The sequence below is a fragment of the Notothenia rossii genome, assembly GCF_949606895.1.
Source record: "Notothenia rossii genome assembly, chromosome: 7".
Lineage (NCBI taxonomy): Eukaryota > Metazoa > Chordata > Actinopteri > Perciformes > Nototheniidae > Notothenia > Notothenia rossii.
In genome coordinates this window covers 46,364,053-46,436,141 of record NC_136905.1, presented here as the reverse complement: position 1 = coordinate 46,436,141, position 72,089 = coordinate 46,364,053, and the positions used below count along the sequence as shown (strand labels likewise).

The window sequence follows — 72,089 nt, the reverse complement described above, 5'->3', positions numbered from 1 at the left end:
GGATGTGTTGGATGGAGTGATCCAGGTCTCCGTGAGAGCAAGGAAATCCAGAGACTGCAGGGAAGCGTAGCCAGAGATGAAGTCAGCCTTAGGGACAGCTGACTGGCAGTTCCACAGGCCCCCTGAAACGAGATGTTGGATCTCAGTGGAGCATGTGGGATAGACGAGAGCAGGCCGGTGAAATCGATTAGGAGAAACACGGGGCCAGTGATAATTGCGAGAAGACACATGAACAGGAATGCAGAAAATACACATGATTATAGCATGAGGGGCTAGAGAACCCAAGAGAATTGAATAAAACTAAATAACACCAGCGATACTTGGCGCAATCAGAGTAGGATTTGCCTCCTCTTTGCCTCCCACAGGACTCTTAATGTCTTTGTCAGTCTTCGTCTGGCTGACGCTGAAGCTGACGCTGCAGGAAAACGCAACCTAAGATGGATACCTGATTGCTCAGTTCTCACAGCTTTGGGGGCACGCCGCTGTAATTAGTTAACTATTTTCTGCTGATGGGCGACAGCAGAGTCTTCCAACCTCTTGGAATGCACACTTGAGGGGCGTGACTCACTGAGACCTGAGTTACAGCTGCTGGACTAGAGCAGATCTGAGATTTTAAAATCTCTCAGAAATCGCCGTTTTAGCTACAATAACTACAGAACAATTATACAGAGTAGAATAAATGAAACAGAGAAGTCTATTTAAATAAGAATATAACTTACAGTGATTGCTGAGTCAGTATCGATAGTGTCCTCACCGAGTCTGGATGCACACTCAGTTATTCTGATTTGAAATGCGCTATTTAAAATGTTTTTCGGCTGGGAAGCGTTTTGCACTTCACGCAATCAGCAGAGTCTTCCAACCTCTTGGAATGCACACTTGAGGGGCGTGACTCACTGAGACCTGAGTTACAGCTGCTGGACTAGAGCAGATCTGAGATTTTAAAATCTCTCAGAAATCGCCGTTTTAGCTACAATAACTACAAAACAATTATACAGAGTAGAATAAATGAAACAGAGAAGTCTATTTAAACAAGAATATAACTTACAGTGATTGCTGAGTCAGTATCGATAGTGTCCTCACCGAGTCTGGATGCACACTCAGTTATTCTGATTTGAAATGCGCTAGATGGGAATTTATTTGTTGTCGAGAGGGTAATGGCGTAGCTCGTTTTAATCATACTTATGCTTAAGTCCTGCATCCTCCAAAACTGCACAGTGCTGCATATGTTTTCCTATAAACAGACCAATGCTTAAGTTATGGAACGCTGCGGGGAAAAGGAGTTACGCCTTCCTAAACAGCTCTCTCCTTCCGCTGTCATCGGACACAATGGGCTGATGTCTTTATACTTGAGTAATTTGTGCATACAAATATTGTGTTTCTAGGCTTTACATGTTATACAAAATAAACTTTTATATTTCTCTCATATATTTGTCCTTTTTTCAACAGTGCTAACTGCTCTTTGTAAAGCCCAGGATGCTGATGAAAATCGTATGGTCTGATTCTATTACACTGTTGAAAATCATATAACCTTGTATTTTAATGTTTCAGATAGCAATGATTTTTAATAGCAATCATTGATGTAAGATTCAGAAAACTGTCTTGCCTGCCATATTTTGAAGGGACACATAATCCGCCTAGACAAGTACACAAAAACAGATACAGGTCAAGCTGTTCACTTAAACATTTGAACCGGGCAGATATGTAACTGTGCTAAAGGACAGACTATTACTACTTTAACACAGAATAACAGACAACAGGAGTCAAAGAATAGGCAAACATTTACACGGGAGCGTACCTACAGTCAGCCCTATGTTCCCTCAAAACTATCTTTACCCCTAGCCCCAAGCCTAACCCTAATTAACCCCATAAGGGACACTGATCTGTGTCTCTTGTTTTAACACATTGGAGACCAGTCTAAGTGAGTGATTGAAATATGTGTGTATGTGTTTTAGTCCTACAACATGGGTTCTGAAATCTTCCTTAAAACACTTCCTATTCAGAGCAAACTCTGGTCCTTCTGTATAACTGTATAGCCGATTCTAAAAACGCCTTCTAAATCCTACATAAGTTTTCAGAACAAGAGCATGGAGACACTTGAATCCTACTACTGCTGAATCCCACATCAACTGCTTCATTTATGAGCATCAATGAGTTCCTATAACAATAATTATAGTGTTATAAGCTGATTATAATACATTATAAGTATGATGCATAGCCAGTATTACCGCTTCATTTATTATGCTCTAATTCTTCCTTTGAATAAGATGAAGGTTTAAGGGGAATTTGTGTGATGCAATTATCTTATGTGTGTTGATGTAACTTCCTTTCCATATATGCGTTGATGAAAAACACAGTTTTTCTCTCCTCATAAACAATATGTATTTATTAAAGCCATGTGGTGTACGGTACAGTATTTTCCCTTATTTATAGGCTCAACTTATCCAAAGCCAAGTTATTCATCTTACCCCTAGACTATTTGGTCTTGAAAAAGATCAGTTATCACTGGAGATTATGAGACAGGGTTTAAAATGCTATATATTTTTATCTCACAGAGAAGCACTTCATTATGGTTGGTTGAAGCCTATTATGGATCAATCACCCAACATCAGGGGACTGGAAGCTATTGCCTAAACTATTTATCAATTGATTCGGAAAATACCTTGATTTTAACAGGGATTCCTTCTTTCTATCAATGTGTCATTCAAAGATGGGCTAGCTGGCAGAAAGCAGGGGGTGGAACACTAAAGGAGCCGTACAGGAGATGAGGTTGGAAACCAGACCATTTGGGGATCTAAGTATATAACGGATCTTAGAGGAAATTCATTAATGTATCAACATTGGATTGACTCAGGTATAATTTTCATTAAAGATATGCCATAAGCTTCAGGATAAAAGGAATTGGGTAAGTGAATTATTCATTCTTAGAAAGGCAATCCCTAAAAAATGGCTCCTGCTTCGAAATAATAGAAGCAAACCCAAAGATTACATTGACAATGTACACAGGGCTCTGACAGGATGTAATTGTAAAACAATATACAAGCAGACATCATACTGTACATACAGACATACTGGGAAGCTGTGCTTCATAGTCCTGTTCAGTAAAGCAAGCTCACACTCTACATAAGAGAACGGAGACACTTGAGTCCTACTATTGTTGAATCCCACATCAATAATGAGTTCTTATAACTATAATTATACAGTGTTATAAGCTGATTATAATACATAATAAGAATGTTCATAATGCATCAGACATTGGGTGCATAGCAAGCAGTGGCGGCCGGCCCATAGGGGCGCTAGGGGCGCCGCCCCCCCTCTTCCCACATGTTTGATTGTCATTAAAAATTAAAAATAAATAAAAATATATATTTCCAAAAATATATTTTTTATTTGTATTTCTATTTTTAAAGAACAAGGTGATATATGATATAGTTGGTATCAGTAAAATGTATAATCTACAATAAAATGTCGTTTAAAATTGTTTTACGATGTCTAAAGTTACTGATAAGTCACATGTTTCCTACCTGGCCGCAGCGTGTATCATTACCCTCTCTCGTCCAGGCGGTAGAAAGGAGCCCTCAGCCAGAGCAGCTGCAGCCAACAAGCTGACTGTTTCTATCTGTAAACTATGCCGCCGAAACATCATTTCAGCCAATCAGCGTCGTCAGATCTGATGCTCAAAGGGCGCCCTTTCAGCGCCCTGACCTGTGAGTTGTTTAGACTCGTATCCAAGCTGACGCTACAGTAGGGGATGGCTGCGTCTGCAGGTGTAGACTCCGGTGCTAGTGGATCGCCGGAGCTGTAGATTAACATTTGCATGCTTATTGTAGTTGTAAGGGCAATGCCTGTGGCACCATGGAGCATATGTGTGGGCTGGACCTGTATTTTACAGGAAAGGAGTGATCAGAGGGTCAAGTTGTCGATTCTTGTTCAGTTTTCATCTTCCTCACCCTCTCAGACTTTGAGTTGCGCGCGCTGCTAAAGAGATGCGCTACCATGGAAACCAAACAATGGTGTAGCTGTATTAAAGTCCGAGTGGAAACAGTCGTGAGTAAATCTGATTTTGTCAGAAATCGGGAGAAATGCGGGAGTCTCCCGCGAAAATCGGGAGGGTTGGCAAGTATGACACACACACACACACACACACACACACACACACACACACAATGTTCGTATTTAGTCTCCTGATTTTAAATGCCCTAGTATGGTTTTGTCACCATTTCCATAGCCCCACCAAAAATATTTTCCACCAGCCGCCACTGATAGCAAGTATTAGTGTATTATCGCTTCATTTATTATGCTCTGATTCTTCCTTTGAATAAGATTACATTGACAATGTACACATGGTTCTGACAGGATGTAATTGTAAAACAATAGCCGTGGGAACATATTTCAAATGGGGGGTGCTGTGGGGATGACACCAGGGCTGCTTCTGACCAATGTGCTGCCCTATAGGCAAGATTTTAGCTGGCAATGAAAAACCTCTACAAAAGACCAATACACTATGAAAAGAGAAACATATTGACATGGTGGACAGCTTATATAAAAAGGCTTCAAATGTATTTAGTATTATAATATGTTTTAATTGGGGGCTGGACTTCAAATCCTTTAGGGGGGTCCGGGGTTGCGCCCCCGGGAAGATTTTTTTAACATTTTAAAGTAAAATGCTTCAATCTGGTGCACTTTGAGCGCCCAATTACTAGAGACTGATCTAGGGGGTACAACTCAAAACACCCATATTAAAAAGATCGGTTTGCATTTTATTAATCAAATAAGTATGTGAACATTTTCAATAACCTACCATAGCCAATAACAAATAAATGTAACTTATTTTATTTTTGTTGTTCATTCATATCTTATTTGACCAGTTAACATTTATTTATGCATATTTTTTAATCTCTCCAACTTTAAACAATATTTTTGGTTTACTGTCCTATAGTACACTATACATTGGAATGATTTCAAACCTGTCTTTATTTATCCTAATAATTATAAAGGTGTGCCTTGGAAATATTTGTTTACATAATTGTGATCAATACGTTTGAGACTCACTGAGATAATTTAGACTAAAATGAATTATCTAAACCCTCAGAGTCCTTTACCTCACTGAGCCTCTCAGTCTGACAGGACAGAACTCTTCCTCCACATTATTGTAGAAACAGCTTCTTATATCCGTTAGTGCAGCAGAAGCTAACAACAATCCCCGCCGGTACCGGTGCACCCCCTCTCTCTATCTCTCTCACTTTGGCTGTGAGCTGCGGGCGCCTGAGCCAACACCCCCCACTTTCATCACTACAGCGCCCATCGTACAGGGCAAATGGAAAATGTAACCGGGGTGAAAAGGGTGTTATCTTTACTTAATTATGAATGTTGTTACATCAAGGCTGAAAATTCTTTTTTTTGGTATTATATTAGTATTATATCTTGTAGAAGTGCAGATCCCCTGTCATCCACCAGGGGGTGCTGCAGCACCCTCAGCACCCCTACTTCCCACGGCCCTGAGCAGACACCATACATACAGACGTACTGGGAAGCTGTGGTTGACTAACAGCAAGTCAAATAATGTATGGCAGCTACAGAAAATTTCTCCAGAGGGTCAATTGCCAGAATTCAATTTTCAAATATTACATGACATTCTTCCAAATATGTAAAACCTGTACAAATGGAAGTTTGTCCCTACTCCTCTATGTGCTGTTTGTTTGGTCACAGAGGAGACAGACCATTATGTTTGTTTCATGTCAATGCTTGGGCAACTCAAGTTGCTGCCCTTATCTTGTCTCGGTTCAAAGTGGAATTTACACAGAAATAGCCAAGTATCATTCTGGGTCTTAACACACTCCATAGTGAAATATATAGCCTAGTGTAAACCTTATAATAATAATAGCAAAATTGTCCATCTACAAAACTTGGATGATATTCAAAGATGACCAACAAAAGTTGAATAAGGCAGACAGTGTGTTTTTCTTTCTGAGTTCATATCAAAATTGATCTTTTGGTTGATGAAGTCAGAGATAATGCAATATGGGCACATATTTTGTGGTTGCTGAATTAGAACACCCAATAAAATGTTTATGTTTAATGAAGACTTTCCTCTTTGTATGTACTGTATATATTTTTTCTTTGTACAATGTATTGGTATGTACTATACATTTCATGTTTAGTATTTGATGTGTATTGTAATGTTTCAAAAATAATAAATACGTTAATTAATTAATGTATCTTACCACCAGACACAACATGAACAAATGAATGATACACATCAGGACAGTAACTTCAACTTCAGTATTTTAGGTGTACAGAAACCTCTACTCATGTTGTTAAATGATATACAGCAATATCTTCCATAAAACGTAGTTGATTGATTTGAATAATAATTACTACCACTGCACAAACAGTAAAAAATGATATGCCTACAATTTATGAGTTTAATGTATCCTATGTTATGATAAACTATCAAATTGACTCTGTATTCATTATGATCTGTCAATAGGTCAATTAATTTGTCTTCTCTGTGGGTTGTATACTCTTCATTCTTTATGCAAATTAATTATAATTATTATTTTTCAAAGTTCCTTTGTGATTCATTCAAAGCATTAAAATTAGGGCCGGGACTTTAACGCGTTAATTAAGATTAATTAATTACACAAAAATTAACGCATTTTAATCGCACTTATTTTTGCACCGCGGAACGTTTCTCACTGGATGAGTTTCAGGGGTACCGATTATACTGGAGCACCAACTAACGTTCATGACTTCAGACAACAACAAACCACAGTGAACAATAGTCAAACATGAATGAAGAAGTTGATGAGACCGCTTTGGTTGGCCCCGTGGATGGGACATTTTGTTTTAAAAAACGGACGGATGGAAGCGTCAATAAGAGCACGGTTGTTTGCAAATTATGCAAAAAGGAATTCGCATATCACCGCAGCACATCAAGCCTCAAGTATCACCTCAATGCAAAACATATAGCAGCTAGCGTGGAAGCTAGCGTGGACGTTAGCCTGACTCGGTGTACAAGGACCCACACCCAATTCGCGTTGATCAAACAGTGGCCTATGCAACAGAGAGATTTTATTTTTCATCAGGATATTGGAAGAATAGGAGGGATTGAGGTCAATCACTGGCACTTTTTTATTTTATTTTAAATGGTACACTTTATGTTGAACTATTTATTATGTTGTTGGTGCAACTGGCACTTTATGTTGAACTGTTTATTGTTTTGGCCAAGGTTATTGAGAGAGTTGGACTGAAATTGATTAGATTTTTTAAATCAACTGTTGGTAAATCAACAAAGTCTGTTATGGCCTCTGAAGCAACAGAGAGATGTTTTCTAATAGTCAGGGTTTCCAATGTTCTGAATGTACTTGAAAGTATTGTGTTTTACTTAAAAAACAAAGTGTTATAGTTTACAGAAGGTCTACCTACCTATAGGCTACCTGAATCTCTGAAATGTACTATATTCCTAAATATGCTATTGCTCCACTTTATGGCAAAAATTGCACTTTTCTGTTGGTCTTGGTTAAGTACCACCTTGAAAAAAATAAACAATGTTTTGTCGCTTAAGCTTATGTATTCAGTCATTATTCAATGGTATACTAAAAAAATTGCTTCTCACTGTTCTCAGGTCAAATATTTATATATGATTAAAAATGCGATTAATTTCGATTAATTAATTACAAAGCCTCTAATTAATTAGATTATTTTTTTTAATCGAGTCCCGGCCCTAATTAAAATAAATGAGAAACAGAGCGTCATATACCTTTAAGAAATACGTGGGGGGCGGGGCTCATAATCAATCAATCAATCAATCAATGTTTATTTATATAGCCCAATATCACACATGTTACATTTGTCTCAGTGGACTTCACAGTTTGTACAGAATATCAGTATGACAATACGAAACCCTCTGTCCTTAGACCCTCACATCGTACAAGGAAAAACTTCCAGAGAAAACCCACAGTTTAAAGGGAAAAATGGGAGAAACCTCAGGGAGAGCAACAGAGGAGGGATCCCTCTCCCGGGACGGACAGACGTGCAATAGATGCCGTGTGTAAATTGAAAAGATAATACATTTGCAACATAGGTAGTCCAAATGTTTGGAAATGTATGTGTGTATAATAGGAAGATGAATCCACGAGGATATCCATCCAGGACTTATGATCCAGGACCACAGCCACGACTCGCGATCCAGGACTCGCGATCCATGACACAGGACCGCAGGATCATCCATGACTCCGGATCCCGGCGTATATAGACACCAAAAAGAAAGAAATTTGGGGAAGCTGGGTTAATCGGAACATGAGAGTACACAGGTATAGACAGAGAGAAGGAAGAAGTAAGATGTCCCCCGACAAACTAAGCCTATATCAGCAAAACTAGGGGCTGAATCTAATCAGCCCTAACTATAAGCTTTATCAAAAAGGAAGGTCTTAAGCGCACTCTTAAAAACGGATAGGGTGTCTGCCGCCCGAACACAAACTGGAAGCTGATTCCACAAAAGTGGAGCTTGATAAGAAAAGGCTCTGGCTCCCATTGTACTTTTAGAGACTCGAGGAACAACCAACAACCCTGCATTCTTGGAATGCAATGCCCTAGTAGGACAATAGGGTATAATGAGTTCTTTAAGGTAAGATGGCGCCTGCCCATTAAGGGCTTTGTAGGCGAGAAGAAGAATTTTAAATTATATCCTGTGTTCTATAGGGAGCCAGTGTAAGGCAGCCAGAACAGGAGTAATGTGGTCCCTTTTCCTAACTCTGGTTAGTACACGAGCTGCAGCATTTTGAATCAACTGAAGAGACTTGACTGACTTCTTTGTACACCCTGATAATAAGGAGTTACAATAATCCAGCCTTGAAGTAACAAATGCATGGACTAGTTTCTCTGCATCGTTTTGAGGCAAGATATGCCTGATTTTTGCAATGTTACGTAGATGGAAGTAGGCGGTCCTTGTAATTGATTTTATGTGGGTGTTAAAGGATAAATCCTGATCAAATATAACACCAAGATTCCTTACAGTCTTACTGGAGGCCAAATGAATGCCATCCATAGTTAGTATATCTTTAGATAATTTGTTTCGTAGATTCTTCGGGCCAAGTACAATAACTTCAGTTTTGGTCGTGTTTAAAATCAAAAAATGTAAGGTCATCCACGTTTTTAAGTCCTTGAGGCAGTCTTGAATTTTATTTCGATGATTAATTTCATCAGGCTTGATTGATAAATATAGTTGAGTATCATCCGCATAACAATGAAAGTTTACAGAATGATTCCTTATAATATTGCCTAACGGAAGCATATATAGTGTGAACAAAATAGGTCCAAGCACTGAGCCCTGTGGCACTCCATGGCTAACTTTGGTTTGCATGGAAGATTCATCGTTGACACGTAAAAACTGAGAGCGTTCAGATAGATAGGACCTAAACCAGCCTAAAGCAGTTCCCTTTATGCCAACTAAGTGCTCTAGTCTTTGCAATAGGATATCATGGTCGATAGTATAAAATGCAGCACTAAGATCGAGCAAGACAAGAATAGAGACAAGTCCCTTGTCTGAGGCTATTAGAATGTCATTTGTGACTTTAACCAGAGCTGTCTCTGTGCTATGTTGTGTTCTAAAGCCAGACTGAAAATCTTCAAATAAATCATAGTTTTTTAAGTAATCACACAGCTGTTTTGCGACTGCTTTCTCAAGAATCTTTGAGAGGAACGGAAGATTAGAAATAGGTCTATAGTTGGCTAAAACCTCTGGATCGAGGTTGTGCTTTTTAAAAAGCGGTTTTATCACTGCTACTTTGAATGATTGTGGAACATAGCCTACCCATACCCTGACTTGTTTAACTCGTGGAGAACCAAAGAGTTTTAGTTTTGGGGGGGGGGGGGGGGGGGGGGGGAGGTGTCCGTCAGTCCGTTCGTCCGTCCATCCGACTGACGGACAACTTCTCACTTCAAAAAAGAAGAAGAAATCTAGATCGCAAAATAATTAAACAAGCGAGTGACTGTTTTTCCTGGCCGAGGACAGGTTCCTTGAACACAACACGAGCGTAACGTGTCTTCACGTGGTATATGTCTCGTCTGAAAGGAATGCTGACGGAGAGCACCGGAACGCCGCTCCAGCTCTTCAAATATTACAGTACCCATAAGGAGCCGTACACATGCCGCAGTGTTTGCGTGGCTGTGTTTTTAGTTGTAAGCACAGTGGCGATCTGTTGTTATTAGCATCTGGTTAGCTAGCTATGCTAACGAAAAAACAAACCGCTTTTTCTACAACCAGGTGGAAGAGAGCTCTCTCCTGAGAGGCTCAAATAACCTCAGCTCAGTTAGGTTAAGGCACACCTTGATATGATCATTATTAGGAATGCACCGAATATTCGGCCGCCAAAAATTATCGGCCGAAAATGGTTAAAAAGGCCCTTTCGGCTTTCGGCCGAAAGGGTTCTAGCACCGAAAAAAATATCACCGAATGTCAGAGAACAGGGTTACGTTGGTAAGCTAACGTGTTGTTGTGATGACGTAATCAAAACGCGGCGACAAGAACGGCGCGCGACCATGCTCGTGGCTGGCTCACAGCCAACGTGTCTGCCGCTTGGAGATATTTAAAAATATCAGAGAAAGAGGCGCGGACTGCGATTTGTAAAACGTGTTCAGCTGACATTTCTCGACGGGGTGTAACTGCAAAGACTTTCACCACTTCGGGATTACTCCACCACTTGAAATCAAAACACCCGGACAAATATGCGGAGTAAGATCAAATCACAAACACTGACAGCGAGAGACTGTTCAGCGCTGCCTCTCATGTGCTTGATGAGAAGAGGAACAGACTTATGGCTGATAAAGCAGAGAAGCTACTGTTCATTAAAAAAGAACCTCCCACTTTTCCTTAATAAGTAGACAAGTCTGGCTTATCATAAGCAGTTCTACATGTCTAATCTATACCCACTTTCCTGAAAATTTTTCATTGTGAGTTATAATTCACCATCTCAGGTTATCATTAGGGGGAAATGAAAGCAGCAAGAGTGTTCAATATATTGTACTTTCGGTATCTAAATTATACAATGTTGTTTACATTGCTCATGAGGACAGACCACCTTATTTGCAGATTCTTGAAATTGTAATTTAATTTGTAATTGATTGTGGATTTTGTATCCAGTTTTCACTTTATGTATCTTTATACAATGTTTACTACTTTGCTTATGAGGACAGACAGCCTTATTTACAGATTCTTGAAATTCAATTGTAATTTCATTTGTAAATAGTTACATTCATATGGATTTATCCAGTTTGCACATTTGTATGCATGCACTTATAGGTGCTTTTGTTGTTGAAGGCCTGGCTGTTACAGTCTTTATTTACACTATTTTGTTGTAGGCCTACTGGCCTAGATGTTTATGCAGTTTTAGAGCACCTTGGCTTTGATCTGAATGCACTTTGTTGTAGTTATCCTACAGAGAAAAGAAAATGCACTTGACTTGGAATTAATGTACTATATGCATTCAAAAGTGCTGAATAAATGTTTTATGGACCCATAATAGTGATTATTATTTAAGTTAAGTTTTGCCATAATCATGTATTTTTCCATAATCAGGCAGCTGAACAACATTGGTAAAAAATGTATACATTATATATATATATATATATATATATATATATTTCTATTAATCATTTTCGGCCTTTCGGCATTCGGTTTTCGGCCAACTGTTTCCTATTTTCGGTATCAGTTTCGGCCAAGAATTTCCCATTCGGTGCACCCCTAATCATTATAGTTATTAATGTGACATTAGAGACTAAATGAAAAACAGGTATAAAAAATCTGCTTACAGTTCTGTTTCAAATGGGTGTTGAGATGTATCCATAGATCTCCTCATGTTGCTCTCAAAGTGCACCAGATTGATGCTTTTAACTTCAATATTTAAAAAAAAATCTTCCCGGGGGAGCATGCCCCCCGGACCCCCCCTAGAGGAGGTTAGGTCCCCCCCCCCCCACACTTAAATCATGTTCACATGGATAGGATACTAAATACATTTACACACGTCTTGTGTCCATATCTTTCTGTTTTGGTGGTCATGCCACAACCGTGCTCGTGCATGTATGCGCGAGTCATGTTGAGATATCTGGATTAAGAGGTTGCTTTTTCTTCGCACAACATGAAAGAAAGGCGAAATGAATGGGCTGTGATTTTAGTTTTTTTAAGCAGAGGTTGAGTTCAATAATTTGTACAACCCTCGGAGAATGTTGTAAAAATTTAAAGGAAAAAGGTTCCTGCTGTAAATAATAATGAAAACCCTTGATTTATAACTTAATATCTCCTTCTCCTACTGATCTGAATATATTATAAAGAATAGCCAGTTAATTGAAGCATGATAGCACAGGCCTTTGTCAGACGGTATATTACACTGTTTTATTTCTGCTTCGAATAGTTCTCTCTTTTTTCACCATACCTGTGTTTGCATCACTGAGCTAGGGACCCAACACCTTGCTCGAGGACACTTCAGCAGGGTCAAAGCCTGCAAACTTGGGGTTCGAAGGATTGCATTGCTCTCACCTCTAGGCTGCTTGGATTGCAACACACAACTTTGTGTGCGTGTGTGTGTGTGTGTGTGTGTGTGTGTGTGTGTGTGTGTGTGTGTGTGTGTGTGTGTGTGTGTGTGTGTGTGTGTGTGTGTGTGTGTGTGTGTGTGTGCGTGTGTGCGTGCGTGCGTGCGTGCGTGTGTGTGTGTGTGTGTGTCTGCCCATGGTTCCTGTTTCTTATCATTTGCATATGTAGCTTGTTCCTCTCTCATTAAACTTGTCAGGTCACAGTAAAGTAAATCTCTTTCCCTCAGGCACAGTTCATCACAGACGAAAAGTTCCCCAATGATTAAGCACCCACAGGGAGCTGAGAGCTGCTCTCTGACCAGAAAAACACAAGCCTAGCTACAGAGAGAAAGAGCAGCAAAGATACACCAGTGTGGAAAAGGTACATAACAAGGGCTTATAATGGGAATTAAGCAGTGGCGAGCCGTGAGCTTTATACCTAGGCCCTCTGACCCCCACCCCTTCCCTCGAAATGAAGAAAAAAAAAATACTGTATACTTCAGCGGAATATCAAAACAACGGCCCGGGGTGCAAAACGCATCAATGAAAGCGACCCTCTACCACACAAAAGAACACCTGTATACAACCCAATTTGTGTTCTTTGACATTGAAAATAATATTGCATTGTGTTTGTTACTTTCGTTGCAGTTGTATGTCTTAAGCGTAATTTGGCATGCTTTTATTTTGAAGGCGAGTTCACGCTGTTTTCAGGAAGTTGTTGTTGCTATGGAAACAAGAAAAAAGTTTCACAGCAGGCGGAACTTCTCATAAAGTCCGCGATAATAAAACCCACCCATTTAGAGGGAAGATATGATTGGTCAATTGTACTGTCATTTGACATTACTCTCTCGTTCAGTTACTATAGCGGGCCCTCTGTGAATCGCAGAGAGGGCCAGACGAGCTTCTTTTATGAGGGGCCGTACAGGACATTATTCAGAAATACCGTTCACACACACATATGAAACGCACTCACACACACATGAAATCCAAAGTTATTCACATTTAGATATCAAACACTCTCACATACACTTATGAAATGCTCTCATATACACATATGAAACGTTCTCACACACATGTGAAACGCTCTCACACACATGTGAAATGCTCTCATATACACATGTGAAACGCTCTCATACACACATGTGAAACGCTCTCATATACACATGTGAAACGCTCTCATATACTGTACACATGTGAAACGCTCTCACATGTGAAACGCTCTCATACACACATGTGAAACGCTCTCATATACACATTTGAAACGCTCTCATACACACATGTGAAACGCTCTCATATACACATGTGAAACGCTCTCATACACACATGTGAAACGCTCTCATATAAACATGTGAAACGCTGAGTTCAGTATTGAATTAATTTGCTTTTCAGTTCAAAAAGGAAGGCTTTCCTGTCACATGAAGGAAACAGGAAGACTTCACTTTATGAATAGCAAGACATTGCTAACATTTCAAAGAGCCCTTCTTAAACCAAAATGAATTTTCATCTTTTCCTCGTTGTGTTTCAAGTACAAACTTAATTTTTTGCGATAGAAGGAAATGAAGAGGATGTTTTACGCTTTTCTACTAGTGCTTTGCAATGCATTGAGTCACTGCAAGCAGAAGAATCCAACAACTTTGATCAGGAGAGGCTGTATAGAATGCTTGATGACCACACAAGGACTCTATCTGCATATCTTACTGTTTCGAGGTATGGCGAGGATAATACGGATGTCAGTAACCTTCTAGGATCCTTGTATAGATGTTTTCGCAACTTGCTGTATGCACATGAGACCAGACGGAGAACACTGATGTGACAATCAATCTAATACCCCCAACGACATTGCGAAGCCATGCAGGTCGACCCCAATACAGGATAACCGCTGAACACATTTCCCACTGTGTTTCAATTGGTATAACATGGTCAAGAATTGCATCATGCTTTGGAATTAGTCAGAGAACCCTATACAGACACAGGCAAACTCTGGGAGTTGAGCCATTAAGCTATGCAGTATTGTCAAATCAAGACCTGGGGCCGTATTCACAAAGCATTTTATCTTACTGCTAGGAGTGCTCCTAACTCGCGCTAAAACATTTTACGTAGGAGTTTTTTCTTAAAAGTTATTCACAAAGCCGCTGAGACCTACTCATACTAAGGATAAATCACTAAGAGTGAACTAAGAGTGACGCGCCGTTGCTATGGATTACGTCGATTCTCGTGCATGAGTTTAGAAGCGGTCAGTACGGTGATTGGTTGTTCAGAGCAGGCGGTCTCTGTGAAACTCATTCGCAACATCCCACAAACGAGCCCACTAAATCACCGAAAAACAAGGAAATAGCCTAGGCTAGAAATGTATTCCTATCAAATAGTTATGGACAGTGCAGTTAGCAGAATACACGCATGATGACAAGTTTGTGCAGACCACGATAATGACGTTGTATATGCACGTTAAAGAGAGAGAGCAAACAATAAAAATACGTAAATTGCATTAAATTAAGGAGGCAATTAAAAGCACCCTGCAAACTATTATCCAATGAGCATATTTCCAGCACTTAAACACTTTCAATAACGGCCCATACCGCCGTTCAAGTCCCCCTATCATGATGAATGAAAACAATCTGCGTGTTGATGGAATGTACTTTCTTTCTATTGACGAACACGTCCTCATCTTTTGATGGCGCAATTATTTGTATGTGCGTCCCGTCAATAGCACCGACCACACCGGGCATACCTGCAATTGCCATGAAGTTGGCTTTGATCCTGTGTAGTTGTTGATTGTCCAAAGGAAACCGGATAAACTGTTGGATGATATGTGGTCTAGAGAGCGCGCTGATGGTTTGGTTTATGGCACGTCTGACTGGTGGTTGCGATATTCCTAAATCGTCGGCATTGCAAAGTTGCTAAATATCGTAGTGTTGCCAAACATTTTATTTCCGGACTAATAGGGTTATTCCTGTTAGTCGGGGATGTTATTGCATCCCGCACTAATTCCACAAAAAGTTTGATACCCTTACGATTTAGCCTATATCTCTTGATCAATTCACAGTCTTCCATTGTCTCCAAAACATTTCGTCTCGCAGCCATTTACAGATTCTTTGTGAATAGGTCTTACTGAGTTAGGAGTCCTCTCGAGGACTTTTAAGCCCTCCTAAACTTAGGTGCTACTTTTATGCCTAAAATACTTTGTGAATTGCTCTGAGTGAATAAAATTAGGAGTCCTAAATTTAAGACTGACACGCCCATTATGTTTAGGAGTTTCTCCTAAATTCGCCAGTTAGGAGCTACTTTTAGCCCTAAGATCCTTTGTGAATACGGCCCTTGGGCAGCATTGTGACAAACATACTACAGAACGCTCCAAATGCAGGGGAAGCATATGTACTTGGAAGCCTGAGATCACGTGGCCTAAGAGTTCAGCGCTGGCGGGTCAGACAAAGCCTGCATCAAGTGGATCCCATTGGGCGGTCTTTTAGACGTCGACATGCTATAAGACGAAGGGTCTACAGCAGAGGTGCCCAGTACGTCGACCGCGGTCGGGCAATGCTGGTAGATCGCGAGTCATTCATAAAAAAAGAAATCCAGCTCCTTTAAAATAGACAAAACAGGTTTTGATCCCTCCTCCCTGCCACTTAATTCAAGAGTTTACTTGATTGACATAAAAAGCAACCTATCGCTTTCCAGTCTGTTAACCCAGAATGCAAAGCGATACAAAATCAGTCAAGTGCCGGGAAAACTCAAATTAAGAGACAAACAACAAAATGAGTGCGGGACCGAGCAAAAAGCTAAAAATATACCACTTCCACCCAGAATGGGAGGAAGAATATTTGTTTGTGATGTCACATTCAAAGGTTATTTGCCTTATTTGTAAAGCAAGCGTCGCTCTGCCAAAGAAAGGTAACGTGGAGAGGAATTATCGGAGTGTTCACAAGGCATATGACAGCGACTTCCCTCCGAGTAACGAGTTGAGAAAGAGAAAGGTCATGTATTATTGCTACAAAAACATTATCTCGCAGTCTTAGTGTCGCCAACTCGTTTCTAACATGCAAAAAGACAAACAAATGTATTTTCGATCTTTCCAATCGAGACAAGATCTCTCTCTCCCCCGTCTGTGTGCGAGGGGGCGGGGCAGTTTACACACACGCGGCTGCTACATGCAGCAACACACGGAGGAGATGGCGGAGAGAAGTGCTCCAAGGTGTGGTTAAATGTTACCCGTCTTAAGGTGGGCAATGCTCGTTGCCAATAGTGTTTAGCATGTAAGGGCAGTGGTGTAGTGGTCCCTGGAGAAGTGGGTATACTCTTAGTTTTGCTATTTTTTTTAAGCAGCCCATAGTGCAAAGGATTATCGCCCTGTTTTATAGTGACATACTCTATTTAGTTCACCCCAAAAATATTAACCCAGTATAGTTACTCAGTATTACTTACACACAGTGGTGGACAGTAACAAAGTAAATGTAATTCGTTACTGTACTTAAGTACTTTTTTGAAGTATCTGTACTTTACTTAAGTATTTCCATTTTGGGGGACTTTTTACTTTTACTCCACTACATTTCAAAGTAAAATATCTTACTTTTACTCCACTACATTACGGGACATCTGTCGTTCCTTCTCATGAGTGAATTATTTGTTATATAAATAAGCAGAGCGTTCCACAAGGTTTAGGAGTGTGTTTCTTGGAATTTTGACCATTCTTCCAGAAGCGCATTTGTGAGGTAGTTTAACCAAGAGATTTTGGACAATTCCATACTCCCAACTTTGAAAACAGTTTGGGAATGGCCCCTTCATGTTCCAACATGACCGTGCACCAGTGCACAAAGCAAGGTCCATAAAGACATGGATGACAGAGTTTGGTGTGGATGAACTTGACTGGCCTGCACAGAGTCCTGACCTCAAACCAATAGAACACCCTTGGGATGAATTAGGAGCACAGCCTGAGAGCCAGTCTCTTCATCCAACTTCAGTTGCCGCTTCTGGAAGAATGGTCAAATATTTCCATAAACACACTCCTAAACCTGGTGGAAAGCCTTCCCATAAGAGTTGAAGCTGTTATAGATGCAAAGGGTGGACCGACGTCATATGAAACCCTATGGATTAAGAATGGGATGTCACTTAAGTTCATATGCACATCAAGGCAGGTGACCCAATACTTTTGGCAATATAGTGTATATATATATATATATAAATAAATATCACCACAAATATTGAATATCATCATTCAAATAATTCAACAATAAATTCAAAACGATATGTTACAAAACAACAATATATAGTTAACAATGAACAAAAATATATACATTTTACAACATATCCATGAAAACCAAAGTGACTCTCTCAACCCAGTGCTGGGTTTATAAGTAAGTGCTCATATTACAGTATTTTCCAGACAGACTTGCTTTCTGCAGGAGTTTTCACACCGCATTGCCTTGAACGCATAGAAGTGGCAGCACGGTGTCTCTTCAACCAGGTCCTCATATACTTTTGAGGATCAAACATAGAAGTAGGGGGGCCGTTGATATTAATCATCATCAAGTTTGATATGTTTGAGATCAGTAGTACAGCCCTTTTGTCTGAGCTTATATTGTTCATAAGGCTAAAGTTCCTCTCACACTCTGCTGTACTGACAGGGAATGTCTTCATACAGTTCATGAGTGGTTTTAGGTCCTTGGGCTCACTATTGGGCTCTTCCAGTAGGTCTCGCATCCCATTCAGTGCTTGGTCTGTGCACAAGTGAAATCGCTTGCACAGTCGCTTAACCTGGTCTTCACCATGGCGAATGCTGGGGTTTGATGGCCATTTACTCTGATCAAGGATGCTGAAGTCCTTGATGACCGCATCTTCGAAAGACAAGCGTTGCTCAACATTGTTCACAAGGCTTTGTAAGAACTGGCCTGGATTGATTGACTTCAGCTTTGCATTTCCTACTAGAGCTATAGAGCGATACTCCCCAGCCTCTTTTGCCTCTAAAGCCTCACAGTATTTTTCACCTGGACTCTCTTTGAAAGACTGTATCACTCTGATTGAGCGTTTCAGCAGATGCTCTGCTCTGAGGAGAGTTATAGAATGAGTTTGAAGCTCCAGTGACAGGACACTTAGTTCATGGAGAGTGTCATACATGAGCCCAAGGTCACAGATAAATTCAGGACTTTGAAGACGGTATAATAAACCTCTGTACATTTGTTTCTCTTTGGTGGACCTCATCTCATCGGAAGACGCATTCTTAAAGTGCTGCACAAGACCTCCAAGGGATGTCCACACAGCACGAACAGTACGAAAGCTACTGTCCACCCAGCGTACATCTAAAACTCTGCCAATGCGAAGAAGTTGTGAGCCTACTTCAGCTGCTGCATCTTTGAGTTCACGCTCATTTTTGTTCGACATACTATAAAGTGAATATAGCTTCTGCATAAATATTTTAAAGTGGTTGACACCCGTCACCTCATCAACAGCATTTGACACAGCTAGTTCCAGCCTATGGTTCATACAGTGCAACACAAAGAGCCTTGGGAATCTCGAGGTCAACCTGGTTGCTACTCCTGACTTCTTTCCTAGCATGACACTGGCTCCATCAGACACAAATGTTACCCAGTTTACAAGAAGCCACTCTTCTGTAAAGCCAGCCTTCATTAAACAGGTGAGTAAAGCCTGTTCTATGCCATCTGCTCTCTGATTGTCTAATTCAACTAGATCAAGGAATATGAACTCAGGGCTTGCTCCTTCAATTGACGCTTTTACAGAAACTGTCATGACAGGTTTGTGACTTAAAGAAGAGGCCTCGTCAATAAGGACAGCTAACTTCGTGGATGATGCTATTATGTTACTCACAATTTTGCTCTGCATCTCACTGGCAACATGTTGTATGATTTGTGTTGCACTGTAACGTGAATGAAGTATTGAGCCCATCTTAACACCATTCAGTTCCTGCAGCTCAATGAGGCTCTCATGGTCAGAAAAGGGTCTGTTCTTTTTGGCCAAATGGTAGGCTGTTCGGAACACAGCATCAGTTTCCTTCTTGTAGGACTCAGTCATAACCTCCACTGCATTCTCAATGGCCGATTCTTTTTGTTGTTCTGCCACCTTCACAGCCTGAGAGTGTGCCTTGGACAAAGCATGTTTCCTGATCTTATTTCTCAAGACTGACAGACTTGTTTCTCTACTTCCCTGAGAAGACACTTGAATTTCAAAGTTCATCCATTCTCTTGAGAGTGATACACCTTGCTCCTTGTTGATCCCAATGGAGTTCACACTGCTACAAACCAGACATCCTGTGAAGCATAAACATACAATGTAACTACTGTATCCACAGCTGTATGTGTGCATGGTCTATTTTTCCCATATACATAAAAGGACACACGCACACAATATTAATGTGTGTCCACTGTTTCAGAAGCTACCTAAACTAACAAGATACCTAAACTTACCAAGTTTTTTGTTTTTGGATCCCAACCAGGGGTTCTTGGATTTAAAATCCTCTTTTTGATTGACAGTCCACAGGTCAGGCCAGTCATTATTGATGTCTAAGGGAAGAACAACAAAAGTGATTGAATTATAGGCTATAAAAGGGGAACAATGACCATAACCTATTCAAAAGTGTAAAGTTGTCACCTTCATAATCTGCATTAGTAGATTTTTTCATTTTAGCCCCCAAATAGTCAAATAGTCAATTACACAGGGCCTAGCTGTAGCTTTATCCATGGCTGTGTCAATACAAAGTGTGAAAACTCTTCTAAGAAAAGGCGTTATGACGTGACTCAATGTTGCACACAAATTAGACCTAAACACAGACAAACCTTGTGCCCTTTTCAACCAGGTCCTTGGTAAACAACAGCACGTTTCCTTTCGTGAGGAAGACGTACTTTTAAACTTTTACCGTCATATACGTCTTTTACTTCCTACCGCATCCTGCCTTCAAAATAAAAGTACCCGTTTTCATAATGTATCCAAATTCGTGGATTCCACGTAGCGTCGCTATGCCCGAATCTGGCTGTGCGTCGCACAAGGTCAAAATGCCCTTGCTATTTTTAAGCTGTTGGCTGAAACAACAGTCACCAAAGTAACACAGATATAAGACTTTATTCAATCTTAAAAGAGGTAGATCGGCGGGATAAATGGCTGTCTTTTAATTAGAAGAGACCACTGGCAGCCAACATCTACCCTCAGATTGTGCAGTCTCCTATAAATTAGCACTAGCTACATTTGACCTCAAATTATGTAGCTGCTAGTGCTAGCTAGCTAATTTTTTATCTCCATTTGACAGGAAAACGCTGACAATCCAAAACACTAATCTTCAGTTGCCACAGCTAATGTTACAATTAAGCAGATAGCTGTGTCACGTCACCAAACACACGATGATCTTAGCATTATGTTAGCTAACGTTAGCTAAGCGCTAACGTTCTTCAGATTGCGTGGTACCTAGCTATGCTCTTGAAAAGCCTTCAGGCTATCTCTGGTGTATGGCGATGGATTTTGTGTACAAGATAAATGTAAATGTCGGGAAAATAAAGTTGGGGCAGACACTTAGCATAAGGGACACAATAAAGTTCAGAGTAATAAATATGGATTGCAGCAAATAATGGATGTATTTTCCAAATGTCTTTCTGTCTCACTAAGGTGTGCTGTGCTCATTGCCATGAAGCTATAATAGCTAACTAGCGCCACTAGAATCAGAAATACTAAATTTAAAAGTTGAAACCAACTATTAACGAAAATAATGCTATTACTACTTTTATGTTAGTATATATGACTACCTAGCTACGATTTGTTACAAAAATCTTAAAATATAGAAGTGAGACCCACCGTTATTGTCGTCTTCATCTCCTTCCCTGTCAGCATCCTCTTCAACGGATGAGGGGGACGGAGGGAGCGCAGGTGTTGGGCTGATGTCAGGGCTGATGATAACAGGGCTATCAGCTAACAGCTCCGGTGTTCTAGCCTCACTATCTGTAGCTGAGCTGCTGGCCGATGCAGTTCCACAAGGACGTTTATTGTAAAAGGAAATTTTAGTCTGAATGGCTCGCTTCATTTTAACAGTTCATACAATTTTTGTAATGGCAAATAGTTGAAAGTAAATTAACATTTGTCTATATGCAGTTTTTTTCCCTTATTAAGACCCGCCCTACTCTGCCTCTGATTGGTTTTTCATCAGTTCTCGCGCTGAAAACCTGACCAATCTAACCAGCGAAGGCATAGAGTTAGCCAATATGAGGCAGAGTAGGTTTGTGTCATGAGTCTTCACAGTACTATGAAATGACATTGAGCCACTACTAAATAATGCGCACCAGCGGTGATTGAGAAGTGGGTATACGCCATGCTGTCTGAAAAATAAGTGGGTATACGCCGTATACCTGCGTATACCCTGGACTACACCACTGTGTAAGGGCGGTAACACGAGCGGTAACAAAGTTACTCTTTATTGTTTACAGTTCTGTCATCAGATTATTTAATATGATTTGTCAAAACATTGTTGTTTCTTTTGATGTGAAATATTATTTATTTAATTAATAAAAAGCAATGTTAATTTTGTTCACAATTTGTTTAGTTAATTTAATAATATATGTATTTTTGAATCAAGTATACATCTTTATTCTCTTCATTGTTAGTTTCCACATGCCTAAAACAACCTCAAGATAAATCTAAAAGTTGATGGCTAAATAAGAGCGTTTGAGAAATTGTGCAAGGCATAATAGTCCGAATAGTCGATTAATCGTTTGATTAATCAATAGATTAATCGATTATCAAATCAGTCGTTTGTTGCAGCCCTATTGTAGTTATCCCATGTATAAATACAACGTGTTATTCAGCAACCCTTGCAATTTGGGATTTTATCTTTGGTTGGTAGACCTCGTGAGCTGGTTATTTCATAAGTAGCTCACCAGCAAAAAAAGTGTGGGCACCCCTGGTCTACAGTGTTCAGGTCCCCAATCAATTGTGGTAAGTTGAATTGTAAACTGCTCAAATGTGCAGGTTTTAAGTACATGCTTACTTTCATGTATTGTATTTCTCCCAACAGGCATTTTGACGGCAACCACAAGCTGGTTAGGTGGCTAATGGTCTTTCATGGCTGTGTTGATGGCTTTAGCGGGACTATTGTGTACTTACGGTGCTTGTCTAACAACATGGCTTCAAGTGTCGTGTCATTATTTTTAGAAGCAGTAGAGAACTTTGGTTTGCCTTTAAGGGTCAGATGTGATCATGGTATGGAAAATATACGTATTGCCCGTTTTATGTTGGAAAGAAGAGGATTAAACAGTCGTAGTGTTATTACAGGTGTTTCAGTAAACAACCAAAGGATTGAGAGACTATGGGCAGAACTAAATATAGTTGTATCAAGACACTTTGCAAACATTTTTACCTTCATGGAGGAACAAGGTATACTGGATTCATTAAATGAACTTCATCTTTTTTGTCTACATTACGTCTATTTACCAAGACTAGAAAGGGCAGTAACAGAATTTTTCAACCAGTGGAACAACCATGGCCTTTCCACACACGGGGGGCAGACACCTCTTCAGTTGTCATACACAATGTAGGAATTCATCCAGTTATAAATGACATTTTTGATGTCGACAACTTTTACGGTACTGATGAAGAAGGGCCATTACCTGAACTGCAAACGTAACAACGTAATAATTCCAGACATCGATGTTACCTTAAATGAGACAATCATGAACAATATACAAGTTAATCCACTAGAAAATGAAGGTAACCATGGCATTGATGTTTTCTGTTCACTTTTGCAATATTTTCAGTGAAGTCATTTTGTAGATATCTTGTTTTGAAACAAACAAGAAATTAACATATATAAACATTTGTTCAAAACTATGAAAAGGAGTTCATATCATTTTCTTTTTTTTTTTAAGTCATTTCGCAAGAAAAGCAAGTACTGAATTATTAATGTTTGGAAGGTTTTTATTTTAAACACATCCACACATACACCAACTTTCTCCTGTGTGTTTCTTTTTATAGAAGGAAAACTTTATAACTTTCATCACTTTTAGGACAATTAACTCTCCTCATTGGTTTCATCCCACCCATTCCCAGCTAGCGGGGAACGTTCTCACAACTTTGGCTATCGTTACCTATTGGTTCTAACAAGGTTTTAAAGAAACGTTTTAATCTGATGTTCAAAGAACCTTTTTAGGATATTTATTTGTTCAAATAATGTTCCTATAAGGTTTAAGGTTAACTAAGACATAACGTTTTAACTGCAACATTCAGAGGATGTTTTCAGGATGTTATTGAGGCCTGAGATGACAGAAAGTTTTTTTATAAAACGTTCCTTTAATGTGATATGTTAACAAAGGTGGAACGTTTTGCCTGCAACATTCTAAGGATGTGTTTTGGACGTTGTTGGGTAACACATTAAAGATGTTCTTTATAAAACGTTCCCTCAATGTTACATGATAACAATTGAAGAACATTCTCCAAGAAACATTCTGAAAATGTTTTCAGGATGTTATTGAGGCCTGAGATGAGAGAAAGGGTTGTATAAAAGGTTCCCTCAATGTTACATGATAACAAATGAAGAACATTCTCCAAGAAACATTCTGAAAATGTTTTCAGGATGTTATTGAGGCCTGAGATAACAGAAAGTGTTTTATAAAATGTTTCTTTAATGTGATATTTTAACAAAGGTGGAACGTTTTGCCTGCAACATTCTAAGGATGTGTTTTGGACGTTGTTGGGTAACACATTAAAGATGTTCTTTATAAAAACGTTCCCTCAATGTTACATGACAACAAATTAAGAACATTCTCCAAGAAAAATTCTGAAAATGTTTTCAGGATGTTATTCTTTTTTTATAAAGCGTTGCTGTTATGGCAAATATTAACACGGTCATGGTCAACGTCAGATTTATTTCTAAAGCGTTTTAAGAAACAAACTTGTTGCATTAGTTTGAAAAGGATGTTTTAAAAAAAATCTGATGTCACCACATTTTCCTTTTGAAAAAAACAAACAAGCACGTAATTCATGATAAGCTGTAAGCAGATATTCCATGTTTGCGGTGGCATGTGTGAGTTCCCAGCTAGAAATGTTTGTTACCATTCGTTGTTCTAGGAATGTTTTCAGCGGGACGTTTTATTTTGGTTCCCAGAATGTTCTTCTGAAAGGTAAGATAACGTTCTTTAAAAACATTCTTGAAATGTTTGTTGATAACCTTCTTAAGATGTTTTTGATAACATTATTAGAACATTATGCCCTACTGTTCTTAAAACGTTTTCAGCGGGGCGTTTTATTTTGGTTCCCAGAATGTTCTTCTGAAAGGTAGGATAACGTTCTCTAAGAACATTCTTAACATTTTTGGTGATAATTTTCTTAAGATGTATGAGCGCATACATCTTAATAATAAGTGCAGTTCGAATTCTCTACGTGATAGGAAAGGAGGTTTCAAACTTCCTTTATAACCTCCTTTAGCTTAGGAACCACTGAACCTCCCTTACCGAAAGGAGAGGAGAAAATGCCGGCCCACAATGCCTTGCAGCCGCAGCATTTGCCATCACACAATAGTCGGCCGTTCACGGAAACAAACGATTAGGACGGAGAAATTATATCATGAAACTTACGGTGCTTATTAAGCATTTTAAAACGTATGTGGTAAGTTGTCAAAGTGCTTTGTTTTGAACGTTCATCAGTATTATAATCAAAAAGAGAAATATGAACGTTAGTTTTTACTGAAATTATTAAATAAAGTCAACATTTCACAGAGCTCTGTGGGGTTTGTTCAACTTTTAAAATATGTTTGAATAGTGATATACACAGTGATAGATGTTAAGGACTAACGTTTATAATAAATACATCCCAGCTAGCGTGGAACGTTCTCACAACTTTGGCTAACGTTACCTATAGGTTCTAATAAGGTTTTAAAGAAACGTTTTAATCTGATGTTCAAATAACCTTTTTAGGATGTTTATTATTTCGAATAATGTTCCTATAAGGCTTAAGGTTAACTAAGACATAACGTTTTAACTGCAACATTCAGAGGATGGTTTGAGGATGTTATTGAGGCCTGAGATGACAGAACGTTTTTTTATAAAATGTTCCTTTCATGTGATATGTTAACAAAGGTGGAACATTTTGCCTGCAACATTCTAAGGATGTGTTTTGGACGCTCTTGGGGTAACACATTAAAAATGTTCTTTATAAAATGATAATAAATAAAGAACATTCTCCAAGCAACATTCTGAAAATGTTTTCAGGATGTTATTGAGGCCTGATATGACAAAGTGTTTTATAAAATGTTCCTTTAATGTGTTAAGTCAACAAAGGTGGAACGTTTTGCCTCCAACATTCTAAGGATGTGTTTTGGACGTTGTTTATAGAACATTCCCTCAATGTTACATGATAACCAAAGAAGAACATTTTGAAAGCAACATTTGGATAATGTTTTCAGGAGGTTATTATTTTTTTATGAAATGTTCCTGTAATGCGAAATATTAACAGGGTCATGGTCAAAGTCAGATTTATTTGGAGTGCGCTTTAAAAAACAGAGTTGTTGCATTTGTTTGAAAAGGATGTTTAAAAGAAATCTGATGTCACCACATTTTCCTTTTTAGAAAAAAACAAGCACGTAATTCATGATATTGCATGTTTGCGTAGGCATGTCTGAGTTCCCAGCTAGACATTGTTGGTTCTAAAAACATTCTGAGAATGTTACCATTGATTGTTCTAGGAATGGTTTCATCGAGAAGTTTTATTTTGGTTCCTAGAATGTACTTCTGAAAGGTAGGATAACGTTCTCTAAAAACATTCTTAAAATGTTTGGTGATAGCATTGTTCGCACATTATACCCCAAGTGTTTTTGTTGTTTTTGCACATATCTCTATTGTCATATGATCCATATAATAACACTTAGAAAACCAAAGACAGACATATAGAGGAACGGACCGACTATCACTGCAAGTCCCTGAAACCCCTTTTATTGTTTGTATGTGTTTCTTTCTACTGTGTGTCTCTCTCTCTGCCTGCTGGTCTGCTCTACATGGCTGGGAGCAATCTCCAATCAACCACACCTGCAACCTGCTCGTCAGCCACACTATGAAAGCCTGCAGCCTGCACTCATTCCCTGCCGGATTGTTGCCGTGAACGGTTTGTTGCGTGCCGCTCTAGATTTTTACCGGCATATTCTTTGACAACTTTGCCTGCTTTTGCCTCACACTGATTTTTGTGTCTCTCCCAGGAGGAATCCAAGGCCTTCCACACTCCCAAGACCAGTCAGGCCTCTCTACCCACCCTGGAACAACTGTTTCCCACTGCCGCCATAACCAACCTCCACTCCCAGCTCCCCTTTTCTAATAAACGAATTTTACTTTCACCAACTGATTCCGTGTCATCCTTTTACATGTGTTAATAGTCAAATTCCAATAGTTAAGTAAACTATCATAATCATCCTAATGACCACAGTGGTCAGTCCTCTTACCCAGGAATTTTGAGTTGAACAATTACAGGAATATTATGTCTTTATATTAAAATAATGTAAACATATTTTAGTAAATTGTTATCATAGAACATTTGCATGATTTCTTTAACATAAACCATGTTATCCTTCTCTAAAATAATAACATTCTGGCAACCTAAAAAATCTAACTTGCAGCTGAAAATGTTTTAAGAACAGTAGGGCATACAGTAATGTTCTAACAATGTTATCAAAAACATTTTAAGAATGTTTTTAGAGAACGTTATCCTACCTTTCAGAAGAACATTCTGGGAACCAAAATAAAAGCTTCTGGCGAAAACGTTTTAAGAACAGTAGGGCATAATGTTCTAACAATGTTATCAAAAACATTTTAAGAATGTTTTTAGAGAACGTTATCCTAACTTTCAGAAGAACATTCTGGGAACCAAAATAAAAGCGTCTGGCGAAAACGTTTTAAGAACAGTAGGGCATAATGTTCTAACAATGTTATCAAAAACATTTTTAGAATGTTTTTAGAGAACGTTATCCTACCTTTCAGAAGAACATTCTGGGAACCAAAGTAAAAGCTTCTGCTGAAAACGTTTTAAGAATAGTAGAACATAATGTTATAACAATGTTTTCAAAAACATTTTAAGAAGGTTATCACCAAACATTTTAAGAATGTTTTTAGAGAGCGTTATCCTACCTTTCAGAAGAACATTCTGGGAACCAAACAAAAACTTCCCGCTGAAAACGTTTTAAGAATAGGAGGGCATAATGTTCTAACAATGTTATCACCAAACATTTTAAGAATGTTTTTAGAGAACGTTATCCTACCTTTCAGAAGAACGTTCTGGGAACCAAACAAAAACTTCCCGCTGAAAACCTTCCTAGAACATTGACTGTAACATTCTCAGAATGTTTTTAGAACCAAAAATGTCTAGCTGGGTTTGTTTAGGGACTTTCAATAATGTTACTACAGTAGTAATGTTTTTTCCCCTCAACAACACTAAATCAATTGCAGAGAAAACAAACAATCAAACCAACGCCTTTCCTAACACAATCACCTGAATTCAAAATCAGCAACCTCTGATTTATTCATGACCTGCCAAACCCATATGTGTTCCCTAAAGCAAAACCAAACTTGTCTTTAAAGACTCCGTATGACACATGTAGTGGCAACCTGATGCAGTTGACACATGTGTTGGCAATAGGAAACAACGGGGTTGAGGCAAAGTCATCCTCTCCATTGTGAATTAATTCGACCGAAGGTATTGGGGAAAAGCCGATGGGTGGCACCACAGATGCTCCTGTTGCGAAGGCCAATATTTTCTGTACTTTGGTTGGCCCTTCTTCTTCTATAAAAAACAGAAAACACTATTTAGGGACCAATTAATCTGCATATTAAACCATTTTAAAGTAATAATACTCAAATGTAAATACAGACAATATTTTACTTGTTGTATAAACTGATAGTTACCTTCTGCATCCTGGAGAGACAGTAGTCTCTCCAGTATGTTACAACCCTCTCTTCTGCAGTTCTCTTGTTGCTCCCTTCTGGAGAGAGTTCAATGATGAAGAGATTGTCCATCTGGTCAGCACTGAGAAGGTGTTCCTCGTAGCAGAACAACGGCTTAAAGCTGTCAGGATGTTTTCTGACTGCACCAAGAACATCAAGTGTCTTCATGCCTTCACAGAATCTGTGCACATTGCATGGGAAACATTTTAGTAATTTTGCAGAATTTAAATAAGGTTTCTTATTAACTTATTATTTGACAATGTGTGTCCTTAAAAGTTTTAGCAAATGTAATCCTACACCATGTTGTTCAATTATTCAAACGCTGACCCCTATTCTGAATAACCTGACTAAATAATCAACACTGAATACCTTTGAAATGGACCTTGGACCCTGTGGACAACCTGAAACATCACTATGTCCTTAACCAGCAGCTCACTGTCACTGTCTGAAAGCACTGGCCTTAGACATCCTGCATTTGCCAGGTAGTCAAGTTGTACTTTCAGATACCTAGCATCACAATGAGCTTGTTATGGAGGCTTCTTATTATTATATTCTTATAATTTATTTGTAAAAAAAAACAGACAGAGGTCTGGAAGATTACATGATGCTGTAGGATCCCTAAACAGCTTATAGCTAAGCACAGTTTTTCTTTCACATTGTTTATATATGTGAAAGAAAATATAATTGGCTGATTACACTTGTCTGTTAAATTATGGAATTCCAACAACACATGGAAAGTGAACATTCAGCAAAAGACTAAAGAGGACCCAAACTCTTTAACTTGCAACTGACCTTTCTGACTTTATTAAGGAGTTCTGGATCAGCAATTTCCTCAAGAGCTGGATTGGCTGAACCCTTAACAAGTAGTGAGAATGGTTGGTGATAGGAAGTTTAGTGGAGGACCGCCATGCACCAAACTTACTGCAATTGCTCTTCCAGCTAAGTAGTACCGGTCCTCTCGTAGAGCTGCAAAACAATAATTCAAAAGAAAAATTTATATTGATACATAAGTAAAGAATCCCTGCTACATAAAATCTTGGATTTTATTGTTATTTTAATTAAATTGTCAATCAATTTGAAAGTTGAATGTAAAGTCACCATACAATATAATACTATGCACAAAAATTTTCCTTTATTAATAAAAAAAAAAGTGATTACCAGTACTGTCAAGAGCTAGGCTTTTGCAGTTTTCCTTCCCCTCAAACATTGGAGATCTTGCGATGGTCTCCATCAGTAGCCGTAAGTACTCCCTCCTCGGCCTCTTAAATCAATTCCTTCTTCCTGTCTCCCCATGTCATCAGAAAACTTGACATACATGATCGAAGTGAGGTCATAGGATAGCCTTTGAAATCCCTGTGTGGCTCCCTCCCAGACAGCTGACCGATTAATATTAAATTTGCACTGTCGATTCAAATTAATTTGGCTTGAGAGTTCCAGCAGTATTTCTTTAGTAGGGACCTTTTCTGCACTATGAAGACAAAAAAATGATTAAAAACATGGTTATATATATTTCACAATAACCCACATTCTGCTAATGTAAGCACCTAAAAATAATTTAAATATGAATTGTTAACATCAACATTTTGATTACACCATGCATATAAGTTATCATGATCTCTCACTCAGTTGCAGTGTATATGCTACTTACATTTGACACTCCATGCTGGCAAGAATGGCCTTGTTAAATTCCTCATCATCAGAGGACTCTTGAGACAGAGTAGAGACAAGGTTTAAATATGACGAGTAGTCATAGCCACTTGTACCAGGGTTGCCATCTCTTGAAAGCCAGCCTGTAGTTTGACTGCTGGTGCCAGGGCTGCCATTCACTCCCTGACTCTCTCTACGCTTCTTTCTGCCACTGGTAGCTGGATCGTTGGTATCAGCGTCATCACTTCCAGTGCCAGGAATACCTTCACCATTATTGCTGCTTGGATAAGGGTCAGTAAAAGCTGCCCTAGTGGTGACACAGCTTCTTGTTACAGCAGGGATTACGCAGTGATCTTCATCGCTGTCCTTATCAGTGGACCCAGCAGCGATAGAAAGGTATTTTTCTTCCTCGGTCAGCCTTTGAAAGAGAAAGAAAACCAAAGATACCTAATTGATCAATTGTTTAATGGATTGAAATAAGAATACTTTGTTTAAACTCTTCTCAATTTCAATTGCAGTATTTGTATTTGAATATAAACTTTAGATTTCCATAAGCAGGTCATATGAAAAATATAATTATACTTAAAGGTCCCATGTCATGCTTTTCTGGTTATTACCCGTCCCCTTGTGTGTTATGTAGCTTTTTCTGCATGTAAACGGTCTGCAGAGTCACAAACCCTCAAAGTACACCCTGTAGGGAGTACAACTCTAACACAGAAGAGACCTGTCTATGCTGCCCCAGAACACCTCGTTGGAGATTTCTGTTTTTCTTCCTGGTACTAAGTGACGTAACAACGACCCAAATGGACCTATCCGTAGAGCTCCTCACACACACACACTCTTTTAGCAGCGAAAATGTGCTGTATGAGAAACCAATGTGAGTTTGGAAAATTGCACAATGTAAGTCTATTCTAGTAGACCTCAACAATGGAATTATGATCAGTAGAAATGGCCATGACATGGGACCTTTAATATATAAGCTATTAATATAATTATAATGTTATCTATTGGGTACTAAAACAAACAATAAAAACAAAATGCAAACTTACTAAAAGGGTCCTTGATGGTCTGAGATACAGGGCTTTGGTTTTAAAAATCTTGTTATAAGCATCCCATTCAGCTCCTGACCCTCTTGGATGTTAGGGGTCACCAACTCATTGCCAGAAGACATCACAAGCTGGAGGCTACAAAAAAGATAGGACATATTACAACTACAGAAAATACTTGGCTGCTATACCGGCTTAAAAATACGATGTACTGTATACTGGTGTTTAGTGTGTATGTGTTTCCCCTTGGTTTACTGCTTTGGGGGGGTGCTGCCTGAGTGTTGGGGGGGGGGGGTGCATTGGGATATTTGTATCCTCTAGAGCAGAGAGAGGAGCTGTGGATTATTGTTATTGATTAATGCATCGGTGTTTCTTAGGGTCAAAAACACTAAACTCAAAACACAAAATGAAAGCGTTTAGTTTATTTAATAAAAGAGCACATGTTCAATGTGAAAAGTGACAGTAGATATAGATTATTTGCAATTTGGCGCTATATATATTTATACAAATAAATTATAATTCTTTTTTTTCTTTTAAACACCTTGAATTTCAGGGGAGGCGCGGGGCTCCGTTGGCGGGGCGCAGCGCCCCTCCAAGACAATGATAGGGGAAACACTGTGTCCGCGCCTTGGAACTTGTTGGCGTGTGTGACTGAATCCTGTGTTGCTATTAATTAAGGTTCCCCTTTGCAGATGTTCAAAATGACATAATAGGAAGGGCCCTCAGATTTTGAGATACCCCTACCCGAGGTAGAACAAATGACAACAATGATTTTTCTTATCTTTAGGGTCTCCCATTAATGACATTTATTATTGTCGAATTTTATTTTGAAGGAAAAAAATTTTTGGGGGTTGTTCTTTAGAACTACCCAAGTCCCTGAAAAAGAGCCAAATTAGACAAGGCCGAATATGGGAAAGGTGACAAAAAAGCCCATAACTTGAGAATGACCTCTTTTATCCTCTTTAGATTTGCTGAGGTATGAACCAGGTGGCTGTCCTACATCACCAAATAGTCAGACAATTATTTAACTAGAGAAATACTGAATTATAGTCCTGTAAACTTAGCTTTAGTTTAGACGGAAATTGTACTTTTTGGTGATAGGAACATAGGACTCACTTTTCTCTCATTTATCAGAAAAACAGAAATCCCTAAAAAATATGCCATTACTGAATTGTCTAGGGCAATGGTTCCCAACCTTTTTCCCCAAGAGCCCCCCAAATGACTCCTGTTGGAAGTTGCGCCCCCCCCACACATAAGGGGAGGCGCAGCAGCGGTAATTAAAGTGTAAAAGTCTCAAAAATGCTACAACTACTGTCATAAACTGGATGAATGTGAAGTATTTTGTTAAAGGAGGATGAAAGCGTAATTAAGGAGCACTATTGGAGTGACTTTGATGGTTATTGGACTCAGGAATAATTCATTTGGATTCCCGCTGTATGAATAAATTAAAGGACGGCGCAAGTGAAAACAATTCGCAAAGGGATTAAACTGTTTAAAACAAATGCTCAAAGTAAGCCGTATTTTGCCGATGTGTTTATGTGGATTCAAAAGTCGTAAATAATCTACAAAATGGAGGAGACTGATCTGATCGGAGCAACTGTGACAAATAATCCAACTGAAACCGGCATGGACAATGACTATGTTTTAAAAATGCGCTTATCCAGAAATGCCTGGTTTGGACACTTAACGCGCAGAAGAAACATTTCTATTAAAGAAAGAATTATACATTTCTGTCTTTTTATGCCTATAATAGCTACTAACTTCACAAGTCTAAATATGATATTTGGCCTCAAATCACCTGAGGCCTGGCGCCCCCTCTGCGATCTTTGGCGCCCCCCAGGTTGGGAACCACTGGTCTAGGGTACTATTGAACACTAACCAGTAGTTGTATGGAAATATCTGGTATAGTTCTATTGCAAATGAGATTTCTTTAGACATAGGCCTACCTCTTCTCTGATACAGTCAAATTCCGAATGGGGGATAAGTGGCACAATAGCTTATAAGTTAAGAATGCTTACTCTGATGGTCATTATATTTGGAGAGGGAAATACCAGGTGGCTGAACTACATCACCAAATAGTCAGAATAAGAGTAACCCAATACAATAAAGTGTATTAGTTCTAAATTGCAGGCGTCTAAAACATAGGTGTTCATAGTACAGGTTTTATTGAAACTGGAACCTTAATTCAAAGTACAGTATACAAATCATCAAATAATTCTGTGAGATGTCAAGTATATAGATACTAGAATATAATGTTAAATGTCAGGTTCCTCAGAAACGTTGAATGGCCCCATCTCCGACAATCCACCCCCTGCCAACAGGACTCCATAACAAGGGTTTGGGTTCGGCCTGTGACACCATATCGCTGTCTGAAACATTGCCTTTTACATGTTGTTGAAATGCATCCTCTGTTGGCGGCAAATTTTCAGAGGCTGCATCTGTTGTTGATGCAATTATGAACCTCAGTTCATCCAAGTTTGTGCACATCAGTCCAATTTCCTTTTTTTCATATAGCAGAAGCACAAATTCTCTTGCGACTGGCAAAGACTCTTCCAAGTTGGCAGAGAGTCCAAAATGGGCCAGATCTTTGAGCTTGCTGAGATGGGTCTTGAGTTTGGTGAATGCTGTTGTCTTTCCTATTCTGTACAAACTACTTGTTGTGCCACAGCCAGTGAGTGCATGACATGCTGTTAGACATCATTGTAGTTGTCGCCCAGCTTCAGGACCATCTCCAACTAAACAGCCTCTTTGAGAAATTCCAGTCCGGTTTCCGTTCCGCCCACAGCACTGAAACAGCTCTGGTCAGGGTCACAAACGACCTGCTGATGCTGATTGTCTTTCCTATTCTGTACTACTTGTTGTGCTACAGCCAGTGAGTGCACGACATGCTGGTAGACAGTTAGACATGTCTTTTCCAATTTTCTCACATATGATGTTGATGGGGACATATCTCTCTCTCATTCCATGGCCTGCATGCATGTACACTAGAGATGAACCAAACATTTATTTGCTTGCATAATATATGAGCAGTACTTCCACACCTGTGTCATCAGACCTCACAGTGATGCGGGAATATGACTCTGCAAGATGTATGGCATGGAGCACCATCCTTGTGTTTGCCTCCTCCTGATCTGATGTCAAACTGCTGACTCCTGCTGTGCAGATGCTCTTCACCTCCTCCCCTTCGTCAAATCCTGAGTGTAGTCTCAATGGGGCAGCAATGGCAATGTAGTTGCTCACAAACATGCACAGTGCAGTCTTGTTTCCACTACTCCTCAATTACTTCCTGTAGTTTGAGACATTTGTTTTGCTTTAGGTTATAACACTTGTGTTATTCTTCAGAGATGGGTCCTCATTACAGATCTGCACTTTTGCCAAAACATTTGTTTTTAGGCCTTTCTTAAAGGCTTCAGTGGTCTGTGGAGTCCTCAGGTGGTCTGGGAGGGAATTCCACAGGTGAGGAGCAGCTGCACAGAAAGCCCGATCCCCCATTGTGCGGAGTTTGTTCCTGGGGGGGCGAAGCAGATGGTTTGTTGTGGAGCGGAGGTTGCGTGTGGAGGTTTGTGATGTGAGAAGTTCCTTCAGGTATGAAGGAGCGTTCCCGTGGATGCACTGATGGGCGAGCAGTGAGATCTTGTATTCAATCCTGAATGAGACAGGAAGCCAGTGGAGGGAATGAAGGTGTGATGTGGTTGTACTTTCTCACCCTCATCAGGATCCTAGCGGCACTGTTCTGTACGTATTGGAGCTTCTGAAGGCTACCGCTAGGAGTCCAGATGAGGAGAGCGTTACAATTAGGGCTGCAACTAACGATTATTTTGGTAGTCGACTAATCTGTCGATTATTTTTTCGATTAGTCGACTAATCTAACGATTATTTCTGTCACACCCTCCATCTCTGCTTCCTGTGGGCACGGCTCCTTTTCCGGGCTCCAGTGCATGTTTTACCTCAAGTCTGCACACCTGTGAATGTCACCCTGTTGTCCAGTCCCAGGATCAATTCAATCGCATTTTATTCTTGTCATTTCGCAGACCCTTGTTAATTATTATTTTAAGTTTGGAATTAATTACAGCGTCCATAAAGCTCTAGTGTGCTCTACTACGCTGTAAGCTTGGCGCTGTTTAGCAGCTCGTTGGTGGACACGCAGCCTCAACATAACTGAAATAGCGTTTGCTTAGCAAGCATTAACCATGAGACGTTCTGTTTTCCAACATGTAAGCTAACGTAAACATGACTATGGCTAACTTGCTCAAACTTACCCATGATCCAAAGTAGCAGTCCTCACGGTTCCAGGGTGCTTGCGTTTTAAATGCTCGTGCATCACTGTAGTGCTGCCGTGGAATGCCAATTCCCCTTTACAAATTCTGCATTTCACTGACTTCTTTGGCTTGTCGTCTGTGAAATACTCCCACACTTTCGAAACTCTCGGTCTTGCTTTTTTGAGCTCTTCATCACCCTCATTCTCTCTCCTTTCCGCCATCGTTTGTATTCTTTCTTCTTTGTTGTTAGTACAGAATGCAGTCATGGCAGACAATGGAGAGTATACTGCCCCCAGCACTTCCTGTAGTGCATTGCAGTTACAAATGAACATTTGCGCAGTTTTGAATTAACGTTACCGGCTCTCTGATTGTTTTTATACGACGCGTCGACACTAAAATTCCGCGTCGACGAATTTTTATGATCGACGTCGTCGATTATGTCGACTAATCGTTGCAGCCCTAGTTACAATAGTCAAGCTTTGAGGAAACGAAGGCATGGACCAGTTGTTCAGCATCTGACAGGAGTTTTGCAATGTTCCTGAGGTGGTAGTAGGAAGATTTGCACAGGTGTTTGATGTGGGTGTCAAAGGTCAGATCTCGGTCAAATCTTACACCCAGGTTGGTAACTGATGTGGAGAGGGGTATGTTTTGGCCAGAAAAGGTGATGTGGGTCATGGGGGATGACTGGACCTGGTTTGGTGTGCCAACTAGAATAGCTTCTGTTTTGGAGATATTTAGCTGCAGGAAGTTTTGTTGCATCCAAGCCTTTATCTCCTCAATGCAGGTGTTAAAGGATGTTGATGGAAACGGTGATGATGATGGTGACAGTGAGGAAGCATGTGGGATAGGGTCTGTCTTTATATATAGCTGCATGTCATCAGCCAGCATGGAATGATATTCCATGCTGACTGATGACACGGCCAAGGGGCAGAGTGTACAGGGTGAACAGAGTGGGCCCGAGGACAGACCCTTGAGGGACACCATGGGTGACAGGGTGTGTCTGGGACCTCGCACCTCCCAAGGAGACATACTCTATTCTTCCAGACAGGTAGGACTGGTATCAGCTCAGGGCGGAGTCAGAGAGTCCGATAGTGTATTGGAGCCGCTGAAGGAGGATGTTATGGCCGACAGTGTCGAATGCTGCAGTCAGATCCAGGAGGATGAGGAGAGATGGGGAACCAGGTTCAGACGCCATCAACAGGTCGTTTGTGACCCTGACCAGAGCTGTTTCAGTCATGTGGGCGGAACGGAAACTGGACTGGAATTTCTCAAAGAGGCCTTTTAGTTGGAGATGGTCCTGAAGCTGGGCGGCAACTATAATGATGTCTACCAGCATGTCATCCACTGGCTGTGGCACAACAAGTAGTTTATACAGAATAGGAAAGACAACAGCATTCACCAAACTCAAGACCCATCTCAGCAAGCTCAAAGATCTGGCCCATTTTGGACTCTCTGCCAGCTTGGAAGTTGCCAGTCGCAAGAGAATTTGCGCTTCTGCTATATGGAAAAAAGGAAATTGGACTGATGTGCACAAACTTGGATGAACTGAGGTTCATAATTGCATCAACAACAGATGCAGCCTCGGAAAATCTGCCGCCAACAGAGGATGCATTTCAACAACATGTGAAGAGCAATGTTTCAGACAGTGATATGGTGTCACAGGCCGAACCCAAACCCTTGTTATGGAGTCCTGTTGGCAAGGGGTGGATTGTCAGAGATGGGGCCATTCAACCAGTGCTATTTACAAAAACCCCAGCACCTACAGAAGTGAGAGACATTACTCACTTGTATTGCAAAGATGCAAAGTGTGGAGAGAGTGGAAAGTGCCAGTTGGCCAGCTCTCTTGGCCTTCCCTGTATGGAGGTCTACATCTGCTGTGCAGAATGTCAAAATGTGTCCGCTAACGTTTCTGAGGAACCTGACATTTAACATTATGTTCTAGTATCTATATACTTGACCTCTCACAGAATTATTTGATGATTTATATACTGTACTTTGAATTAAGGTTCCCGTTTCAATAAAACCTGTACTATTTGCACCTATGTTTTAGAGTCTTGCAATTTAGAACTAATACACTTGATTGTATTGGGTTACTCTTATTCTGACTATTTGGTGATGTAGTTCAGCCACCTGGTATTTCCCTCTCCAAATATAATGACCATTAGAGTGAGCATTCTTAATTTATAGGCTATTGTGCCACTTCTCCCCCATTCGAATTTTGACTGTCTCAGAGAAGAGGTAGCCCAGCTAGAAATGTGTTTGGTTCTAAAAACATTCTGAGAATGTTACAGTCATTGTTCTAGGAAGGTTTTCAGCGGGAAGTTTTTGTTTGGTTCCCAGAACGTTATTCTGAAAGTTAGGATAACGTTCTCCAAAAACATTCTTAAAATGTTTGGTGATAACACTGTTAGAACATTATGCCATCCTACTCTTAAAACATTTTCAGCGGGAAGTTTTTGTTTGGTTCCCAGAACGTTCTTCTGAAAGGTAGGATAACGCTCTCTAAAAACATTCTTAAAATGTTTGGTGATAACCTTCTTAAAATGTTTTTGAAAACATTGTTAGAACATTATGCCCTACTGTTCTTAAAACGTTTTCGCCAGAAGCTTTTATTTTGGTTCCCAGAATGTTCTTCTGAAAGGTAGGATAAGGTTCTCTCTTGGTGTTACCCAACAACGTCCAAAACAAGTCCTTAGAATGTTGCAGGCAAAACGTTCCACCTTTGTTAACATATCACATTAAAGGAACATTTTATAAAACACTTTCTGTCATCTCAAGCTTCAATAACATCCTGAAAATCTTTTTCAGATTGTTTCTTGGAGAATGTTCTTCATTTGTTATCATGTAACAATGAGGGAACATTTTATACAACCCTTTCTCTCATCTCAGGCCTCAATAACATCCTGAAAACATTTTCAGAATTTTGCTTTGAAAATGTTCTTCATTTGTTATCATGTAACATTGAGGGAACGTTTTATAAAGAACATCTTTAATGTGTTACCCAACAACGTCCAAAACACGTCCTTAGAATGTTGCAGGCAAAACGTTCCACCTTTGTTAACATATCACATTAAAGGAACATTTTATAAAAAACTTTCTGTCATCTCAGGCCTTAATAACATCCTCAAAACATCCTCTGAATGTTGCAGTTAAAACGTTATGTCTTAGTTAACCTTAAACCTTATAGGAACATTATTTGAACAAATAAACATCCTAAAAAGGTTCTTTGAACATCAGATTAAAACGTTTCTTTAAAACCTTGTTAGAACCAATAGGTAACGTTAGCCAAAGTTGTGAGAACGTTCCCCGCTAGCTGGGAGGCCTATGTCTAAAGAAATCTCATTTGCAATAGAACTGTACCAGATATTTCCATATATCTACTGGTTAGTGTTCAATAGCACACTAGACAATTCAGTAATGGTATATTTTTTAGGGATTTCAGTTTTTCTGATAAATGAGAGAAAAGTGATGGAGTCCTATGTTCCTCTCACCAAAAAGTACAATTTCCGTCTAAACTAAAGCTAAGTTTACAGGACTATAATTCAGTATTGTCATAGTTAAATAATTGTCTGACTATTTGGTGATGTAGGACAGCCACCTGGTTCATACCTCAGCAAATCTGAAGAGGAAAATAGTTGTCATTCTCAAGTTATGGGCTTTTTTTGTCACCTTTCCCATATTCTGCCTGGTCTAATTTGGCTCTTTTTCAGGGATTGGGGTAGTTCTAAAGAACAACCCAAAAAACACTTTTTCCCCCAAAATAAAATTTGCCAACAATCAATTTCATTAATGGGAGACCCTAAAGATAAGAAAAATCATTGTTGTCATTTGTTGCCTCGGGTAGGGGTATCTCAAAAACTAAAGCCTTTTTTGAGGACTTGCTGCTGGACTATAAAATGATAGTAAATGTGAATATTTTATTAATATACAAATCAAGAAGTAAAAAAATAGGTTAACCTGACATCTTCTGGTATGCGCCCACCAAAGCCATGTCTGATGTGCTCCATTACAGTTTTGTGGTCGCAGGCCTTTTGAAACTCGAATGCACTCAGAATGTGCCCATGTTCGTGTAGCGGTAATTTCGGCTTTTGTTTTATGACAACATCCAAGGATGGATTAGGAAGTAGAACAACATCCTTATTAAAATGGCCATGCGGCTGTGCCTTAGTTCTGAAATAAGAGTGAACAACGCATTATCAGCATACAACTATACAGTGGCGGCTGGTGGAAAATATTTTTGGTGGGGCTATGGAAATGGGGACAAAACCATACTAGGACATTTCAAATCAGGAGACTAAATACGAACATTGTGGGTGAGGGTGAGGGTGAGGAAGATGAAAACTGAACAAGAATCGACAACTCGACCCTTTGATCACTCCTTTCCTGTAAAATACAGGTCCAGCCCACACATATGCTCCATGGTGCCACAGGCCTTGCCCTTACAACTACAATAAGCATGCAAATGTTAATCTACAGCTCCGGCGATCCACTAGCACCGTAGTCTACAACTGCATACGCAGCCATCCCCTACTGTAGCGTCACCTTGGATACGAGTCTAAACAGACACACAAGCCAGGGCGCTGAAAGGGCGCCCTTTGAGCATCAGATCCGACGACGCTGATTGGCTGAAATTATGTTTCGGCGGCATAGTTTACAGATAGCAACAGTCAGCTTGTTGGTTGCAGCTGCTCCGGCTGAGGGCTCTTTTCTACCGCCCGGACGAGAGAGGGTAATGATACACGCTGCGGCCAGGCAGGAAACATGTGACTTATCAGTAACTTTAGACATTTTAAAACAATTTTAAACAAGATTTTATTGTAGATTATACATTTTACTGATACCAACTATATAATATTTACCTTGTTCTTTAAAAATAAAAAATAATAAAAATATTTTGGGGAAATATATTTTTTTATGAATTTTTAATTTTTAATGACAATCAAACATGTGGGAAGAGGGTGGGCGGCGCCCCTAGCGCCCCTATGGACCGGCCGCCACTGCAACTATACTACATGAAGGCAACAGATAAATCATACGGTCATAATAATACATACCTAGATAACAGTAGGCCAGAGTACTTAAGTATGATCCCTTTGCTTTATAAAAAAGAAATAAAAATGCCCATGTTATTTAGTATAGTTTGGTTTTAAACCAAAACTAAAGTGCATCTAGATAACCAGCAGAGTAACATATCTACCAGCCTTACACCTTAAAACATGGTTTGTAATGACATTAAACCAAAAATATACGAGTATTATGTTTTTTTAAGGTAAAAATCATACAGAATGATGACATTATAAATGATATTAGCAGTACCAAAATGATTTTTGTAGAGTATTTGCATTTGGTTTCTGTTGTCCTTCTATAGGGATCTACAGGGGTTGTCTAGTTATGGTTGCTCCGTTACTACCAAGGTTATTAAACCAAGTTCCAAGATAAACATCACTCGTTTATGAGATCAAACAATCTAAAACTCTAAATATTTATAATTACCTTTTTCTCTTCGAGCCAGATGTCCATGTGACAAAGCAGTGGTGTGCTTGATATCGGGGTGCAGGTGCACAGTCTCTCCCTACAAGGGCAGCTGTAGCGGGCCGTTGCCCGCCGCGGGACGGGGAGAGGGACGATAGCTGACCGTCCAAGGTGTTCCCACTTGCAGCTCCAACATTCGTTTGTGGCCCGGTTGTGGCCACGTTCGATAGCGTTCTTATAGTCTCAGCTGAGGTCAGGATAGTACTTAGCAACGCTGCTGCATCAGTTATGGTTTGTGCAGGCTGCTGAGCAGACATGATGATGTTTTTTTTTAATTCGCGGTTCTTCGCTGTTTTTTTAAAACGACTTCCTTTTCAACTGAGATGCCTTCCGTTTCAACTGAAATCCCTCTCATACAACATACTGAAATCCCTCTCACACAACATACTGAAATCACATTTCATGTGTGTGTGTATGAGAGCGTTTCACATGTGTAGGCCTATATGAGAGTGTTTCACATATGTAGCCTATATGAGAGCGTTTCACATGTGTATATGAGAGCGTTTCACATGTGTGTGTGAGAGCGTTTCATGTGTGTGTGAGAGCGTTTCATATGTGTATATGAGAGCATTTCATATGTGTGTGAGATTGTTTCACATGTAAATGTGAATAACTTTGGATTTCATGTGTGTGTGAGTGCGTTTCATATGTGTGTGTGAACGGTATTTCTGAATAATGTCCTGTACGGCCCCTCATATTCTTTCATGTAACCCTTCACATTCAAACAGAGACTGAACAGGCAGATTCAAAGGATTTATTTATTTGGAAATTATATTTTAAATACAATTAAATCAAGTTTTTTTCGCTAAAACTAATGAAAAATATAACAAAAATAATATTTAAAAAATATATATTTATAAAAAATAATATATATTTTTAATGTTTTTAAATATAATTTTATATCTTAGGCCCTCACAGAGGGCCTAGAGGGCCCTGACGGCCCGCCACTGGAATTAAGTGAACAGCCTAAAGAGTCTAGCTGCTTGTCTTCTGTCTTCAGCATACTGTCCTTCTGGCAGCTCTGGAGTGCTTTCTTACGAGACCTAGATTCTGACAAGATTAAAGCTCATCAGGGGCTGTAAAACTTTTGCGAGGACTGCTTGCCCGACAGCATTCTTTGAATGTAAAACGTAAGCAAAGTTTGTGTGGACATAAACTTGTGCAAATACTACTGCTCCCAGCCCTTTGTTTGGCATTAGGAAGGTTAACTTAACAATGCGGTAACCATTGTAGACAGAAAAGATTATCGTATGCCATGTCTCCAAGGGAGACCTGCTTTTATTATGCCGCCTTTTAGGGAGTGGAAGGCCCAGTGGAATCCAAGCACCATCAAATGTCCAGCCACGCTACAACTAGCCAGTTTCGCATGACCTTCCCTGTCACAGAGAATATTCCCAGCTTTTATCTCCCGGTGGATTTTCCTCATAAAACGCAGATAGTGTGGCCTCTTCAAGGTTGATTTGGGGATGACTATCTCATCCTCAGTGAGCTGTGAAACCAAAACATACAAGGATTATTTTTTCCAATGCTTAAGAGACTGCAAAATATCAGATGCTGAGAGTGTCCTTGTGGAAATAAAATAAAGTTGCTGGAGTTAATTTGCTCTTAGAAATAGAGCAACAGGTGCTGACTGGTGGTCTGACTTAATTCTGGTTTATTAACCACATGGAAGCAAGCAGTCATGTTTGAAATAATCTCATCCATCCTTGTTTTATTTTCAGCATTGATGGTTAATTTTGGAAAATGTAATGCAATCCTGTGTGCAGCTTTAACATTTACAGGTGTATTGTTTTTGGCACTGTCCGCTGGTCAACACAGTCACTCAGTTTCTCCTCTAAACCTTTATTATTTTGAGAACCCCAGTCAATCAATAAGGTGGCACTTTAAAAAAGTCAGCTAGCCTTTTGACCAGCCAGTTAGCCAACCAGTCCAACATCGGCAACCGAGTGAACTTCCCCATGGCTGGCTGTTCAGGACATGACTCACACACACACCAGAGTGGCAGAGGCAGAGCGCTAGGCAGGCAGGGATGCACGGAAGAAGGGGAAATTCCCATTAAGGGATGGCTAAGGAACCCAGCTTGGCCAAGCGCTCTGGTAGAATGTGCACTTCATTAGTGGGAAAGTGCTGGGGAGAACCAGGCCGGGCCAACTTCTTTGAGGCTCGGAAAAAGCTAATAAAAATCCAAGCCAAGAAACTGTTCAAGTACACCAAAAGATGGAGCAAGACAGCAGAGGTCTTATCAGAAAATTACCAAAGAGGCCCAGTGTTTCCCCTAGGTTTATTGCCATGGCAGGGTGCTGAACATTTGTTTTTTTGGGGCACCCACATTTTTTTTATCCTCTGGAGCAGAGAGAGGAGCTTTGGATTATTGTTATTGATATCGTACAGTAACAAAGTATGTGTACATTAAAAAGTAATAAAGTACAGTGTTACACTGCTTTATTACTTTTATTCAAACTGTATTCCCTTCTTATCATGTAGCCTACACTTATTCCTTTCATTGATACATGTAAATCACCTGACTACAGCATATAACATACCTGCGGCAACCCTGTGCTGCTGCTGCTTCTCTCTGCCTCATCCTCTATTGCTGGAGGCAGCTCCACCTCATCTGATCTCTGATATGAAAGCAATCGTGTTATGATCATATTGAGCTATTGGTGTGAGTATAACATTAAACAAGCAGTCTGCTTGTCATACATTGCTGACGATACATTTTAAGAGGCAATTTGTTGAGTCACTCCCGCTAAATGCCGGTAGCATCAAGCTAGCAAATCCTGCATTAGCCTCACATCAGTAGACAGAACATCCAATTATCCTGAGCTAATTTACTGAATAAACCAACTCACATCTCCTGTCTCTTTTTTCACCCAACTCATTAGACTATTCTTCTGCTGGCGTTTCATTGTTGTTTTCTGTCGAATTCAATACTGTAGTTCAAAACCGCGGTACCTGCTCACCATCTGTGAGCTATTTTTAGAATGCACACGCTACGTTCGTTGTCGTCCACCTGGGCAGGCGTGTCCTTCTCCCGTGACGATAACGGCTTGCGGTTAAAAATAATAATAAACGAATTTGAAACTGGGGGGGGGACAAACGGGCAGACAGCAGAGCTCGGAGCAATAATGCAGATTTGTTTGAATTTTTACACTTTGTTGCATGGGTGCGTGAAGGGGGGTGCTGAGGGCGCTGCAGCACCCTCTAGTGGCAGGCAGGGGGTGCGGAGCTCCCCTATCTGAATTATTATTTGACGGTTATTGCTGCTCCCGCTGTGCATAATCTGTATAATATGTAGTCAATAAATTCCACATTGTTGGTAAAATAATATTTTGGTCTGCCCCGAATGTTTTTTCTGTAGCCCCGGACAATTCTACCTCAATAATATAATACATTAACCGTGCTTTACGTCAACCTCATCATGACAGAGGACGGCAGGATTGTATTTTCCCGTGTTCATTGAATGCAACAGAGGCAAGACACTAGACCAGGGGTCGGCAACCCGCGGCCCACGGGCCGCATGCGGCCCTTTAAGCCCTCTGCTCTGGCTCCCTTGAGCTTAGACAAAAAATAAGAAGGAAATAAAATAAAAGTATTTGTAGGACTATTTATATTTTGTTGCACGGTTGAAAATGTTTCGTATCTTGTATTTTGAGGTGATACTGTGACACATAAATAAAAAACAAAACGGTTTTAATTAGGTCAACTAAAATATGTGTCACATCCTGCTACGGTCCCGCGCGAGCGCCTTTTCCTGCAGGTGAATAACCTGACCCCCGGCTCGATGAGCGAACTATGGATAAATCAAAGAAAAGTACCGGAGGAACACAGGATTTAATTCTGTGTGGACAGAGTTATATGCATTCACAGCAAACGATGCTGGTTTACCGGTATGTTTGATATGTAGAGAGAAGTTGTCAAAGGTGCTGCACTGCAGCCTTTACGTATCGAGAAACAACGGGAACAACACGGAGAGGAAGACAGCTGACGATCTTCAGTCCTAATTCAATGGGGTATGTAATTTATTTCAGAAAACACTTTTTGTTATATGGAATGCTCTTAACATCCCGATAGCAATGAATATATTAAATGCTTTGACAATAAATACATACAAAAATTAATCTCTGGAAGCCGTAGCGCTGTAAAAAGCACGACCAATCATCTGAGCCGGCCCGGCTAAAATAATTGGATGACCTACCTGCATGTCAGCCTGTCAGCCTTCCATCTGTGCACACATTTATCTCGTGCCCTCATTGATCATGTGCGCGTTCGTGTGTGTTGGAGGAGGGGCTCTGTGAGGAAGTCTGAAGGAAGAGGCATATTTTTTCCGGTTGTGTATTTTCAAATTCAAGCGCACTCGAGCTGGTTTCTCCATTGTTACCTACCCTACCTTTAACTATTTTTAGGATGCAGCTATATGTTTTATTTATTTCAAAGTGGGCCCATTTTAATAATATTTGTTTTCCTTCAAATATGCAGAGGACTCCCCAAGTGCTGTGTTTAATTTATTTTAAAGTAGGCCTGTGTATTCTTTGTAATTCTCCTTATAGGAGTTCTTTGTTTCTTATTAGAGGTTAACCGTTTTATATAATGTAATAAATAGCCTAATAAATGCAAGAAAACTGTAGTTTGTGTCTGATATAACAATAAATACAACTTTATTAGCTATCAAGCTATGAAATATGTTTTGCGGCTCCAGACAAAAAAATGTTTGGGAAAAAGGAGCAAAATGGCTCTTTTGTTCAAAAAGGTTGCAGACCCCTGCACTAGACCAATCAGAGAGTTGCATGGAAATAAAAGTGTGCTTGTGTCATTTAAGCTCGGCTCTCTGTGTGTGTGTGTGTGTGTGTGTGTGTGTGTGTGTGTGTGTGTGTGTGTGTGTGTGTGTGTGTGTGTGTGTGTGTGTGTGTGTGTGTGTGTGTGTGTGTGTGTGTGTGTGTGTGTGTGTGTGTGTGTGTGTGTGTGTGTGTGTGTGTGTGTGTGTGTGTGTGTGTGCGGAAATAGCGCATTTAGTGTGTGTGTGTGAGAGAGAGAGAGAGAGAGAGAGAGAGAGAGAGAGAGAGAGAGAGAGAGAGAGAGAGAGAGAGAGAGAGAGAGAGAGAGAGAGAGAGAGAGGGAGAGAGGGAGAGAGAGAGAGGGGGACCGGTGCCAGCGCCAGCAGCAGGGACCGTGTTGTTAGTATCTGGTTAGCTATAGCGCTAACGGACATAAGGAGCTGTTTGTTCCAAAACAAGCTGGAGAAGAGCTCTCCTCTCATACTGAGAGGCTCGGGTGAGCTAAAGGACTCTCTGAGTGTTTAGATAGTTAACTTTAGTCTAAGTTATCTCAGTGGGTCTCAAACGGTTTGGTCACAAATTATTCAAAAGATTATTTCCGCGGCACACCTTCATATGATCATTATAGTTATAAAAAAAATAAAAGAATAAAGGAAAATAGTTATGAAATACCATATGACAGTAAAACAAGAATACAGTTTGAAAGGAGAGTGACTTCTGTAAAATATTCATAAAGAAAAAGAACATCTGCTTACAGTTGTGTTTCATCTGGGTGTTGAGAGATGTATCCATAGATCTCTTAATGTTGCTCTCAAAGTGCACCAGCTTGATGCTTTTAACTTCAATATTTAAAAAAAATCTTCCTGGGGGAGCATCCCGCCGGACCCCCCTAGAGGAGGTGAGGTCCAATCCCCACTCGTAAAAAATAGCACTTTACCCCTGCCTATATTCCGTGAGCTGATTCTCGAGCCTTCATTGTAACAGTCGCGGGTGTACTGTGTGTTTGCGTGTGGGGAGTGTTGCAGTAGAACATTCCACTGTAGCGCCCCTGGTGATTGCGCTTGTGTGCGTGCTCTATAGAGAGCCGCAGTGACGCGTCGTAAAACCCGGAAGTAAGTTAGCATTTTTAGCACTTCCGGTTCCTTCCTCAAAAAGCAATGCATTTTTTCCATAGGTTTTTGGAAAATAGCTCGAAATAAGGTCTGTGGTTCACACAAATTTAAGAGGTAATTGACGTTTTGTTCTACGACATTAAATACATCAGCAGTGATCCCACTGGGGATTTTTGAAGAGTTTACGTGTCTGAAAAACGATGGTTGTTACCGAATGGCTGAATAGGACTACAGAAATTGTCGAGGCCGTTGTACGTCATTACGCCGAACACGTAAACACTCCCGCTGAGTTTGTTTTCCCCTGTGTTCTGCTTAAAAGCAAGTACCTGCCTATCTTTAGTATCTGTATATCTATATCTGACCATTAGAATCTGTATTTTTGAAATTGTCGTTTTTAACACCGTAGTTTTACAAATTATAGAATAATTAATTACCAGTGTTTTCCAATTTTACTCGGCAGTTCGTTCCGTTGGCTAACGTTAGCTAAAGCTAGCGCTACTAGTTAGCTACGCAATGGTTTGTTGCTTTGCTCCGGGTTGCAGCCACAGGTCTTCGCATGAAACGTGCTTGTTCTATCGTTTCCCCGCCAATGTTTTCCAAAGGAGAGTCTGGATTCGTGAGATAAGCTGACGTTACATTTTTTGTCCATGTCACGGTGAAATGTAAATAATGGGTAGTGACTGTATCGCCGTTATAGAGATGGCGCTGCTGAAAAGACCGCAACACAAGTAAAGATAATGAATACATCCTATTAAAACCTGTGTGGCTTATATGATAAGTCTTATTAGTACAAGCAGCATAACGTTTCACCATGTAACTAAAGATTGTAGTCAGGGAAATCAGTTTGACATATTGAACTAATAACAAATCACCTCTGGCTGGCAGAGAACTCTCTGCTCCATAGCTTCTCTTGGACGTAAAATCACATGTACATTTTACATTTATATTCAATTTAATATTCCATCCCTCACATACTTTTGTATATATAATAACTTATATTTTGTTTTTCTTGTTATGCTGCTGCAACACAAACATTTCCCAAATTGGGATCAATACAGTAATATCTTATCTTAATTAATTAAGAAATATAACTATTATAATTAGTGTAGCAGCTGACACCTATTTTCAATATGGATTAATCTACCATTTATTTCTTTAGTTCAATTTTCATCTATAAAAATGTCAAAATAGTGAAAATGTTCACGAGACTTATCAAAGTGCAAGGTTATATCTTTAGATGTTTTGTTTTAGCCTATGTACTGTATGTCTTAATGCTCTTACAGTATATGTGACGGTGTGACTTCCATGAAACTATATTTTATATCTTCCCAACAGACGAGCTGACAGAAAACCTAACACTCTAACAACCACAACATTGCAAAGGCGAGTAAATGTAAATTAAAAACAATTCACAATTGTATTATTTCTTCTTCTTTCTTGCAGTGAGGTGAAGCTGACCTTGCACTTGGTGCCAGTAAGGATGTTCCTCACGCAGGCTGAATGTTTCTCCTTCCTTACTGACAAAGAAGCCCTTGATTTGCAATGCTTCACTAATTGTCATTTCCCTTGCTCCGTAGGGACACTTTACCTCAAGCACAGCGGAAGACCCTACCAGACCATCTGGAGATGCCCCCAACATTCCTGATTGGGAGAGCCACAAATCTGACTCATGGACCTGCATCTGAGTTGCAATGGTGAATGCCCTGACGCCCTCACATTCATTCATAGTCCCCCACTGTACAGACAAAACACCATCAAGGGCCTGTTGTTGCCTTAGCACCCTGGCAATAAAGGAAGCAGTCACACGCTTTGACCTCAGGACAGCTCCAAAGTTGCTGGCAGTCAACCTTCCTTTCCTGAACAAATGCCAGTTTGGGCTGGTTCGCTGACCAGTGGTAACCACCTGAATTGCCCTCTGTTGCTCTTCAGACAATGCCATGCTTGCCACAATTTCCTCAGGTCCCTGATGCCCAACAAATTTGATAATTTCAGGAACAGTAAGTGTTTCCAAGCTGTAGTGTTCCTCTTCTGGCTCGGGGGAGAAAAGCCAAGAAATTCCTGAGAACCTGCCCCCGAGTCTGTCCCTCAGCCAGTCACGATCTTCGGAGGTAGGCTCTCTTGTCAGCGGGTTAAATTAGTTATTGGTTTCAACAGTCACATTAAAACAGTTACTAAATCAGCTTACTATCACCTAAAGAACATATCTAGGATTAAAAGACTAAAGTCACAGCAGGATTTGGAAAAACGTGTCCATGCTTTTATCTTCAGTAGACTGGACTACTGCAATGGTGTCTTCACAGGTCTCACTAAAAAATCTATTAGAAAGCTGCAGCTGATTCAGAACACCGCTGCTCGAATCCTCACTAACACTAAAAAAGTGGATCACATCGCTCCAGTTCTGAAGTCTTTACACTGGCTTCCTGTGTGTCAAAGAATAGATTTCAAAATACTGCAGCTGTTTATAAAGCACTGAATGGTTTAGGACCAAATGCATTTCTGACCTCCTGCTAAATGATGAACCATCCAGATCTCTCAGGTCTTCAGGGACTGGTCAGCTTTCTGTCCCCAGAGTCAGAACTAAACATGGTAAAGCAGCGTACAGTTATTATGCTCCAAATATCTGGAACCAACTCCCAGAAACCTGCAGGTCCGCTGCAACTTACTACTTTTAAATCCAGGCTGAAGACTTTTCTTTTTGTCGCTGCTCTTAATTGAACTATTAATATCTTAGACTGCACTGTAACTTTTATCCATGTATTTTTTCTTTTAATGTTTATTTTATTAGCTTTTCTTGTTAATGACTGATTTTAAATGCCATTTTCTTAATGTCTTTCATTTTTTGTAAAGCACTTTGAATTGCCTTGTGTTGAAAAGTGCTATATAAATAAACTTGCCTTGCCTAATAAAGATTTCATGTGACACATAAAATTGATTTGTTGATGGGAATTAATGTGAATAAATTAACTCGGTCTTAAAAGGTTAACGGTACTCTTGCTATCACTACTCACCGACACTATAAACCTTGTCCCTCATGCTAGCCCTGACAACACCGGTAAGCACACCTTCATCTAGGCTGCACTGTAACGTGTCCTGACTTGTAGTGGTTCTCTCCTCTGTCTACACTCTTGTCGTCTTTGTAAAACGATATCAGACTGGTAATTGACACAGCCATGACTTCTAGTTAAATTCAGTTTGGCTAAAATGAAAAGCTTTGTTAAAATATGCAAGCACGCGAAAGTCAAATTCAGCTTTATTGTCAAAAATTCTACATGTGTTATACATCCAGAAATATCGAAATATCGTTTCCCACAGTGTGACATGTATACATAAAAAAAAGGGCCTATATAAACGTGGTATACATTAAACAAAACTGGCCTAGATAACCGGGGTATACAGTTTAAAATGTTAATATATTTAAAGTTTTCAAAGTGCAGTTTCAGTGCAAGTCAGTTGAAACGATCTTAAGTTGGCGTGACGTTGAAGTCGTGCGACCCTGCTGCTGTACTGGCTTGTAGTTCGTTTATAGCATAACGTTAGCATTTTGCTTCTGCCGACTAGATTTATTATTCAAAAATTATAAAAGTAGGGTTGACATGTGGATATTATCCGGCTGAACAAAACGTGATCCATCTCTTAAATATGTGTCAACCACAGACCTTCTTTCGAGCTATTTTCCAAAATCCTATGGAGAAATTGCATTGCGTTTTAGACGAAGGAACCGGAAGAAGTTTACTTCCGGGTTTAAGGACGCGTCACTGCGGCTCTCTATAGTGCCCGTAATAGTGTTCACTGGAGTCCAGCACCTCAGCACCCCCACTTAAAATACCTTCCCGCGCCTCTGCTTTGTTGTTCTCCTCCTTTCCTCCGCTCTTCTCTCTGATTGTGAGTGTGTGCCAAGCGGCAAACTCTGGGGAAGAGCCGGAACGCCAATACGGAAGTGCCACACACTGCAGTTCATCTAGTGGCCAGTAGGAGCAGTCTGCAGAAGGGAGCAATTTCCATAGACCCCCATGTTAAAATGCACAACTTTACAGCAGAAATAAACATGTTTACATCGTGGTTCAAAAAACCATATTCTCTGTATAGTTAGATCCCCCCTTCATGAATATGGATTGGGGGGGGTGAATTTTTTCTCAACTCATCTGTTAAGTTATGCATATATTAGGGCGTGGTCACATTGAGTGACAGCTCTGTCAAGTGACTGCTGCTGCTATCAATCAATCAATCAATGTTTATTTATATAGCCCAATATCACAAATGTTACATTTGTCTCAGTGGACTTCACAGTTTGTACAGAATATCAGTATGACAATACGACACCCTCTGTCCTTAGACCCTCACATCGTACAAGGAAAAACTTCCAGAGAAAACCCACAGTTTAAAGGGAAAAATGGGAGAAACCTCAGGGAGAGCAACAGAGGAGGGATCCCTCTCCCGGGACGGACAGACGTGCAATAGATGCTGTGTATAAATTGAAAAGATAATACATTTGCAACATAGGTAGTCCAAATGTTTGGAAATGCATGTGTGTATAATAGGAAGATGAATCCACGAGTATATCCATCCAGGACTTATGATCCAGGACCACAGCCACGACTCAAGATCCAGGACTCGCAATCCATGACACAGGACCGCAGGATCATCCATGACTCCGGATCCCGGCGTATATAGACACCAAAAAGAAAGAAATTTGGGGAAGCTGGGTTAATCGGAACATGAGAGTACACAGGTATAGACAGAGAGAAGGAAGAAGTAAGATGTCCCCCGACAAACTAAGCCTATATCAGCAAAACTAGGGGCTGAATCTAAATCAGCCCTAACTATAAGCTTTATCAAAAAGGAAGGTCTTAAGCGCACTCTTAAAATCGGATAGGGTGTCTGCCGTCCGAACACAAACTGGAAGCTGATTCCACAAAAGTGGAGCTTGATAAGAAAAGGCTCTGGCTCCCATTGTACTTTTAGAGACTCTAGGAACAACCAACAACCCTGCATTCTTGGAACGCAATGCCCTAGTAGGACAATAGGGTATAATGAGTTCTTTAAGGTAAGATGGCGCCTGCCGATTAAGGGCTTTGTAGGCGAGAAGAAGAATTTTAAATTCTATCCTGTGTTCTATAGGGAGCCAGTGTAAGGCAGCCAGAACAGGAGTAATGTGGTCTCTTTTTCTAACTCTGGTTAGTACACGAGCTGCAGCATTTTGAATCAGCTGAAGCGACTTGACTGACTTCTTGGTACACCCTGATAATAAGGAGTTACAATAATCCAGCCTTGAAGTAACAAATGCATGGACTAGTTTCTCTGCATCGTTTTGAGGCAAGATATGCCTGATTTTTGCAATGTTACGTAGATGGAAGTAGGCGGTCCTTGAAATTGATTTTATGTGGGTGTTAAAGGATAAATCCTGATCAAATATAACACCAAGATTCCTTAAATTCTCACTGGAGGCCAAATTAATGCCATCCATAGTTAATATATCTTTAGATAATTTGTTTCGTAGATTCTTCGGGCCAAGTACAATAACTTCAGTTTTGGTCGTGTTTAACATCAAAACATTTAAGGTCATCCACGTTTTTAAGTCCTTGAGGCAGTCTTGAATTTTATTTAGATGATTAATTTCATCAGGTTTGATTGATAAATATAGTTGAGTATCATCCGCATAACAATGAAAGTTTACAGAATGATTCCTTATAATATTGCCTAACGGAAGCATATATAGGGTGAACAAAATAGGTCCAAGCACTGAGCCCTGTGGCACTCCATGGCTAACTTTGGTTTGCATGGAAGATTCATCGTTGACACGTACAAACTGAGAGCGTTCAGATAGATAGGACCTAAACCAGCCTAAAGCAGTTCCCTGTATGCCAACTAAGTGCTCTAGTCTTTGCAATAGGATATCATGGTCGATAGTATCAAATGCAGCACTAAGATCGAGCAAGACAAGAATAGAGACAAGTCCCTTGTCAGAGGCTATTAGAATGTCATTTGTGACTTTAACCAGAGCTGTCTCTGTGCTATGTTGTGTTCTAAAGCCAGACTGAAAATCTTCAACTAAATCATAGTTTTTTAAGTAATCACACAGCTGTTTTGCGACTGCTTTCTCAAGAATTTTTGAGAGGAACGGAAGATTAGAAATAGGTCTATAGTTGGCTAAAACCTCTGGATCGAGGTTGTGCTTTTTAAGAAGCGGTTTTATCACTGCTACTTTGAATGATTGTGGAACATAGCCTGATAATAAAGACATATTCATAATATTTAATAAAGAAGTGCTAATTAATGGAAAAACTTCTTTTAACAGCTTAGTTGGAATCGGGTCTAAGATACACATTGATGGTTTAGAGGAGAGAATCATTCAATTTAATTGTTCAAGGTTTATGGCTTAAAAGCATTCTAGTTTACTATCTAGTGTAATATTAGAACTTACGTTTCCGGGAGCTGTTGATAACACTATACTGGTCAAAGGCAAGAGGTCATTGATTTTGTTTCTAAGAGTAACAATTTTATCGTTAAAAAAGCACATAAAATCATTACTACTGAGTGCTATGGGAATAGAAGGCTCAGTCGAGCTGTGGCTCTCTGTCAGCCTGGCTACAGTGCTGAAAAGAAATCTTGCATTATTCTTATTCTCATCTATTAATGAAGAGTAGTATGCTGCTCTCGCTTTACGCAGTGCTTTCTTATATTCATTGAGAGTAATATGCCAAATTAAACGAGATTCTTCAAGTTTAGTGGAACGCCATATCCTTTCAAGTTGTCTCGACTTTTGCTTTATTTTGCGGGTTTCGGCATTATGCCATGGAGCTAATCTATGTTGTTTTATTTTCTTCTTTTTCAAAGGAGCAACAGAGTCTAATTTTATTCGCAGCGCATCTGTAGCACTATCAACAACATGATCAATTTAGGGTGGTGTACATTTTGTATAAGTTTCCTCCCCTACATGCAGACATGCTATCGAGTTAAGTATTGGTGGAATCTCTTCCTTAAATTTGGCTATAGCACTAACAGATAGGTTTCTGCTGCAGGAGCTTTTGGCTAATGCTTTGTAGTCTAGTAACAGTACTTCAAAAGTTACTAAGAAATGGTCGGATAAAGCAGGATTATGCGGTTCGACTAATAGTTGCTCAATTTCAATACCATAAGTCAGAACAAGGTCAAGAGTGTGATTATAGCAGTGGGTTGGTTTATTTACACTCTGACAGAAACCAACAGAATCTAATATAGAGTTAAATGCAACAGTAAGGCTATTTTTATCATCGTCAACATGAATATTAGTCACCTACGATAATTACTTTATCTGTTTTAAGTACCAAAGCTGATAAAAACTCAGAGAATTCTGATAAGAATTCTGAATAAGGACCTGGTGCACGGTACACTGTAACAAATAAGATTGGCTGCAAAGTTTTCCAGGTCGGATGCGTAAGACTGATAATGAGGCTTTCAAAGGAGGTATAATTTAATTTTTGTTTAGTATTGATAAGTAAACTTGAGTCAAAGATTGCTGCAACTCCACCTCCTCGGCCCGTGCCTCGGGCAATATGAGTATTGATATGGCTGGGTGGAGTGGCCTCATTTATGCTGACATATTCTTCATGTCTCAACCAAGTTTCAGTGAGACAGCATATATCAATATTATAATCTGATATTAAATCATTTACCAGTATTGCTTTAGATGCTAGAGATCTTATGTTTAAGAGACCACATTTAATCTTCCTGTTTTGATGCACTGTAGTAGTTGTTACATTTACTTTTATTAGGTTATTATGTATGACACCTCTATTAGGTTTTACCTTAAATTGTCCTTGGGCAGACACACACACCGTTAATATTGGGTATTTTATTGGGTTCGGGATTCCTATGGATGACTGCCTAGGAGAGAGCGCAGAGAAGCGTGTAAGACTGCGACTCTGCCTCCTGGTCTCAACTCCAGTTTGTCATGGATTAAGTCCACAGAGCCCTGAAATGTTTGCCGAAATGAGATTTGCACCTTCCAAAGTAGGATGAATGCCGTCTCTCTTAATCAGACCAGGTTTTCCCCAGAAGGCTGTCCAATTATTCACGAAGCCCACATTGTTTGCTGCGCACCACCAAGACAACCAGCGCTGAAATGATGACATGCGGCTATACATGTCATCATTGATCAGATTGGGGAGGGGACCAGAGAAGATTACGGTGTCCGACATTGTTTTAGCATAACTACACACCGACGCCACATTAAGTTTGGTGCATTCTGATTGGCGTAAACGAACATCATTACCACCGACGTGAATAACAATCCTACTGTATTTAAGTTTATTTTTAGCCAGCAGTCTAAGATGCGCTTCAACGTCGCCCGCTCTGGCCCCCGGAATGCATGTGACTGTGGACGCTTCGGTCTCTAAATTCACGTGTCTCATAATAGAGCTACCAATAACCAGAGTTAGCTTCTCAGCGGGTGTCTCGCTGAGTGGGGAATATCTGTTAGATACGTGAACGGGTTGGTGGGGACCTGCGGGTTTCGCGTTATGCCCCTTCTGAACAGTCACCCATTCTCCCTGCTGCTCGGGAGTTGCCGGGGGACGGCTAAGAGGAGCTACCTTTTGCCGGTCCGCACCGGCTAACATGGGCTGTACTGTAGCTGAGTTATTTTCTAAGATGCGGAGCCGGGCTTCTATGGCTATGATTCCCGCCTCCAACCTAACAACTATACTACATTTAACACATGTATTGGTACCAGTAAAGGAGGTAGGGGAGTAACCAAACATGAGACAGTTAGAGCAGGAAATAGCACCCGAGGGTGGGGAAAGAGCCATGGCTAGCTATCAAGCTAAAGTAGCTACCGTTAGCAAACCCGAAAATAGTGTAGGCAACTGTGGAGTTACAGTCGCTAAGAGAAGGAGAGTTTGTGAGTGCTTAAGCTGTAGTAACGTGTGATTACAACGTCAGGCAGTTGCCGTGATCAAGAGTTTTAAAACGATCGATTAAGTTAAGATAATAAGCTATCAGCAACAGAACAGGCACACGGGATACCCGGAGATGACAACACAACCGGAAGTTACAACATGCTTACCGCAATAGTGGTCCGTGTAGAAACCTGAGAGAAATCTCAGAAAATTAGCTTCTTGTCTCTCTGCTACCTGCTCCGTGAAGCTAGCTACAGGGACTCTGCCTGGTCAGTTCATCCAGGAAACACAACTTGAAGCCGGCGGTGGTTGTGTGTTCTTCAAACTTATATATCGGACTATTGCTACTCGCTCTGCGGTTAAAACAGATGGTGCATGAATGCGGTTTTGCGGTAAGTGAAATTCGAGTACTTTATTTATGTGTTAATGATTTTAATCAGCTACTTAATGAATTTTAAAGCTTGGGTTAGCGTGTGAGTAGTAGCTACATCGGTGCTAACGATGCTAATAGTTATCTTACCTCTTTCTAATCTACACACATACAAGTATTTAACTGAAGCTACACAACAGTGTTGTTGATACAGAGTTGGAGTTTATTCACACGTCACATACTACAGTGGGTAATGTTTTCAAGAAACATTGAACAGTGCTGCCACACATGACACAGGGAAAAAAGAAAAGACTCTGAACCCTTTCTTTGCCATTATTTAAAAATAGTGTCGCTCCAAAAGTATAAATTAGGCTTACTAATAAGACAACTCAGATCTGAAGCTACACAGGAATCTGCTTCCAAAGTGCAATAAAAAAGGCAAAATGAATAGAATATATATCTCTGTTTGTTTAAGGTGTCCAGGTGGACCAGAGAGTGAGAGACAGAACTGGACTCCTCACAGCAGTGAACTTCAGCACAGGTACAACCAGTGGCGGCGCCAGAGATTTTCTCTAGGGGGTGCTGTGGGGTAGCTTGACGTTTCATAGAGGGTGCTCAAACTTTAAGGGTTTCCCATTAATGCACAAGGGCTACAGTTGAATTTTCTACTGCAACTCATACTTGTCAAACCTCCCGATTTTCGCGGGAGACTCCCGATTTCATTGCCCTCTCCCGGTTTCCTCCCGGGGTCATATTTCTCCCGCATTTCTCCCGATTTCTCACAAAATCAGGTTTACACACAATTGTTTCCACTCGGACTTTAATACAGCTGAACCATTGTTTGGTTTCCATGGTAACACGTCTCTTTAGTAGCGCGCGCAACTGAAAGTCTGACAGGGTGAGGCAGATAGTCACAGAAAACAGAACAAAAATCGACAACTCTACTCTCTGCTCTGCTCACTCCTGTCCTGCCCACACATATGCTCCATCAAGGATGGTGCTACAGGCCGCAAGGCATTGCACTTATAACTACAATATAAGCATGTTAATGTTAATCTAACAGCTCCGGCGATCCACTAGCATCCCCCCCACCCCCATCTTGCATTTTGAAATGCTCCCGAAGATTTTTTTTTAAATATTGAAGTTATAAGCATCAATCTGGTGCACTTTGAGAGCAAAATGAAGAGATCTATGGATACATCTCTCAACATACATATGAAACAGAACTGTAAACATATTTATTATTTCTTTATAGATATTTTACAAATCACTCCCCTTTTAAAACAAAACATTTGAGACCCACTGAGATAACTAGACTAAAGTTAACTATCTAAACACTGAGAGTCCTTTACTTCACCTGAGCTGAGGTTATTTGAGACTCTCAGTCTGACAGGGGAGAGTTCTCCCTCCACTTTGTTGTTGAAAAAGCTCCTTATATCCATTAGCTTGGCTAGCTAGCACCAGATGCTAACCACAACGATCTCCGGTAGAGACCCACCGGTGCTCGCGCACGCACACAAAATGGCTCGTGCCACACACACACAGAGCAGAGCTTGAATGAAACACAGAGAGCCAGAAGTAAGCTACTTGTACTCACGAGGCCTATTATGTGCAGAATCCCTCTCGCTTTCAGGTGGTTTTGATTGAGTGTCCACACGTGGACGTTTAAGGACTAAAAAACGATCCATTTGTCACTTTGCTGTTAGCAAATAATTTGGCGCTCCAGCTAACAGGAAATCGCTAAAGTGTCACAAAGTAATTTAGCCTATGGGTAGGTCAAAAATCTAATGGGTGCTGGCCATTGGCCTAATCACCTGTGTTGGCTTTATGTTTTTGGTCAAACATTTGTTTGTTTCACATTTGCATTGATGTAATCAATAATTTTTCTAATTTAATTTAATTTAAAAAAATTAAAACAAATCGAAAAAAAGAAAAAAAACATATATTTATTGGGGGTGCTTAGGGGGTGCTTTGGCAATCCTGGGGGGTGCTTCAGCACCCCCTAGCTCCCCCCTGGCGCCACCCCTGGGTACAACAACTCTATTTTTCATACTGTACAAAGAATCAAGAAAGATATTGGTTTAAATAAATGAAGTATTGACTTTAATACACTGATATACATTCCATTAAACAATACTAGATCACCTACACATCAGTTAAGTTGAGTTTTTTTCCATGCAAAAAGTTACATTTAGATATTTAGCAATATGACAAAATAGTTATATCTACAGCCCCTAAACACACAAACACACCACTTTCATAAATAACACACTTGTTCTGCAATTACATGTTTTATGTTTCCTGTAATTTTTGTTAGGAAAGGACATGCCTGAAAGACACGACTCAACATTTTTGTCCTTCTCTGAGGGTCAAGAAGAACATCCAAGAGGAACATTAAAAGCTGATGTTATGAGATTTTAAGACCAGCACAGGACATTCACTAATAAACTACTTTTATTGTGAAAACACAGTCAGCTGATCGAATGCACCTATTTCCACATCTACACTCCATCAGCAGATTATTTCTATTTGCCTCGCTTTGTGAGCTTCACATCACTTGTGCCTTGTACCGCAGAGTTTGCAACGTCACAAATAAATGGGGCCAATCTTCAGTCAGATGTGAATGTGTAATCTAACATTTTCAGTAAGAATAATGGACAAAAGGAGTGCAAATACAAATACAATTTATTGAAATGTGAACCAAAAGTTAATCAAACAGGTTTTAAATAAAAAGCACATACGTATGGACAGAAGGTGTAAACCTATTAAATGTATAAGTAAACACATTTAGTCAAATAAAGTGACAGACTAGGCCTGTGCAGTTTTGCCCAGCATGGGCTCCTCCATCAGTCCTCTCCAAACCAACAGAAAGGACGTCCATCACACGGAGCTTTCTCCCTGAAGTCTCTGCAGCTTTCTGGACACCACGCTTGGCGATTTTTTGAGAGCAACGCGACCAAACCAATCACATGAATCTCCATGCCTGGTTCCTCCGGTTTGTATCGCGGTAAATAGTTCTGGTCGTAAAGAACCGGGTGATTTGCTACCGTAATATCTCATTTGGAATATGAGGAAATGAACTGCGGTCTGGCTCTCCCAAAATCTTCTACGTCACCCCATTCAAGTGAATGGGCGAAGCGTTGAAAGCATTTTTCGATGCCTGTAGTGTAGACGGGCCGTCATGCTCGCTCGCGGGAGTGTGAGCCTCACTCGCTCGCGGAGTCTGTCTGCGCGCGTGTGAAAAGTTTTTCACACTTTGGGGTGGAGCCACTGGACTTTGATTGACAGCTGCCAGGAAACCTGGAGTTGCCAGGTTTGATAAATGCCTGAACTACCAAGAGCCGAGTGACAGCAGCAATATCAGTTGGACGAGATTGAATGGTAAAGATGTCCATAAAAAAACATTATATTCGTAAAATGTACAGCTAATATACATTTTATATTTAAGCAATAGCTCACGAAAGGCCGTGGTATATGCTCATTATATCACAGCTAAGGGATGTGGTTCGGCCCGACGCGAAGCGGAGGGTCGACAACCCCCTTAGCTGTGATATAATGAGCATATATCACGGCCTGAAGTGAGCTATTGCTTTTATAAAACGGTTACCAAGTGTGGCAATATGAAAGAAAAATACACACTCTAATTTAAATAGTTTTTATTCGTAAATAATGATGTTCAAAATAAAATAGTCCCTCCGTTGCGTTCTGCACAAAACATAGTGCAAGGTGGTTGCTATGCAACAACACTAACAGCAAGCGAACATAATAGACAGAGAGCGTTGATCCATTATTTGGCTATTTATTTACATGAATGTGTATGTTGCTGTTTATTGTGCATCCACTGAAAAACTGTCCAGCATCAGTAGCATGGCTTACGTGGTCACTTGTGTAGGTTGAGGTTGTTCGAGGTTGTTCGAGGCTGTTGCTTGGCGTGGCGAGAATATTGCTCCACTTTCTCCGGTCCCCGAGATTGGGCTTCCAGTAGCTCTGGGGAGAGCTTTCGCACCTGTGGCCACTAACGGTCATAATTTCTCTGCTTTGTTTCAAGACCCGCATCAGAAAGCTGTTGAATGGTGGTACTTTTCCAGTTGGTCTACCTGCTCTTCACGTAGCTCTGCATGTCGTAGTTTAGGTGCTTTTTTTTCTTCTGGAGATAGGCACTGCTCAATCCACTCCTCCATACTATAGTAAGACCCCCCCGGAGGTCGAAGTTAATCTTAAATGTTTCCATTTTATGCTTTGTAAGTTTGTTTCGTAACGGAAGAAATTTAAATACATTTATAAAACTGACAAGTCAAATCAAGCAATCTGCTTGGTCGATAGCGTTTTTGCGGACCTCTTTGATTACAGATTTGAAAACATCGTTGCTTGCTTTAAAAGTAGCACAATTAATTATGTTAAACCTTCAAAAGTATCTAGATATCCCTGCCCTAATGCCAAAGGAATTGCACACTGAATATGTTTTGCCGTTTGATGTCTATGTCTGGACCGCTGCGTCAAAAAGGAGGGCTTCTGCCCCGTTACTTCTCCGCTGCTTTCTTGTTCAAGTATGAAAAGCAAACTCAACCCAACGGTATAGAGAGGCGAAGTCCCGCCCATCTACTTCCGACCCATGGGACCCCGGAAGCGGAAAATTATACATTGACGCCAATGGAGAGAGAAAAGTCATCTTTCGATCCCGTTTGAATTGTGCCACGAATGACACATATGATGTTTGTCAAATTAAAAGAACATTTTGCAAGTCAAAAAAATACAAATGTGTCGTAAAACTGTGAAGTTACAATTTTTTTTGTGTGAAACCGCTCAGTGAACTACAGGTCTCTGGTCTCGCACAATAGAGGCGAAGTCCCTCCCCTTCCGGGAGCCTCCATGGGACCCCGGAAGCGGAAAATTATACATTGAAGTCAATGGAGAGAGAAAAGTTATCTTTTGATCCCGTTTGAATTGTGCCACGAATGACACATATGATGTTTGTCAGTCTTAAACAATCATTTCCATGCAAAAAAAGTCACAGTTTGTCGTAAAAATGCTGAAATATAAGACTATGAATAATACGGAACTAGAAAGACTACAAATCCCAAATGCATTCTGGGTCGCGTAAGTGATGTCATAGGCGATAATGCTCCAAGACTGGTTGTGACTCGCAAAGCAAAGAGGAAGAAGAAGACTGATTTATTCCCTCCAATAAATATAAGAGATTGCTCCAATAAATTCACTTTTACAAGATGCCTGTGTGCTTTGTACGAGGTTGTAATCACAAAAGAGATCATACCACTTGCTCGTTCTATCGCTTCCCGTCTGATGAAAGGACCAGGAGTCGTCGGACCAAACATATCAGGTAATATACATGTTTTGCATGGAACATAGTCAAGTTAGCTACCTAGCTAGTAGCGAGCATGTTAGTTAGCATTATATTACATTACTTAGCCTTGTCATTTGTATTAGCCTTAACATGAAGTAAACCAAAATGTTAAACAGTAAGAGTAGTCATGATGGTAAGTATTTTGTGAAACATTTGAAGAGTAGCCTATCGCCCCCTCCACCAGGTGCTAAGGGGGCGGGAGGTAGGCTAACCCCACATTAGTATCAGCGATCTTTTCTACTTAATGCTATCTGCACAAATGGTTAACATTGACCATTAAAAGATCAGGCAGTTCAGGGAGAGTCGAAGGAAGGAAGGCAGGCAGCTTTGCATGACATTCTTCTGGACGTGTTTCATTGTGATGATAGTGAGAGTGAGTCAATCTGTTTGTTGGAAAGACAGTAGTTGAGTGATTACTGAGAGAAAATTATTAAAAGAGATAATTATTCAGTGTTGTTACTTTAAAGTGTTGTTACTGACCTTTTTCTCTTTTATTTTCTTTACCTCACCTGTAACTGCTGAGACCCTGAGGAACATGCACACTGGTCTGACCTGCTCTGGCAACCTGATTTCCACTGTACGTAATAGTATTTGGTTATGGTATATTATTTATATACATCAAAGGCACAATGCACCCCTCAGAGACACACATGTATTGAGTGTGATATTTTGCATAGGTCATGTGAAATCATCTTTACATACTAGAAAACTGTAGGAGCGGCAACTTGTTTTGAAATTGAATTTTTAATATCCGATAATAAAGTTGATCTGTTTTCTTTATTCTTCTCTCTTCCCAGCTCCATCCATCACCATTCTCTGTTCCTGCAGGTCCTGCTTGCTAATGAATATTCATATTTTTTTACACAATTACAAATAAAGTCAATGTATTGTATGACATGAAGTTGTGCTTCATTCTGAGTCAATAATAAATTCATTCTGCCTTCAGCTGCAAAATTATTGTGGACTGCACCGACATCCATGTAGCTGCCCCCCAGTAAGATGAACCAAGCAAAGTTGACATACTCAACATACAGCTGTACTCTTAAGTTTACATGAAGAATTTGTGAAATATTGGTAATAGCAGGTTTAAATGATTATTAGTAATTCATTATATAATTTTCTCATCGTAGATGAGCAGACAGGGAGCAGATGAGAAAAGCAGAATATGCAGCTGCCATTTTCCACATGGAAAAGAGAAAGGGCCAAGTGTATTTGAGTGGACAAAAGAGAAATCCCAAATACGAAAAATTAAATTATACAATTAAAGATATGTATACAAATAAATATATATCCTATATACACCATCATGTATAATGATGGTGTATGATGTAGAAGGAAGTGTGGTAGATAACAAGTAAATATAGTTACATACAGATCCATGTTACAGCAAAAGATGGAATAACTAAGAAGCACGCAGTATAATAATAATTACACGCAACAATTAAATAACTGCTCAGCATCTCCACCACAATCCCAATCTGCTGTGTCCTGTTTTCCTCCCCTCTGCATAACACCCCATCACACATACGAAACACAACGCAGAGTCCGAGGGTGTTAAGAGTATGTTTATTTAAATGTCCTCCTCTCTACTGGCCAACACAGGGAGCATATGCTGGGTGTAGAATTGTTCCAGGAGGAGGAGATTACCATGCCATGCAGGGTCTTTGGGGATGGGGATGGGGATGATGATCCCCTCCTTCGTGGTCCACAGTAGCAGAGACTCCGGTCTGTGATGTGCAGCTGTTATATAATATACAATACATTTTTTTGAAAAACATTTGATCAAAAAATAAGGATTTGGTCAGGATCTAGAGTCAGTGTGTAGTTTATTAATTAATCAATGCTCTCTACATTAGGAAAACACATACCAGTGTACCAGAGGGAGTCACACACAGCTGTGCCTAGATAACCAAACAAATTGACAACAGGGATGCAAACTCATCAGGTATGAAAAAGGTGACAAGGATCCGAGCCCCCTGACCCCACAGAATATCGGCTTTAAAATGAGGAATAACAGAGGATTTTAGCAGTCAGAACAACTAAAGCAGCAGTGTTAATATTAACAGAAACGCCATAGAGTCACATCTAATAGAAATATATAAAAAACATTTATTTTAATTGTGTAGCAGTCAGTTTATAATTTTGGCAGCACTGTTGAGCATTTTGAAAATGTATTTTCATGCCTCTGTGCAAGGCTTAGTCTTTCTATCTTTATAGCCACTGGTGTAAAGTAACTAAGTTCATAAACTCAACAAGTACTATACTTGGGCACAATTTTGAGATACTTGTACTTTACTTAAGTATTTCAATGTTTTGCTACTTTGTACTTCTACTCCACTACAGTTCAGAGGTAAATGGTCTACTTTTACTCCACTACATGTATGTAATACCTTTAGTTACTTTACAGATGTGGATGAATGATGTGAAATATAATCAAGTGTCAAATCAGACTTTAGTTCCACCTGGAGTAAATCCAAAAGCTACCCTGCCTGCAGTATACAAAGTCATTCAAACTAGCTGCACCTTTACCAGCTTTGATAACACTTTAATGATCAGTCATTATAAAACATATCATATTATTCTGAAATGGACCAATCTGCAAAATGACTACTTTTACTGTCGCTACTTTCACTATATTTTGATAATAATACTTTTCTACTTTTACTTGAGGAACATTTGGAATGCAGGACTTTTACTGTAACAGAGTATTCCTACACTCTGGTACTTCTACTTTTACTCAAGTACAAGAACTGAGTACTTCTACTTTTAATCAATTACAAGATATATACTTATACCACCTCTGTTTATAGCCTATGAAAAAAACGATTAGAAAACGAAGGCTAAAGCTAACGTTAGCAGATAGTGACAATGTATGCTAGTTGGCTAGCTCAACGATAATATTGGGACGGGAAAAAAAAACTTTTCAGTGCACATCACGCTCTGCCGCTCCGACAGGGAGCTCTACTGTGAACACCTGAACGGCCCGTTCTAACAGCTGTTCACCAGCGGTCCAGTCTGTGCCACAGTGACTCCGGACGCACAGTTAATATTAACGAACGCACCGTAGGTAATGTAGCTGCTGAAGCTAAACCATCATCGCCGAGCAGCAGAGGCTTATTATACATCATGAGCAGAGCCGACAGGCAGGAAGACTCGAGCACACAGCTCGCGCTTCATTATAATATATAAAAAAAAGCTCGCGGCCGCACATTAATCCGGGTCCCAGACCCCCTCCCATACCCCAAAAATACTTTTATTGCAGATCTACAGGAATCACAAAAACGACCTATTTTGGATTCAAAACGGAGAATTTCGCCGAAAGGTGACAAGTTTGCATCCCTGGACAAGATAACCAAAATCCTTGAATCTACACACAGCAAATAAACTCAAATGACACAACGAGATGTAAAAAGGAGATCACACATATAGTCGATATAGAACTGGCCGCTTCAATCTGAAGAGCAACTAAAACAAAACACGGGAGTGTATCTTGTTCTTGTGAACACTAATGTTATCCACAGCATACACAGACACCACAAAGTTCTTAAGGAGAAAACTAGTTGCTAAAACAAAACACGTTAGTGTACCTTGTTAGCTAGCTGACATTAACCTTAAACATTGCACTCATATTACTCACTGAAACCTTGTAAAGCCGGTCCCGCATGCTGGCTCTTACAGAACCGCTCCCTTTCGTGTATGTACAGCTCTCAACATGCCCAGACTTGTAGTGATTTTCACCTCGTTTTATACTTTTTCGCCTCATTCTGAAAGAAACAGGTGAAATTTACTAACGTGACAGCCATCTTTGTGATGGTGACGAGTATTGTGCGAGACCAGAGACCTGTAGTTCACTGAGCGGTTTCACACAAAAAAAATTGTAACTTCACAGTTTTACAACACATTTTTATTTTTTTGACTTGCAAAATGTTCTTTTAATTTGACAAACATCATATGTGTCATTCGTGGCACAATTCAAACGGGATCGAAAGATGACTTTTCTCTCTCCATTGACGTCAATGTATAATTTTCCGCTTCCGGGGTCCCATGGGTCGGAAGTAGATGTGCGGGACTTCGCCTCTCTATACGCGTCACCATCACAAAGATGGCTGTCACGTTAGTAAATTTCACCTGTTTCTTTCAGAATGAGGCAAAAAAGTATAAAACGAGGTGAAAATCACTACAAGTCTGGGCATGTTGAGAGCTGTACATACACGAAAGGGAGCGGTTCTGTAAGAGCCAGCATGCGGGACCGGCTTTACAAGGTTTCAGTGAGTAATATGAGTGCGATGTTTAAGGTTAATGTCAGCTAGCTAACAAGGTACACTAACGTGTTTTGTTTTAGCAACTAGTTTTCTCCTTAAGAACTTTGTGGTGTCTGTGTATGCTGTGGATAACATTCGTGTTCACAAGAACAACATACACTCCCGTGTTTTGTTTTAGTTGCTCTTCAGATTGAAGCGGCCAGTTTTATATCGACTATATGTGTGATCTCCTTTTTACATCTCGTTGTGTCATTTGAGTTTATTTGCTGTGTGTAGATTCAAGGATTTTGGTTATCTTGTCCAGGGATGCAAACTTGTCACCTTTTGGCGAAATTCTCAGTTTTGAATCCAAAATAGGTCGTTTGTGTGATTCATGTAGATCTGCAATAAAAATATTTTCGGGTATGGGAGGGGGTCTGGGACCCGGATTAATGTGTGGCCGCGAGCTTTTTTTATATATTATAATGAAGCGCGAGCTGTGTGCTCGAGTCTTACTGCCTGTCGGCTCTGCTCATGATGTATAATAAGCCTCTGCTGCTCGGCGATGATGGTCTAGCTTCAGCAGCTACATTACCTACGGTGCGTTCGTTAATATTAACTGTGCGTCCGGAGTCACTGTGGCACAGACTGGACCGCTGGTGAACAGCGGGCCGTTCAGGTGTTCAGAGTAGAGCTCCCTGTCGGAGCGGCAGAGCGTGATGTGCACTGAAAAGTTTTTTTTTCCCGTCGCAATATTATCGTTGAGCTAGCTAACTAGCATACATTGTCACTATCTGCTAACATTAGCTTTAGCCTTCGCTTTCTAATCGTTTTTTTCATAGGCTATAAACAGAGGTGGTATAAGTATATATCTTGTACTTGATTAAAAGTAGAAGTACTCAGTTCTTGTACTTGAGTAAAAGTAGAAGGAGCCTACTCAGATCGTGTAGGCTACTTGAGTAAAAGTAGAAGTACTCAGATCTTGTACTTGAGTAAAAGTAGAAGTACCAGAGTGTAGGAATACTCTGTTACAGTAAAAGTCCTGCATTCCAAATGTTCCTCAAGTAAAAGTAGAAAAGTATTATTATCAAAATATAGTGAAAGTAGCGACAGTAAAAGTAGTCATTTTGCAGATTGGTCCATTTCAGAATAATATATATGATATGTTTTATAATGATTGATCATTAAAGTGTTATCAAGGCTGGTAAAGGTGCAGCTAGTTTGAATGACTTTGTATACTGCAGGGTAGCTTTTGGATTTACTCCAGGTGGAACTAAAGTCTGATTTAACACTTGATTATATTTCACATCATTCATCCACCTCTCTAAAGTAACTAAAGGTATTAAATACATGTAGTGGAGTAGAAGTACAGCATGTACCTCTGAACTGTAGTGGAGTAGAAGTAGAAAGTAGCAAAACATTGAAATACTTAAGTAAAGTACAAGTATCTCAAAATTGTGCCCAATTATAGTACTTGTTGAGTTTATGAACTTAGTTACTTTACACCAGTGGCTATAAAGATAGAAAGACTAAGCTTTGCACAGAGGCATGAAAATACATTTTCAAAATGCTCAACAGTGCTGCCAAAATTATAAACTGACTGCTACACAATTAAAATAAATGCTTTTTATATATTTCTATTAGATGTGACTCTACGGCGTTTCTGTTATTATTAACACTGCTGCTTTAGTTGTTTTGACTGCTAAAATCCTCTGTTATTCCTCATTTTAAAGCCGATATTCTGTGGGGTCAGGGGGCTCGGATCCTTGTCACCTTTTTCATACCTGATGAGTTTGCATCCCTGTTGTCAATTTGTCTGGTTATCTAGGCACAGCTGTGTGTGACTCCCTCTGGTACACTGGTATGTGTTTTCCTAATGTAGAGAGCATTGATTAATTAATAAACTACACACTGACTCTAGATCCTGACCAAATCCTTTTTTTTTTATCAAATGTTTTTCAAAAATGTATTGTATATTATATAACAGCTGCACATCACAGACCGGAGTCTCTGCTACTGTGGACCACGAAGGAGGCGATCATCATCCCCATCCCCAAAGACCCTGCATGGCATGGTAATCTCCTCCTCCTGGAACAATTCTACACCCAGCATATGCTCCCTGTGTTGGCCAGTAGAGAGGAGGACATTTAAATAAACATACTCTTAACACCCTCGGACTCTGCGTTGTGTTTCGTATGTGTGATGGGGTGTTATGCAGAGGGGAGGAAAACAGGACACAGCAGATTGGGATTGTGGTGGAGATGCTGAGCAGTTATTTAATTGTTGCGTGTAATTATTATTATACTGCGTGCTTCTTAGTTATTCCATCTTTTGCTGTAACATAGATCTGTATGTAACTCTATATTTACTTGTTATCTACCACACTTCCTTCTACATCATACACCATCATTATACATGGTGTATATAGGATATATATATATTTGTATACATATCTGTAAATTGTATAATTTTATTTTTCGTATTTGGGATTTCTCTTTTGTCCACTCAAATACACTTGGCCCTTTCTCTTTTCCATATGGAAAATGGCAGCTGCATATTCTGCTTTTCTCGTCTGGCTCCCTGTCTGCTCATCTACAATGAGACAATTATATAATTAATTACGAATAATCATTTAAACCTGATATTACCAATATTTCAAAAATTCTTCATGTAAACTTAAGAGCACAGCTGTATGTTGAGTGTCAACTTTGCTTGGTTCATCTTACTGGGGGGGGGGGGGGCAGCTACATGGATGTCGGTGCAGTCCACAATAATTTTGCAGTTGAAGGCAGAATGAATTTATTATTGACTCAGAATGAAGCACAACTTCATGTCATACAATACATTGACTTTATTTGTAATTGTGTAAAAAAATATGAATATTGATTAGCAAGCAGGACCTGCAGGAACAGAGAATGGTGATGGATGGAGCTGGGAAGAGAGAAGAATAAAGAAAAACAGATCAACTTTATCGGATATGAAAAATTCAATTTCAAAACAAGTTGCCGCTCCTACAGTTTTCTAGTATGGAAAGAGGATTTCACATGACCAATGCAAAATATCACACTCAATACATGTGTGTCTCTGGGGGGTGCATTGTGCCTTTGATGTATATAAATAATACCATAACCAAATACTATTACATACAGTGGAAATCAGGTTGCCAGAACAGGTCAGTCCAGTGTGCATGTTCCTCAGGGTCTCAGCAGTTACAGGTGAGGTAAAGAAAATAAAAGAGAAAAAGGTCAGTAACAACACTTTAAAGTAACAACACTGAATAATTATCTCTTTTAATAATTTTCTCTCAGTAATCACTCAACTACTGTCTTTCCAACAAACAGATTGACTCACTCTCACTATCATCACAATGAAACACGTCCAGAAGAATGTCATGCAAAGCTGCCTGCCTTCCTTCCTTCGACTCTCCCTGAACTGCCTGATCTTTTAATGTTCAATGTTAACCATTTGTGCAGATAGCATTAAGTAGAAAATATGCTAATGTAGCGTTAGCCTGCCTCCCGCCCCCTTAGCACCTGGTGGAGGGGGCGATAGGCTACTCTTCAAATGTTTCACAAAATACTTACCATCATGACTACTCTTACTGTTTAACATTTTGGTTTACTTCATGTTAAGGCTAATACAAATGACAAGGCTAAGTAATGTAATGTAATGCTAACTAACATGCTCGCTACTAGCTAGGTAGCTAACTTGACTATGTTCCATGCAAAACATGTATATTACCTGATATGTTTGGTCCAACGACTCCTGGTCCTTTCATTAGACGGGAAGCGATAGAACGAGCAAGTGGTATGATCTCTTTTGTGATTACAACCTGGTACAAAGCACACAGGCATCTTGTAAAAGTGAATTTATTGGAGCAATCTCTTATATTTATTGGAGGGAATACATCAGTCTTCTTCTTCCTCTTTGCTTTGCGAGTCGTAACCAGTCTTGGAGCATTATCGCCTATGACATCACTTACGCGACCCAGAATGCATTTGGGATTTGTAGTCTTTCTAGTTGCGTATTTTTCATAGTCTTATATTTCAACAGTTTTACGACAAACTGTGACTTTTTTTACATGGAACTTTTCTCTCTCCATTGACTTCAATGTATAATTTTCCGCTTCCGGGGTCCCATGGAGGCTCCGGGAAGGGGAGGGACTTCGCCTGTTTTTCTCAGACGCGGAGGGATACTGATTTGTTGTGAAAAGTAACTTACAATTCTACCCGTGGTATACGCTCAGTATATCACGGCTAAGAACCAATCAGATTGCTTGATTTAACTTGTCCGTTTTATAAAACACAATATATTTTTGAGTGGGCTGTATCTGTCGAAAACTGCTAGCTACTGTCTGCTGTTTGCACCTCTTACGAAATTAACTATAAATGAACTATAGTATTACTATAGTATACTGTAAGAGTTGTATAGTGTCCTATAGTACGTTTGTAGTGTTCTGTAGTATTTTTCACCTGCTATCGTATTACTATAGTTTTTTCTGTGGTGCCATTTTATTAGCTATAGTATCCCTATAATATGTCAATAGTAAAACTATGTATCTGGATCTTTTTAGTATTCCTATATTATTTTAAATAGTATAACTATAGTATAATATATATATAGTGTTTCATAGTTGTTTTTTAAACACAATATAGAACAGTGGTTCTCAAACTTTTTTTTTTCAATAAAGCACCCCCTTTGACATTTTTCTTTAGCCAAGTACCCCCTGAGCAGCGCAAAAAAAATTGGTTCAGAACAGCGCTGCACCATCAGTGTCTGATTTATTAAAACAACAACCTTGTAACTGAGAAACACTTAAATGCTACATTTCAAATGTTTACAATCCATCACTAAATTCATGGCCAACCAATTTCAACATCATGCAATAACACTAAGACGACATTAGTTGCATTGAACTGATCTTTTTAATAAGTTGTACTTACAATTTAGTGAGAAACATGGGCTTGTGCTTCACTGAGGATCTTTGTCATTCTGACAGCGAGGCAACTGCAGTTATTACACTTATTACACGTTTTGAAATATGTGTAGCCTAACTCTGTTAATATAAAACCCACACTGCTCAAACGTTGTTACTTTTCCTAAAATTATTATATTTATTTATTTTGGGGCGTGGAGAATGAAGAGAAAAATATATATGAGCATTTTATGAGCATGGGATGTTGACCCCTCATGTAAACATAATGCTGCGCTATACTTTGCGGCCACACGCCGTTGCCAAGCAACGCTTATTGTTTAGTTCCTTTGATAAGCAGGCAGTCATATCATTAACTAAAACTAGCTAGATCTGATAGATTTGGACATAAACACGAGTGAAGTCTACCCGGACGCGAGAGAGGGATCAGAGATCAGATCAGCTGCTGCTGACGGAGAACACGCAGCTCTGCATGATCACAGCTCCGCCGCTGTGACGGACCGTTGAGCGGAGAGAGAGAGAGGAAAATAGAGCACCCCGTTTATTGTTCCCATTTTATTATCCAGAATAACTGTAAACTTTCGAAGAAAGTAGTTAATCTACTATTAGTATTTTAAATGCAAATGTTACGGGTTAACATAAAATACATCTCACATACCCCCTGCAGTACTCCAACGTACCCCTAGGGGTACCCCCATTTGAGAACCACTGCTAGAACACTCCTAGTAATATCATGATATTGTCATAGTGAATGCATATTATTACTATAGTGTTTGTAAAAGTACTACTATAGTTTTTTTTTTGGTGTTTCCGTATTAAGACTATATTATTTTAAATAGTATAACTATAGTATAATATATATAGTGTTTCATAGTTGTTTTTTGAACACACTATAGAACACTCCTATAGTAATACCATGATATTGTCATAGTGAATGCATATTATTATATAGTGTTTGTAAAAGCATTACAATCCTAGAATTAATTAATTACATAAATAACAACGTATTAAGCTTATTATGGAGTCAGATTTGGGACCCACTCAATATATGTTTCTCACACTTTGGGGCGGAGCCGCTGGACTTTGATTGACAGCTGCCAGGAAGCCCAGAGTGGCCAGGTTTGATAAATGCCTGAACTATCAATTAATTTGATATAAAAAAATGACACATTAATTCTAGGAGTGTAATGCTTTTACAAACACTATAGTAATAATATGCATTCATTGTGACATTATCATACTATTACTATAGGAGTGTTCTATAGTGTGTTCAAAAAACAACTACTGTACAGAAACACATATTATACTCTAGTACAGGCAGTGGTTAATTTGAGCCGGATCCTGCCGGAACAGGATCCGGCACCTCTTCATTTTGGCCACCCTGTGTTCCGGCACCTATTTGGGCAGATCCGGTACCTCTCACAAAAAATAAAAATTAAAAATGGTTAAAATGAAATAAAATATGCAGAT

General features: G+C 39.8%; 1 protein-coding gene and 3 long non-coding RNA genes across 4 annotated transcripts; 2 read left to right on the top strand and 2 right to left on the bottom strand.

The window, feature by feature from the left end:
- Nucleotides 1-16,333: 16,333 nt before the first annotated feature.
- LOC307013155 (E3 SUMO-protein ligase KIAA1586-like) lies at nucleotides 16,334-20,120 on the bottom strand. Its single transcript, XM_079640410.1, has 2 exons — nucleotides 19,977-20,120; nucleotides 16,334-19,820 (listed from the first exon to the last, which is right to left on the bottom strand). Exon 2 carries the CDS (start codon nucleotides 19,744-19,746, stop codon nucleotides 17,926-17,928), a length of 1,821 nt encoding a protein of 606 aa, XP_079496536.1. The 5' UTR covers nucleotides 19,747-19,820; nucleotides 19,977-20,120; the 3' UTR covers nucleotides 16,334-17,925.
- A 5,932-nt stretch (nucleotides 20,121-26,052) lies between these two features.
- Nucleotides 26,053-26,866, top strand: LOC307045980. The gene is made up of 2 exons (XR_013810036.1): nucleotides 26,053-26,640; nucleotides 26,732-26,866. It is a non-coding gene; the product is annotated as an uncharacterized lncRNA (long non-coding RNA).
- A 20,160-nt stretch (nucleotides 26,867-47,026) lies between these two features.
- LOC307047516 lies at nucleotides 47,027-49,765 on the top strand. The gene is made up of 2 exons (XR_013810461.1): nucleotides 47,027-48,220; nucleotides 48,415-49,765. It is a non-coding gene; the product is annotated as an uncharacterized lncRNA (long non-coding RNA).
- An 18,703-nt stretch (nucleotides 49,766-68,468) lies between these two features.
- Nucleotides 68,469-69,858, bottom strand: LOC307013817. The gene is made up of 2 exons (XR_013801077.1): nucleotides 68,834-69,858; nucleotides 68,469-68,617 (listed from the first exon to the last, which is right to left on the bottom strand). It is a non-coding gene; the product is annotated as an uncharacterized lncRNA (long non-coding RNA).
- Nucleotides 69,859-72,089: the final 2,231 nt, after the last annotated feature.

Bases quoted from the DNA above. Each gene is read 5' to 3' on its own strand.
- LOC307013155 (XM_079640410.1), bottom strand. From the start codon at position 19,746: ATGAACTTTGAAATTCAAGTGTCTTCTCAGGGAAGTAGAGAAACAAGT.